This window comes from Erythranthe guttata, chromosome 11 (genome assembly GCF_056151865.1).
Source record: "Erythranthe guttata isolate IM_541 chromosome 11, IM_541, whole genome shotgun sequence".
In the NCBI taxonomy this organism is placed as follows: Eukaryota; Viridiplantae; Streptophyta; class Magnoliopsida; order Lamiales; family Phrymaceae; genus Erythranthe; species Erythranthe guttata.
In genome coordinates this window covers 14,218,323-14,277,500 of record NC_142543.1, presented here as the reverse complement: position 1 = coordinate 14,277,500, position 59,178 = coordinate 14,218,323, and the positions used below count along the sequence as shown (strand labels likewise).

The 59,178-nt window shown below is 36.0% G+C and overlaps 4 protein-coding genes across 4 annotated transcripts; 3 read left to right on the top strand and 1 right to left on the bottom strand.

Annotated features, from left to right (window-relative positions):
• The first annotated feature begins 11,552 nt into the window (after positions 1 to 11,552).
• LOC105971138 (uncharacterized) lies at positions 11,553 to 11,984 on the top strand. Its single transcript, XM_012995982.2, has one exon. It carries the CDS (start codon positions 11,553 to 11,555, stop codon positions 11,982 to 11,984), a length of 432 nt encoding a protein of 143 aa, XP_012851436.1.
• Positions 11,985 to 36,217: 24,233 nt separating this feature from the next.
• Positions 36,218 to 37,577, top strand: LOC105971160 (uncharacterized). Its single transcript, XM_012996009.2, has 3 exons — positions 36,218 to 36,311; positions 36,387 to 36,512; positions 36,608 to 37,577. The coding sequence occupies exons 1-3, from the start codon at positions 36,240 to 36,242 to the stop codon at positions 37,208 to 37,210; spliced, it is 801 nt and encodes a 266-aa protein (XP_012851463.1). The 5' UTR covers positions 36,218 to 36,239; the 3' UTR covers positions 37,211 to 37,577.
• Positions 37,577 to 40,167, bottom strand: LOC105971087 (uncharacterized). Its single transcript, XM_088825623.1, has 2 exons — positions 39,695 to 40,167; positions 37,577 to 37,940 (listed from the first exon to the last, which is right to left on the bottom strand). The coding sequence occupies exons 1-2, from the start codon at positions 40,050 to 40,052 to the stop codon at positions 37,627 to 37,629; spliced, it is 672 nt and encodes a 223-aa protein (XP_088681749.1). The 5' UTR covers positions 40,053 to 40,167; the 3' UTR covers positions 37,577 to 37,626.
• Positions 40,168 to 45,317: 5,150 nt separating this feature from the next.
• Positions 45,318 to 47,236, top strand: LOC105971151 (microsomal glutathione s-transferase). Its single transcript, XM_012995996.2, has 4 exons — positions 45,318 to 45,656; positions 45,746 to 45,821; positions 45,978 to 46,150; positions 46,953 to 47,236. The coding sequence occupies exons 1-4, from the start codon at positions 45,541 to 45,543 to the stop codon at positions 47,026 to 47,028; spliced, it is 441 nt and encodes a 146-aa protein (XP_012851450.1). The 5' UTR covers positions 45,318 to 45,540; the 3' UTR covers positions 47,029 to 47,236.
• The last annotated feature ends 11,942 nt before the right edge of the window (positions 47,237 to 59,178 follow it).

Here is a 59,178-nt window from a genome sequence, read left to right as displayed (position 1 = left end):
ATCTATATCGATATCAGTATTGGTATCAGTATTGTTATTAGTATTAGTAACAATATTGATATGAGTATTAGTATCGTTATTAGTATCGGTATCAGTATCGATATTAGTATTGGCATGAATATTGGTATGAGTATTAGTATCAGTATTAGTATTATTATTAGTATTGGTATCAGTATTGGTCTTAGTATTGGTATCAATATGGGTATCAATATCGGTATCAGTATTAGTATCAATATTGATATCAATATTGGTATCCGTATTAGCATGAGTATCAATATCAATATTAGTATTATTATCAGCATTAGTATTGGTATAGAGATTGTTATAGTATTAGAGTATTGATATTAGTATTGGTACTATTATCTGTATAGTATTGGTATGAGTATTGGTATGAGTATTAGTATCGATATTGATATTGGTATTACTATCGGTATTAGTATTGGTATGAGTATTGGTATGAGTATTGGTATGAGTATTAGTATCAATATTAGTATTAGTATTAGTATTGGTATTAATATTGGTATGACTAATGGTATGAGTATTATTATTGGTATTAGTTTTGATAATAATGTATGTATTAGTATTAATATTGATATCATTATTACTATTGGTACCAATATCGGTATTAGTATCGGTATCGATATTGGTATCAGTATCCACAAATTGTATTACTAACAGTATCAATAATGGTATTAGTATCATTATTATTATCAATATATCAATATTGGTATCAATATTAGTATTAGTATTAGTATTAGTATTAGTGTTAGTATTAGTATTAGTATTAGTGATTAGTAGTATTAGTATAACTATTAATTAATATTAATAATAATTTAGTGATATATTGTATTCTTTCTTAAGTGTTCAATACATTGTTATGTCATGATAGTGGCGTATACGTCTTATCTCTTTTGAAATTTTTACAAGTAGTTGTTGTATGAGGATTGTACATCACTGATTAGACGTCACTAATGACAAAGTTTCAGATTATTTAAAATATCGATTGCTTGACTTCTCTGCTAATTAGTATTCTCAATTTAAGCTAATTTTCAAGTTATTATAGAAAAAATAATATCCTATATGTAAGGTTAAATTTAATAGGGGTTTTGTGCATAAGTACATAACCAAGCATATTTATTATTCTAGATTTATAAGGGGCTATATCTCTTTCGCCAATAAGCCCATCTCTTTAATATTTATTATAAATAAAGGAAAAAATTCATGTATATGACAAAATTACCCCCAACCATTTACTCCCAATTCTAATTGTAACACCAATTTAATCAATTTCAACCACAAAAATCCAATTTTGACTTATTTTTTTCAAAAAATATTTTTTTCCCGCCGGTTTCCGGCATTGACTTTTGATTTTTTTTTACGTCCGCCGCTTAATGTTGACCGTAATTGTGTTGTCATTAACGGTAATTATAATGTCACTAACATTAAATTAACGTAATTATACTGTCACTGACAGTGCATTAACATAATTATCCTGTCGTTGACAATATATTGTACTGCCGTTGACAGTACAATTAGAGTCAACGATAATATTATTATATTTTATTTTGTTATTTTTTTTTTATTTTGTTTGATTTGTTGACAAGTCAACGAAATTATATTACTGTCGTTGACAGTAAATAACTGTAAACACAATATTATTACTGTCAACCACATTAATATTATTATTATTATTATTATTGTTTTTGGTTTTTTTGTTTTGTTTGAGTTATTCATGGAGTAACGTAATAATATTATTGTCTATTATTATAATATTACTGGAAACACAATAATATTATTGTGGTTGGCGGTAATATTACTGTAATTATAGTAATATTACTGTCAATCAGAGTAATATTAATTCTTTTGGTTTTTTATTATGTTTACCTTTGTTGAACGATCAACATATTAATTGTAACACCCCGTAATTTATGCTTATGTTATATATATATACAGAAGAGTTTATTGTACTTTATAATGAGAATTGGGGGCAGATGTGTTATTATGTGATAATTTTGGGGCATAAGCATAATAATAATTCTCTAAATCAGCAAACTTGGCCATTAAGCAATTGAGGGGCTTGTTTAATCGGATAATTAAGTGTTATTAACCAAGGAAATTAGGAGAGAGGCGCGTGTCGTACGAGTCATCCTCCTTCTTCTTCCTATCCTCCGATCAATTTCTCCTCTCTTCATTTTTTTATAAGCTCAATCAGAGTTTCTCACTCTCTCATATCGCTCTCTCTCCTTTTCTCTCTCGGTTCTTGGCAGAAAATTCCAGGAATTAATTGGGGAAAATTCGAATTCAAGAAGGGGTTTGAAGAAGTGAGGTATATGAAACAAATTTGAGGTTGGAATTGCAAATCCCCAATTCGAATTATTGGCAGGATTAGTGACGCAGAACGGAAGCACGGAAAGAATTAATTTCTACGAATTAATCCTATAGAACACGATAACTCTGGAATCCACCAGATAATTGAGAGAAAACTCAGAAATTTTTATTAATAATGAAGATGCTGAAAAATAAATCCTAGAGCAACTATTTATACTAAAAAAAACGAAAAACCTAATCAAACTAGGAAAACGAGAAAATTACCAAAAAAAAAAAAAAAGGAAAAACCTAATCAAACTAGGAAAACGAGAAAATTACCAAAAAAATAAAAATAAAATAACTCCTAAACCTAATAGAATACCGAAAGTTGGAAACAACCCAACTTGCGGAATTCAAATCCTAATCAAACTAGAATTCCGACTCCGCCACCTCTGCATCAATCCCTTCTTCTTCGAAAGAGCTCGACCTCGAGCTTGTATCGGGATAAAGTGGGGTATTCTCCTGATACTCGTATAAGTCCGAAACGTTGAAAGTTTTCGAAATACCCATGTGAGCCGGGAGGTCGATTACGTAAGCATTATCATTAATTTTCTGAAGGACTTTGAACGGTCCATACTTCTTTGGCTTGAGCTTGTTATACGTTCCCACCGGGAATCGCTCCTTTCGAAGAAATACCATGACATCGTCCCCCGCATGAAAAGTCTTCAGCCTGCGATGCTCGTCCGCGGTAGCTTTATACTTGGCATTCTTTTGCTCGAGCCTCTCCTTAACCTCTGCTTGGACGTCTCGTACTTCATTAGCCAGTCGCTCAGCCGCCACACTTTTTCGGTGCTCTTGAGGGAGGCGTATCAAATCCACTGCATGCTTCGGAGCTGCTCTATAAACCAACGCAAAAGGAGACATTCCAGTGGCGCTGTGCACAGCGCTATTGTAGGCAAACTCCGCTTGTGGTAAAGCATGATCCCATTGCCTCGGGCGATCGCCGCAAATACATCGTATCAAATTTCCCAAAGTCCGATTAGTCACCTCCGTTTGCCCATCAGTTTGCGGATGTGCTGTGGTGCTTCGCTTGAGGGAGGTGTCAAACATCTTCCAAAGGACAAGCCAAAAATGGCTAAGGAACTTCACGTCTCGATCGGATGTGATTGTCTTCGGTACGCCGTGTAAACGGACTACTTCTCGAAAGAACAGTCTCGCAATGTGAGACGCATCAGAAGTCTTTCGGCACGGAATGAAGTGAGTCATCTTGGAAAACCTATCAACCACCACGAAAACCGAATCAACCCCCCGCTGGGTTCGCGGCAAGCCCAACACAAAATCCATCGATAGATCTTCCCAAATACCACTTGGGACCGGGAGAGGTGTATACAACCCCGTATTTTGAGATTGACCCTTCGAAACTTGGCAAACATAGCACTTTGCAACTATCTTACCAACATCTCGTTTAAGTTGAGGCCAATAAAACCGCTCCTCGACGCTGCTCGTCGTCTTGTCTCGTCCCAAATGACCGCTTAGCCCGCCCGCATGTAGATCCACAATTAACTTTTCGCGAAGAGAAGTCCTCGGAATGCACAGCTGGTTACCTCTAAATATGAATCCTTCACTAATATAATAATCCTCCATCGGCTGTCGCGCAACACACTTAGACCATATTTCTCCAAAATCCTCATCTCCCTCGTACAGCTCCTTCAAACACTCCAATCCGACCACTTCTTCACTAAGAGTGGTAAGTAATGCAGCTCGCCGACTTAGGGCATCTGCGACACGGTTCATGATTCCACTCCGATGCTTGATGACAAACGGAAACTTCTGCAGGAAATTTGTCCACCTCACATGCATGTTGTCGACACTTTTTTGACTATTCAGAAACTTCAAAGCTTGGTGGTCGGTGTATAGTACGAACTCTCGCTGTATCAAATAGTGTTCCCACTGTTTCAAAGCTCGAACTATTGCATAAAATTCTTGATCGTAAGTGCTCCACTTCCTTCGTGTGTCACTCAATTTCTCGCTGAAGAAAGCCACGGGACGCTTTTCTTGGGACAAAACAGCTCCAACGCCTACTCCACTGGCGTCACATTCTACTTCAAACACCTTCTCGAAACTAGGCAAGGCTAGGACAGGTGCATTACTTAATTTCTCCTTGATCACTGCAAAACTCTGATCTGCCTTGTCACCCCACATAAATTTTCCCTTCTTCATACATTCAGTAATTGGTGCCATGATGGTGCTGAAATTCCGAATGAACCGTCTGTAGAATGTCGCAAATCCATGGAAACTCCTGACTTCCGAAACATTCTTAGGCGTGGGCCACTCACGAATTGCCCGAACCTTTTCATCATCGACATGAATTCCTTCCGCCCCAACTATAAATCCCAAGAACAGTAATCGACTAGCCATAAAAGTGCACTTCTTCAAATTGATAAACAGCTGATTATCCCTCAAAACAGTTAACACCTCACGCAGGTGTCCCATATGCTCGTCTTCGTGTTTGCTATAAATCAGGATATCATCGAAATACACAACGACAAATTTTCCAGAAAAGGGTCGTAATACCTGATTCATCACGCGCATGAAAGTGCTGGGCGCGTTCGATAACCCAAACGGCATCACCAACCATTCGTATAAGCCATCTTTTGTCTTGAACGCTGTCTTCCACTCGTCCCCGGGTCTAATCCGAATCTGATGATACCCACTTCGAAGATCGATTTTTGAAAACAGCTTCGCACCTTCCAGCATATCCAACATATCGTCAAGCCGCGGAATGGGAAAACGATACTTTATGGTAATCCGATTTATTGCTCTACTGTCGACACACATCCTCCAGCTGCCGTCTTTCTTCTTCACTAGTAGCACAGGCACCGCACACGGGCTCATACTCTCTCTAATAAACCCCTTTTTCAGCAGCTCCTCCACTTTCTCTCGCAAAACCTCACATTCTTGCGGATTCATCCGATAATGTGGCAGATTTGGTAGGCTAGCACCGGGCACTAAATCAATGTGGTGTTGAACGTCTCTCATAGGCGGCAACGAATCCGGTAGGTCATTGGACACCAACTCGTCAAACTCCGTAAGTAACGGTTGCACACTCTTAGGAATTTCGACGGTTTGTTTATGAACCTCCTCTTCCTTTTGAATTCCCAAAGACCTCATCATCGTCACGTATACTCCGGCTGCTGATTCGACATCTTTTATGAATTCGCTCTCAGATTGGGAGACCACAAAAACTGGTTCTTTTTCCGCTATTCTGGCAGGCTTGACCGTCGACTCCGATCGGGGTAACATCACAATCTTGCGCCCACCCCATTCAAATATGCATGAGTTTTCTCTCCCCTGATAGGTCATATTAACGTCGAATTGCCAAGGCCGACCGAGTAGTATGTGGCTAGCATCCATGTCTATCACGTCGCATGACACCTCATTGGCATAGTTCATTCCTATTGAGATAGGCACACGACACACTTCTGTCACTTTGACTGTTGGTCCTCTCTGAACCCACCCAATAGTGTAGGGGACTGGGTGTTTTTCCACCGGTAACTTCAAATAATCTACCAATCTTCTCGCAACAAAATTTTCACAACTACCATTGTCAACTATCAGATCGCACACCTTCTTATTAACTGAGCACTGAGAACGAAATATGCTATTTCGTTGGTTTTGCTGCATCGCCGTACAAAGAACTCGTTGCACCACGCAGTTAACTTGCTCTCCATTCTCCTGACTATGATATTCTGCCGTATCCTCTTCTTCTTGAAAAACGTCTTCATCGTAACCTTCTTGATCACTCTCGCCTCTCTGCTCCGACCCACCTACTAAGTTCACGGGTCTTCTCTCAGGGCACTCGTTAGAGCGGTGCCCAGGTTTGTGACATCTAAAACAGTTTCCAGGGACTGGTCTCGCATAAGGATTGTTTGTTCGAGGCTGAACGGGCGTGCTCAAACTACCGGCACCGGCTCTCGTCTGGATCTGTGGTGCCCGTGTTGGCGGGGCAACAGGATTAGGGTTTTGGGATACGAACTTACCCCTATCAACCGGCGGTGGTGCATAATTTGGCGGTCTACGATAATTATTCACGTTGTTCCGTCGCTCAAATTCTTCTGCTCGCAATGCCATACTCTGCGCATCCTGGATGGTATAAACTGGTTGCAAACCTATTCGGTCACGGATATTAGCTTTCAACCCGTTCAAATACCTGGCCACTTGCTGGTTCTCCGACTCCCTTAAATTATTTCGATCTGCCAGCTTCAGGAATTCTGTGGTGTATTCGTGTATAGATCTACTACCTTGCGAACAATTATGGTATAAATTGTATAAGTGTTGTTCATAGTCGGCCGGTAGGAATCGATCGTGAAGAAGCCCCTTCATCCTCCTCCAAGACTGCACTGGGCCCTTCCCTTGTCGAGTCCGTGATCGCTGCAACTGGTCCCACCATACAGCCGCACCACTTTTCAACTTGTACGCAACCATCTTGACCATCCTCTCGGGTGGGGTGTTCATCACATCAAAAGCACTCTCCACTTCGACCACCCAATCCAGAAAATCCTCTATGGAGAGGTTTCCATGGAAAGGTGGAATCTCAGCCCTTGTTGGATAATCGTCGTACTGCCTTTGTCCCTGCCTAGGTTGATTTCCGTCGGCTATTGCTCTGTCGTTCTCATCCAAGTCTTCATCACTGTCCGGGTGAAGATATGGTTGGTTATGAATCTGATTCCTAACATGTGCACCTCGGGCTAATTCCCCAGCGCGCGCTATATTAGGTTCGCCCCTCCTGTTGTTGCCATTGAGGGCAATTCCCTGTAGCAACTCCCGAAGTTGTTGCAGCTCACCTCGAATCTCTACTCGAAATTCCTCTATAGTCTGTCGAGATTCTTCTCGAGCGAGCTTGACTGCTGCCTGAATGTTATCAACCTCGAGGTCATCGCCATCGCGGTTGTCGTCTCCTTGTTTCGCACCTTTCGCCATCTAACCAGGAAAAACCTCGCTACTGATGCCAACTGACGCAGAACGGAAGCACGGAAAGAATTAATTTCTACGAATTAATCCTATAGAACACGATAACTCTGGAATCCACCAGATAATTGAGAGAAAACTCAGAAATTTTTATTAATAATGAAGATGCTGAAAAATAAATCCTAGAGCAACTATTTATACTAAAAAAAACGAAAAACCTAATCAAACTAGGAAAACGAGAAAATTACCAAAAAAAAAAAAAAAAGGAAAAACCTAATCAAACTAGGAAAACGAGAAAATTACCAAAAAATAAAAATAAAATAACTCCTAAACCTAATAGAATACCGAAAGTTGGAAACAACCCAACTTGCGGAATTCAAATCCTAATCAAACTAGAATTCCGACTCCGCCACCTCTGCATCAATTAGGGTTGCGTGAAGAAGGCTTTAGCAAGGGGATATTATGATCAGATTGCCTCCGGTGGTGGTCGCATCAGATGATTGGCGGTGGTGGCCGGAATCCGGCGAATAAGACAAGGTTGCAGAATTTAGGTTTTAGGTTTTGGGTTCTTCAAACAATTAATTGTTTGAAGAACGTATAGATTGAATTTCAATGTTTGGGAGGTTCTGTTGGAAAGCTTGGACCGTCAGCTTCGTGATGGTGGTGGATTTCACCGGCGGTGACCCGCGGCTGTGGCCAGAATCTGGTAAAGAAGATGAGCAGTCCAGAATCTGAATTTCAGCTTTTGGTCCTTTGAAGAATTAATTGCTCGGAGGCCTTAGAGGTTGAATATTGACGATCAGGACACACGGTTAGAAACCTTGAGATGTTAGTCTTCCATTGGTGTTGGAGCTCGGCAGTATTAATCGGCGGTGGTTGCCGGAATTGGGCGAGAAGTTCAGCCTGCTCGCTGGACCTATAATTAAATCTGCTGCCGCACATGTTTTCGGAGCCAAAATCGAAGGGTTTGGAGTAAGAATTTGGAATCAGTCTCTTCGCGAAACTCGTAGAGGACCTCGAAAACTATAACTAAGTGTTAAATTGTATCGAATTAGAGTATGTTTTATAGCTGATTAGAGGTCCGAATCAGATGACAGTAAATCTGTAAAAACAGGGCAGTTTTGAGGATTCGTTTTACGGGGCTGTTTTGAATATGTTGGGATCATAATTTGTGATCAAAGCCTTCTGTGAACTCGTAGGATTTTCTTTTAGCTTTCATTTGACGTATCATGTGATCAATTTGGATGAGCGTGTTAATTGTTATGATTTTTCAAACAAACTGTACCAACAGCGAATTTTCCAAAAACCTGGAAGTTTCATGTACTCACTTTCCAGGACTGTTATTGTTGTGTTAAGTTGATAATTTGGGCTCAAGGTCTTCAGTGAACCTGTAGACATTGATGTTAGCTTTAATTCGATATATCGTTTAGGTTATTCGGATAAGTAAGGTGATCGTTACGATTGTTCGAATAAGCTGTGGCAGCAAGACATTCGTAACAAATGTTTCAAGAAATTGACTATGTGGTATAGTGGAATAATACGATTATATTAGCATTTGGAATCTTGTTAAGTGATGAATATGTTTATAGGTGTCGAGCGTACTAAAGCTCTCATTCAAGACTTGAGCATGACTCGAGAGTAAGGTGTTCTTATAGCACTTGCATTGGACTTCAGGTGAGGATCTCTATTTCTTCACTATTATTTATTGGAAAAATAGAATGCACACTGAGAATAAGATATTTTATTACTTCTTGATCACTTAAATGTGATATATCTTACTTGTTGCCTATCGTATTATATTTTGATTCTTGAATTGTTGAAAATAATGATTTATTCGGAATTCTCTTAATGGTTCGTATCTTCTTCCTCGAACTATTAAAACAAGTTCTCATCTTGATTCGAGACTTATTCCAATAATTTATTATTCAGATTCTTTGACTACTCAATCAAGCTCTTTTATCGATTCTTCAATAATTTGGAGTTTCAGTCTGATACTCAATCAATTGTGAATTGTTTCACATATTGACTTATACAATAGTTGGAACCACTTCTTCCATTATGATTCAGTAAATCATTTGATTTGTTTCTACGGTGGTTCAATGAACGTAAATTGTTCTTTTCCCGACTCTTGGACCATTTAGGATTATTGTATTTATCCACTAAATCATTCGTTCCATACCTACTGTGAATTGATGGATCGTTCATATCTTGACTTCCCATTGATCCTTTGAAACCACTTGTCTTTCGAGCTATACAACTACATATTCTATTTTAACCGTAGACTATTGGTGACTGAGATCCATCTTCATCAATTGTTATGCGATCTTGAATTGTGGTCACTCTCTTATTGAAACCATTGATCGTACCCTTCTTGACTTGGGATTTTGTGACCACAAGATATTATCACTTGTTATTGGAATCCCACAATCGTTGAACTGTGATATTGGCTCTTTCCAAAGTGGAATTCATTATGGGGATTCAAAATGTAAATTGAGATAGTCGGAAGCATATCCGTATCTCTATATTATTGATTCCTTTGGGGACGCCCTAAGGATAATTGACCAGTTGTGCCCGGGGCTGTTCGAAAAAAGACTTTTGGGCGGTATTGGGCCGACGGTGGATGGTCTCTTCGACAGTACCCATATTGGATCTAGACCATTGGCATAGTTGGAGGTTAACTGTGCTGATGGATGGATCGGCATGCGCCCGGGCATGCCTATTGATCAATTAGCAGGGTCATTCCCTGATTGGGGTTATAAGGTAGTAACGACTAAGGGAGTCACAAGGCTGGTACAGGTACATGAACAAATTGTTACCATGGGAATCTCCATGGTCTCATATTTGATATCCGAAATAGTTATCGTGGGAATCTCCACGAAATTCATAATTGATATCCGGGAATTACCCATTGAATATAGTTCTTCACCTATACATATTGATTATATTGTCGATTCTGATCATATTGATGTGCCTTATACTTTGACCTCTTATTCCTTATCGAACGATCATTCTCTAGATGGTCCAATTCCAACTTCAATTCCTTGAACGCTTATATTGTGATTATTATTTGATTCGACTGTTTTTCCCTCGTACTCCTCACTAAGTCCACTTGGACTTACTCCTCCTTTATTTTCCTTCTTATTCTCAGTGGCGGGTGCATTAGTGGACGATTATGTTGAAGGCTCTTAGGAGTAAAAGTTATTCAAAGATTTTAGAGAGTTTAATCTAGTGTTGAATCTAGTGTTGTGTTTAAGAATGATTGTAATTCGAGAACTATGAATACGAGATTAGTTGTGGCATTTGGTTGTCACGTGTATTTGATATTATTGTTCAGAAATTAAGTAAGAGACATTGTATTTATCGGAAGTCATTGTATTTATTTATTGTAAAGGAAAAAAAAAAAAAAGTACAGTGTATTTCGGTAGTGGGCGTCACATTAATATTACTCTATTACACAATAATAATAATTTTTGTTGTGTTAATATTATTGTGCTAGAGATTAATATATCAATATTATTGTGTTAAACTATAGTATGGTTAATTTTACTGTGTTTAACAGTAATATAGTTAATATTATTGTCAACCACAACAATATTGCTGTTTAATCGGGGAGCAAAAAGATGTTAAAGAAAAGAGAAAAAATCGAAAAAGTCAACGCTGGAAACCGGCGTTGACTGCCGGTCAACGCTGGAAACCGGTGGCGGAAAAATCAGGAAGGAAAAAATAATCGAAAAGTCAACGCCGGAAACCGGCGGAAAATCAGGAAAAAAAATCAACGCCGGAGACCGGCGGTGACGGACAAAATTGTCCATAAAAATGTGTTTTTAGTCAAAATTGAATAATTTGTGAATTTTGGGATCAAATTGAGGTTAAATTAAATTAGAGGATGAAATTAAAGTATATTAAAATATGATTGACTATTTTAGTCTTTTACAAACCTCTAGACTATGTGTGGACTTTTTTGTAAAAGAGTTTATTGTTTGGACTTATTTATGAATAAGTACTCGTTAATGGGCTTATTTGTAGAGTGCCCAAATTTAAAAAATATATTCCAAATAAATTTTCCACACAATAAAAAAATATTTACATTCTATAATATTGTATCGAAACTTTTTTAAATTAAAATTTGTATGATAGCAGAAGGGAACGTCGAGCCGAAATAGGGTTTCTCTCTCTCTCTCTCTATATATATATATATCTCCATCTGGTTAAAGTATTCTATTGTAGAGCAATAAAAATACAGAATTCTTTTTTATATCAACCCTAATTAAATCGAGATGGGAGAAAGAGAAGTTGTGAAAAAGAACAACCCGCTGGGTTTAGATCTGGAGAATATTGTGTGGCATGTCAGGAAGCCAAAAGACCAGCCGATCAAAGTGCGGTTAATTCTTCCAATGAGTATCACGTGCGGCACGTGCGGTAACAACATCTGCAAGGGGACGCAATTCAATTCCCTCAAAGAAGACGTTGTGGGAGAGACGTTTATAGGTATTCAAATCTTAAGGTTCTATTTCAAGTGCACTAAATGTCGTGCTGAAATTACTTTCAAGACGAATCCTCGGAACAGCGATTTCATTCTCGAGTCCGGTGCAACGAGGAATTCCGAACAAGTGGATGAAGCTGCAATTGTAAAATCGGTGCCATCAGCTGGTTCTTCGACTAGGATTAAAGTGTGCGACGATTCTTCTTCTCCGACAAATAGCCATTAAGTTAAAAGATTGTTGTTTTTATGATGCATAAGCTTTTTAGTCTAGTTGTTATAGTTTCCCTTATATCAGTTCAATTTTTTGGATATACTGGCTCCAAAACTAGTCTCTAGTTTTAATTTTTTTGTTATCCATTCTCGAAACTAGTATATATTTTGTTAATATATATTAGCATTCTATTGATTAAGTTTTATGTTTAGATCATGAATTCTAGTTATATTATATTTGTATCACTCTTATATATTGATGCATCCACAAAAGAAGAATACACAATTCAATTTATCTTGATACTTTTGTTATGAGTTAATTGTAAATAATCTCTAATTGTCAAAAATAAATTCGCACATACCGCCTCTGTAAACAAAGTTAAGGCATTGAGACCCTTGAGAGCAAATCGTGTCTCTCACGCGCTCCTACTGCAATTTTTTTCTTAATTTTCGATTACGAAATGTCAAAAATGTCCCCAAGCCCCTTTTCCCTCCCTCTTCTTCATTCTTGATCGTCCCCAACATGTAGCAGTACCCACCAACGATTACCGCTACCAGCCCCAGGATGAAGATGGTGTAAGAAAACTCCGTCTTGACGGTCGCGAAATTACTCCACCACAACTCCTTTCTGGGCCTCCATTTTCGCGGCCCCCGTCGCCGCCCACTGCTGCACCTCCGCCACGAAATGGGGCGCTCTCAATTGGGAGAAGCGAGTCCAAACCTCGGCCCATGCCCACTCCAATTCTCCCTCCTACTTCCATAACAACAGCGCCGGACCCGCCACCATTTTTAGACCTGCAAAAACGCATTCCACAGTCATCTACAGACCCTTTATCAGAAATTGAGAGGAAGAGTGGCGGAATTGGGCCGCGGCTGGGCAAAATCGCAGAAAGTTGGGAGATGGATTTTGGAAAATTGCAATTTATTCCCCCAATTTAAGTTTTAGAAGTTTAACATGAATCCAATTTGGCCTCTTAAATTATTATAATTTTATGTTATTCCACTTAGGAGTATACTTGACTTTTTACCTTCAGTCAACCATTAAAATGATAATGGGTGCGGTGAGCTTCGAAACGTATAACATAGGGGGGTATGAGCAAAATTTTTTTTACGGGCGTATTTGACCATTAGAAATTTCGCAAGGGTGGTATTTGAAATTAACTCATTTTGTTATTCTAACATCGTATGAGCCATTGCCTTTACTTTTCCTTGCAATCATTTTTCCTTCTCTTCGATTCGCTTCCGCTACAATAAAAAACACCATAACTTACTGCAATTTTTTAGGGCCTTAAGATATAGGTCACTGGTAACCAAAGTTATTAAAACTAAATGACAAGCCCAACAAAACATATGCTTCACATCCTTCATAAAATTCATTCAAAAAATTCCCTCCACTCACAAATTCGAAATATACATTGAATAAATTCAAACTGCATTTATCATTTCAGCCGCTCTAGTCGCTACAGATCTAGAACCCACAACCACATGTAGTTATCAACCCAAGTCTCAAAGATGGCGATCTCCCTGATCCTGTGGATGATTTCGTGGCTGGCTTGAATGATGAAAGCCTCTCTTCTTCGAAACAAGCAGATATGGGCGATCAAGACAAATCTGGAGGTACTCGACGACGACCTCAAACCCCCCCCCCCCCCCCCCCCCCCCCCCCCCCCCCCCCCCCGCTTGCGTAGACTAGTTGAGGGCAAGCAAATTTTAAAGGACAAGACTTCTGACTCTTAATGATGTGACTCCTCATCGGAGGCCACTCATGCTATGACCACAGAAGACGACGCCCTTCGCTCTGGGTCATCCGACTCTTCAGTGGGCTCACTAGGACACAACATAGTTCTGGAGACGTTTAAATTTGCGACGAAACCCGTATCGCCGCCTATTTGCGACGATTTCTACTGTAATAGTCGCAATAGTTTAAATCCCGCTTTTGACTCAAAACCTTTGCGATGCAACTAATATATCGTCGCTCATTGGCGACCAATGTTCCCATAAACGTCGCAAACTGAAACCAAAATAATTTTCACATATTTTTTAGAAGAAAAAGCGACAAACGTCGCACAAAGTAATTTTTTTTTGTTTTAAAATTACATTATAACAATGGAAGAAAAGGAATCGCTGCAACCTGTTTGAAAGAATTTTTTTTTTCGATCCCTGCGACGAAATGTACGTCGTCGCAATTATTTATTATTAGATTACCCTGCGACGAATTGTGCGTAAACGTCGCAAAAAAATTGCGTTTACTTTTTTCCACTGCTCTTTTTGCATCGATTTCTCCAAAACGTCGCATTTAAAATAAATTAGTTTTCCTTTTAATGTTTTTGTAATTAATATTGCGACGAATATTTAGCAGAAATGTCGAAAGAGTTTTCACTTTCCCAAATTCTCGCGCCCAGGTTACTACGAAATACAGAAACGTCGCAATGGATTTAATTTTCTATTATTTTTTGCGACGATTCATTTAAAAACGATGAAACAATAATTTAAGCTTTTTTTTTATTTAAATTTCTCGTCGATTATGCGCGTTTCGTCGCATAAGAGAATGAAATAAATGTTGTTCCCGATACATAAAACTTGTAGTGAATTTAGTAAATTGGTTGAACAAATTAATTGTTGGTGAATCTGCTATGAACGAGAATTTGCCGAGGCGAGTTGTCTCTGTCCTTAAGACGAAATTTCCCCGCAACGGTGCTAACGGATTAAATGGAAATCGTCTCCCAAGATACAACGGCAAAACTTGGAATAGGAGCACTCCAAATCCCAAGTACGACGAACTGTACTTTGTGTAGAACTTTTATCGAGAGAATTTGTAAAGCGAAGGCTTTTAATATGCGGTAGGCTTGTTTTTGGATTGAAGTGAGGAATTGTGGGAAAGTTATGGTCTATTTATAAGGTCTGAAAAGTAGTGTCCTTTTGGAGTAAAAAGGTACCTTTTGTTTGAATGGTTGCACCATTTCGAATTGAGCCAATTGGGAGTAGTTGCACCATTTCGAGTTGAGCGGAATGGTTTGCATTGGTTCGGCCGCACCAATTCAGACCAGTCAGACCAATCGAGATGGGCTTCGAGTAATAAGGACCCAATGGGTTAAAGCCCATGACCTAATGTTTTTGATATATATACAGCTCAATACTTCTCTACTTTTCCAATGTGGGATAACTCAAAATCCCACTTTCCTTATATTTTGGACTAGTAATTTTTCATTCACCACAAAATTGGTTCTAATCCAAAATTCATTTATATACTCAATTTAGACCGTACAATAACATTGATAAAAAATTGTTCATGACTCAATTTTTAACCAATTTTCCCTACAATAAAGACCTAATTCGTTTATCAACCCACTGCCCAACTCTCTCTCTCTCTCTCTCTCTCTCTCTCTCTCTCTCTCTCTCTCTCTCTCTCTCTCTCTCTCTCTCTCTCTCTCTCTCTCTCTCTCTCTCTCTCTCTCTCTCTCTCTCTCTCTCTCTCTCTCTCTCTCTCTCTCTCTCTCTCTCTCTCTCTCTCTCTCTCTATGTTAAAACTCCGTTCTGCATCCGTTCCCTTGTCGTCGTTACGCCGACGTCGTTTCACCTCTGCTCGCCAGCTTCGTTGACTCACCGATTTCGTTGACTGAAAACCTAGCTTTTGCTCCGCCGTTGTTGCTATCTGTGTTGGCCTTGTCGCCGCCCCATCGCTACATTTTCGTGCCGACCTCTCTCCTCGTAGGGAGTGCCTTTAATTTCTGTATTTTTCCTTTAATTTCTCCCCTATTACAAGTAAAACAAAGATACAATGTGCATGTGTGCTGATTTTTTGTGTATGTCTTGATTTAGTGTGTATGTGTGTGGTGATTTTGTGTATGTTTGTGCTGAATATATATGTGTGTATGAAATCAAATTGCAACCACTAAACATGATGGACAGGTATTGGGCTAACTACCTAACACGCAAGTGCACGTATCGCAAACAAGTAATAAAAGTGGACTCGTGAGAGTCGGATGTCGATCCCATAGGGAATACTCAAATTATCTAATCCTAAGTACCAAATTCTAACAATTATGATTTTTATCCAGTCTACGCAAGGTTGTGAAATTTAATCAACTAAATAATTAAACTAATTATGAAAGCAAAACACGAGAAAATATCAAGTAAAAACCGACCTAGGATTTCATCTTCCCCTATGCAAGAATTGCTCACCCAAACCCCCTCAATTATGAAATATATGATTCCTGATTATTAACCCGAGACACTAATTTACTCGTAACCCGCTATCGCGTGTATTATGAGTCTATTATTCATAAACGGTTCACTATATGTCTATGCAAACCAATTATGAATAAAGTATTAACAAACAAGTCTCGTAAATGACTACCTAAGGTGATATTTGTATGTCTACGACACCACATGCAATTGACACACTCATCCGGTGAAAACTACTCGAAGGCTCTTTTACTTATCGTCTAATTATCAAAATAGCTATGTCGAGTCAATCCCAATAATCACAGATAAAGCACATAAATTGATCAGGTTCATGCACTAACAATCATAACAAGTAGAAGAAATAATCATAAAATCATAATTGCATAATCTCAAGAAAACGGGTTCACCATCCCCACATAGGGTTCCAACAAAATCCTAGATTAAAAACTTAGCTACTCATGTTCTCTATGAAAAACATCATAAAAATATAAAAAGAAATAGATTAAGAAAAGATAGATGAAAGAAGAATTGTGATGATTTGTCAATTCTCCGTCTTCGTTTCTCCGTTCTGTCGCTCCTCTTCCTCTAAGATTGTGTCAAAAAAAGTCCTCTAATCCGTGCTTGGTTTTCCCTTAAATAGATGCCCCAACTAGGTAGAAGATTTTAGGTTTTCTTGTGTGATTAAAAGTCCAAAATTGTCTCGAGCGTGTTTTTACACGGCCGGGCGAGAATCAGTGGAATTCTCACACGGCCGCGCCAAAAATAGGCTAAATTTGGCAAGGCCGCGCCGGGCCAATTTTCAGCATATTTCCGTTTTCTTCCGTTTTTGCCCATTTTTGACCTTTTTTGGCTCGTTTCAACCTTGGAACTCCCAAATCGTCAAGTTGTACCTAAAATACAATAAACCACTGATTAAGCATCATTAAATCAATAAAATTATACAAAAATCCTCGTAAGAAAGTATACATTGAGTGTAAAATATACACTCAACACACCCCCAAACTTGAACTTTTGTTTGTCCTCAAGCAAAAACTAGCAACTTTCAAAGCAACACTTTCAACAAATGCCTCTCATCACCTAGATTAATGGTCAACTTTCATGTTTTCAAAACTTGCAATTATCATGACAATTCTCAAAAATTTACAAGCTCGTAATTCAAAGATACGTATTCACTCACCCTTGCCAAAAACCACAAACCATGCTATCGCTTCAAGTATCCCATATTTGCAAATAAAAAATGGAGAAAAATTATACTTACATAATAATATTCAACTCCAAAGACTCACCAAATTTCTCTACTCGGCTAGTATCAAATAATTGAGCTATTGGGATCATTGGGACTTTTTGGCTTTCAAATGTTGGGCTTTTGGTACAAGGTAGAAAATATGGGTAAAAGTGGCTACTCTTCTCCTTTCATCTCACAATTAGTCACTAAGAGCTGCACTTGACCGAATTTTTAACTCTCATTCTTTACTAGAGGTGTTTTTGCTAAGATTTAGCTTTTGGACTCGTTTTTCCACCTCAAAGGACTTATTTCTTAACTCGATTTGTTAAGAGTTCAAAAGTCTCGACTTTTGCTCTTAACATGATGGTTCGAGTTTTTACTTTAAAATCTTTCTCAAGTCCTTTCTTCCCCTTCTATCTTTCTTCTCTTTTTTTTCTTTTTTCTTTCCTTTTTTTTTCTTTTTTTTAAGGAAGAAGAAAAACGTAACAATTTTTTTTTCAACCAAGCTCCAAGGGAAAATTTATCAAGAAATCACCATCTAATCTACCACTTTATTTCGGCTAAAAGAAAGATACCGTTTCTCCAAGGCTCAATCAAGGTTTGAATGACAAAAATTTAAAGGGAGGCTTGAAAGGCTCAGACGGTTCAAAGACAAATCACTTCCCAAATTGCTCAACAATTTAATATTTCACTTTGTAAATTCCTAAGGCAAGTTCTAAACCCGAATAGCATATTATATAGCATCTAACTCAAATTTTTAAACACAAAACTTTCAACCAAAGCAACGCATAATTTGAGATTCCTAACAATGACTCCTTCCTACGACACTTTCAATCGAAAGCTCACCAAAATTCGATCAAAATCAAGATAAAGCAAGCAATTTCATCATTAAACATCGACCATCTTTCATCATTATGATTCATCGAAGCATTTATCTTATTTTTTTTCGAAAGAAATAAATAAACTAAAACAAAAAAAAAAACTAAGACATGCAAACTAAAAAAATTAAAGCACATAAAAATAAGTAATTTTCCACCCCCAAACTTAAAATTTACATTACCCTCAATGTAATTAGCACGAAGTTTAAGGATAGAATACACCTGACATAGTCGTCTTGGCCATGTCCGGACTGCTCTTCACCCTCGCTTTTATTATGTTTTTGTTGCGTTTCACACGGCCGTATGAAATTTTGAACTGTTTTCCGCACGGCCGTGCGAATTGCCAAAATTGGGCAGTAGCTGTCTGTTTCTCGCACGACCGTATGAAATTATAATGTTTATTCTCGCGCAGCCGTGCGCAAGGTGAAATTTGGGCAGTAGCTTTTTCCGATTTCCACACGGCCGTATGAGATTTTGGCTTTGTTTTGGGACGGCCGTGTGGTACTCCAAATTGCATCTTTACTCCTGAAAATAAAAAAAGATTGCTTAATTCATTAGTTAGGATGCTTTTATAAAAATAAAATAATAAATAAATAAAACTAAAAAAAAAATAACTAAATAACTAAATAAAACATTAAAAATCTCGGGTTGCCTCCCGAGAAGCGCTAAGTTTAAAGTCTTCAGCCGGACGTTTGCTTCTCTATTTTCAAGCAAAAGTGACCGAAATCACTTGGCAATCTTTACTCGCTTCCCACAAAGGCTTGTTTGGTTCTTTAGGTTGCCACATGCTCATTGCACGTTCATCGTCGATAACACCCCAACTCTTTTTCCTATCTCTCGGAGGAATTGAAATTGAGTCCACAAAATACACTTGCTCCTCCCGACTCCCTTTTTCCGCCATCATCTCCTGCACTCAAAGATGCTTTCCCATGGTCCAAGATCGAAACATCAAATTTTTCATGATTTGTAAAATCCATAAGGTCAATAGTAAAACACTCATTATTATCACATGGATTTTTGTTAGCACTAAAAATATTAAATTTGATCGTTTGATCATGCACCGTTATTGTAAGATCACCACTAACGCAATCAATTAGAGTTTTCGACGTGGCTAAAAACGGTCTTCCTAAAATAAGAGGTATCTCCCTATCTTCATCCATATCAAGTATAACGAAATCAACAAGGAAGATAAATTTGTTCACTTTTACTAGCACATTCTCTAAAATACCTTTTGGGTAAACTAAAGACCTATCGGCTAATTGAAGAGTTATAGCCGTCGGTTCCATCTCACCTAACCCGAGATTTTTATAAGTGGAATAAGGCATAACATTAATGCTAGCGCCTAAATCAATGAGCGATCAAAAATATTTACCTCCTATAGTACAAGGAATAGTGAACTTACCTGGATCGCCGAGTTTTTGTGGAAGGGGCCGTGTAAGAATTGCACTGCATTGCTCCGTGAGTTGGATCATCTCGTTCGCTTGCAATTTCTTCCTCTTTGTCACGAGATCCTTGAGAAATTTCACCCACTTTGGCATCTTTTAAAGTGCTTCGATAAAAGGGATATTTATGTGAATTTCCTTCAACTTGTCCAAAAATCCTTGGTATTCGGCATCGAGCTTCTTCTTGAGAAACGTTTGAGGATATGGAATTGGAGGGGCTCGTGAAATTACTGTTGATGGTGGTGTTTCTTTGTGAGTTGCTTCTTTTTCCCCAATCACTCTCGGCTTCTCGATTACCATGTTTCTCTTCTCTTTTCGGGGCTTCCTCCAATTGTCTCCCATTCCTTAAACTTACAGCGTTGCGCTGCTCCATGTTGCTCTTCTGAAGATCTTCCGTATTCGACGACAGTGCTCCCGATGGCCTCGCGTTTAGCTGGGTTGCAAGTTGACCCATCTGTGTTTCCAAATTGCGGATGGAAGCTTAAGTTGATGTCATGAATTGTACTAAGATATTTGCGAGATCTCCACCTTGAGGTGGGGCTTGAGGAGGATTTTGGAATCCGGGAGCTGGTCGTGAATAACTAGGAGGTTGACCTTGAGGTGGTGCTTGCCTTTGTCCTTGTTGATTTCCTCCCCATCCAAAGTTGGGGTGATCTTTCCATCCCGGATTATATATGTTGGAGTACGGGTTCCTCTGTTGTCGGTTGGTGTCATTCACGTAATTTAGAGCACTAGTCGGGACCTTGGACTGCATGGACTTGCTGAGTCTGCAAAGCTGCTACTTGCTTTGATAGCTTCTCTAACTGGGCAGTGATTGCGGTGACCCCGTCTAACTCCAAAATTCCTCCCGTCTTAATGGCTCCGCTATTTGACCGATCCAATGTCCGCATGTATTTATTTATAGCGATTCGCTCCAAAAGTTCGTATGCTTCGTCATATGTCAAAATCATGAACATTCCTCCAGCTGCAGAATCGAGCACAGTCCTCGAATTATCTTGCAACCCATCGTAGAATATTTGCAGCTGGCGCCACTCTTGAAGTCCGTGATTCGGGCATCTCCGAATTAATTGTTTGAACCGCTCCCACGTCTCGAATAACTCTTCACCGGCTTCTTCTATGAAATTCTGTATTTGTCTCCGGATTCTTTAAGTTTTTGTTGGGGAGTTATTTGTGTTCATGAAGAGTTGTGCTAGCTGGGGCCAAGACGAGATGGAGTGCGGTGCACGAGTTTGTAACCATTCTCAGGCTGCTCCTTGTAAAGAGTGCTTGAAAAGGCGGAGTTGCAGTGCTTCAGGAGATACTCCGTTCATCTTATGCGAATCACACGTTTCAAGAAAGTTGACCAAGTGAAGATGCGGATCTTCATGAGCTAATCCGCTAAACAACCAATTGTTTTGGAGCATGGTAAGGAGTCCCGCTCTAATTTTGAAATTACTGGCTTCAATGGGGGGCTGCTGGATGCTTGATTGAAACCCATTGAGTGTCGGAACGGTGTTCTCATGCAAGGCTCGTTGACGAGGTGGTGGATTAATGAGCTGTTGTTGCTCTTGCTCGTTGACGATATTTTCTGCCGCATTTAGTAAGCGTCCTTGGTCATCTCCCATGCGATTATTCTCTTATTCCATAGTTAGGGGAACGTTTTGGGCTAACCGTTGATTTCTCCTGGCGTGCCTAAGATTCGGGATCAAAAGGTAGCAAGTTAGTGTTGCATCTTCTTCGCATAAAATGTACCTTAAACAAAAATAATCAAATAATTAGATAAACAAAATAAAACGGCTGAAGTAAGAAAAAATGCTCAAATTCAATATTAGAATGAATAGATAATTTAGCCGTATTCCTCGGCAACGGCGCCAAAAACTTGTTGGGCTAAATACCTAACAAGCAAGTGCACGTATCGCAAACAAGTAGTAAAAGTGGACTCGTGAGAGTCGGATGTCGAGCACACAGGGAATACTCAAATCATCTAATCCTAAGTACCAAATTCTAACAATGATGATTTTTATCCAGCCTACGCAAGGTTGTGAAATTTAATCAACTAAATAATTAAACTAATTATGAACGCAAAACACGAGAAAATATAAAGTAAAAAACGACCTAGGATTTCATCTTCCCTCTATGCAAGAATTGCTCACCCAAAACCCCTCAATTATGAAATATATGATTCCTGATTATTAACCCGAGACTCTAATTTACTCATAACCCGCTGTCGCATGTATTATGAGCCTATTATTCATAAACGGTTCACTATATGTCTATGCAAACCAATTATGAATAAAGCATTAACTAACAAGTCTCGTAAATGGCTACCTAAGGTGATATATGTATGTCTACGACACCACATGCAATTGACACACTCATCCGGTGAAAACTACTCGAAGGCTCTTTTACTTACCGTCTATGTATCAAAATAGCTCTGTCGAGTCAATCCCAATAATCACAGATAAAGCACATAAATTGATCAGGTTCATGCACTAACTATCATAACAAGTAGAAGAAATAATCATAAAATCATAATTGCATAATCTCAAGAAAACGGGTTCACCATCTCCACATGGGGTTCCAGCAAAATCCTAGATTAAAAACTTAGCTACTCATGTTCTCTATGAAAAACATCATAAAAATATAAAAAGAAATAGATTAAGAAAAGATAGATGAAAGTAGAATTGTGATGAAGATTTGTCAATTCTCCGTCTTCGTTTCTCCGTTCTCTCGCTCCTCTTCCTCTAAGATTGTGTCAAAAAAAGTCCTCTAATCCGTGCTTGGTTTTCCCTTAAATAGATACCCCAACTAGGTAAAAGATTTTAGGTTTCCTTGTGTGATTAAAAGCCCAAAATTGTCTCCAGCGTGTTTTCACACGGCCGCGCGAAAATCAGTGGAATTCTCACACGGCCGCGCGAGAATCGCCGAAACCTTCTGCCCAAATTATGCAGTTGGCGCGGCCGCGCCAAAAATAGGCTAAGTTTGGCACGGCCGCGCCAGGGCAATTTTCAGCATATTTATATTTCTGTTTTCTTCCGTTTTTGCCCGTTTTTGACCTTTTTTGGCTCGTTTCAACCTTGGAATTCCCAAATCGTCATGTTGTACCTAAAATACAATAAACCACTCATTAAGCATCATTAAATCAATAAAAGTATACAAAAATTCTCGTAAGAAAGTATACATTGAGTGTAAAATATATGCTCAACAACAGGCTTATAATTTCATTTGGAAGGGATACCAAACTGATCAGGCTTATAATTTCGATGGAAATATTTTTCTATATTAATTAATGCATTCTACATGATAAAAATAATATTTTGAATAGCTAAAATATTTGTCATGCTTCTTTTCACCAACATCGGTATGAGTAATTATTTACTACAAAATGAAAGATGATAGGAGTTGGGTTTTGATAGATGATCATCGAACAGATGCATTCCAAAAGGTTTGTGAAGAATTTCTGGATTTTGCTTTTAATAAGGCTGCGATCGATAATAAAATACGGTGTCTATGTCGAGATTGTGAGTGTAGAAAAATTGGGGATCGGGAATTTGTCCATGGATATTGACTTTGGAGGGGTTGGGATAACTCTTATGGTTTAGGCCAATGGATAATGCACCTAGAGTCTGAGGAAGAATATCGTCTCGGGCATCAGGTTTGTGAACAAATAAAGATAGTCATCTTAAAATTTCTGAAGTTGAAGATGTGAATGAAACTGATGATGGTGCGAGCGGTCGTGAGAACATGGATGAATTTTTGCAAGCATGTCTTCATCCTGATCATCACGAATCATTTGAAGACTCTACATCGGGAGTTGATGATTGTCCTAAACTCATTGTTGAGTGGTGTATCCCTCTATATAATGGATGGCAAGAAAATTCTAAACTTTCGTTCGTAATGAAATTCTACAAAACTAAATCTCGAGGCAAGATAAGCAATAAGACGTTTTCAGACAAACTCCAACTAATCAAAAAGATTCATGGTCTAAATATTCCCGACATTTATGGTATCTTGTACACTTATATGAGTATCATGTATGAAATTCAACATATTTATGGTATTTTGTACTCCAAACGCAACAATAATGCTCACCAACCTTAAAATACACATCTAAAACATAATTTATGCATCTCCCACACTAATTGATCATTAAAAGTGTTAAGAAAATCGGTACAACTCAATTCATCACAAACTATAGTCTGATGTGTGAAACACGTGAGTACAGTGAATACACATGTGAAGTACATGTCTAGAATTGACATAGTATCTTCAAATAAACTAGAAAGTAGTTGTTGCTCATTAGTATGGTACGCTTATATTATTTATATTAATTTGTGGTCAAGTTTAACCATATAAACTCAATTCATAACAAAATATAGTATCATGTGTTCAACAGGTAAGTGCAATTCATCAAAATATATGGACAATGTTTTCAATATAAAAGTACGAGTAGAGCTGGACCAATAGTATTGTTAGCTCTATAACAAATGACATATTCCTGCAACTACATACTCATAATTACAATTATAACAAATACAATGTACTATAAAGTTCCACTACTAGTACTTCCAATACTCTGCTTCAACACCATCCAAATGCACTAGGAATACCATTATTGCATATGGCATATAGTACAACATCACCAAGAATAATACAATAAAAAAATTTCACATTTCCTATATCAAAGTCAACAAACATCATACATCAAATCCTTGCTAGGACTAAGAATGCCTTGGGAACATGCTAATGTCGCCGAAAAATAATACCCATGAGAGGAAGTGCTCAAAATCGACAATAAATAAATGATCTTTGTGAACTCGAACAACAAAACAACAGATATTGGAACCGATTTAATGGTTAGAGGAAACAAATCAAATCTTATTCCTTCCCCTTCACCATTCTTCGAAAATGGGTCTTTTTCCTCTTTTTTTGTTTTTTGTTTTTTTCTTCTTCTACTACTTTGGTTCTTCCTTTTCTTTGTTCTTGTTGCTTCATTTGTATTGACTTAGGAGTTTGTTTTCTTGCGCCTTTTCGTGTTTATTTTTGTTTGTTGTTCGAAGAAAAATAACAGAAATTGAATTGGAACTGGCAAGAAAATGAGAGAGAGAATAGACATAGAAAACGAGGAAAGAGGAAAGAGAGAATAACGAGAAAAAGAAGAGAGAGAAAATGAAAAAGTATGTAATTTCAGATTAAAATAAAAGGTATTTTAGAATTTTCATCTCCTCTAGGGACTGAGTTGCATGTGAAACTTTGCATTAGGGACTGATACGCCTATCAAACGTCTGTAGGGACTGATCTGCACTTTAAGTTTGTGTTTGGGGATTTATATGTACTTACCCCATAAATAAATAAGGGACAAAAATATACTTCGCCCCCTAAAAGTTTTCATTGCCCCCTAAAAATTTTTCATTTCTTACACTTTCCCCCCTATAAGTTCCACAAAAAGACTCTTTTCCCATTAAAATTTTGTTTCAGTTGCACTTTGCCCCAAATTACAAAATTCTGCGTATCTTTTCAACGAAAGTGCAACAAATTCATCCAATTGAAGGGCACTTGCATCATTCGAGGGACGAATCACCGTAGTAGCTGCTAATTCTCGCAATTTTAGAGACACGATAAACACAATTCGTTTTACGGTATAAACAAACCTAAATTTTGTTTTTTATGAAATTGGTAAAACAGGTTGTGTTTTTTTTTTGTATTAGAAAATATAAGGATATTAAGATTTTGGTTGGATTGATGAAAGGGCTTAAATGCCCTTGAAGTGGACTGATAAATGGCAATTTTAATACTCCATCTGTTCCACAATAATTGTCTTTTTTTAAAAGTATTTTTGTTCCATATTATCTGTCACTTTAGATTTCCAACACTGCATTAAATGCATTTTTCCTGTTTTAACCTTATTAATGAAACTCAAATCATTATTTTTCTCTTATAAATCATTAAATAATAAATGTTGTTTTAGTCATTTCTATATGATTTTTCTAAAATCAAGATATATTTATTGAGTTTCTTAATCTTTGTGAAAAGTGAAAATAGACATTTATTTAGGAACCGAGGGAGTAAAAAATACGCCGAAAATTGTAATTTGGGGTTAAGTACAATTGGAACAAAATATGATGGGGAATAGTAATTTGGGGTTAAGTACAATTGTAACAAAATATGACGGGGAATAGTCTTTTTTTTTTAAATTGTAGTGGGATAAGTGCGAAATTGAAATTTTCTAAGGACAAAGTGCACTACGTCCTAAAAATAATATGATGAATAAATAAATGATTTGAATTATTTAAAACAATTTATTTTCAGAAGAGCAAGAGCAAAGGATGCATGTGCATACATTCAAAAACATATTACGGAAAAAAGGAAAAATTCCTGAACCTTTTGGAAATGGACGTACAATCTATTCTACTTATTAATTTATTTATTTTTTTGGGTTTTTTTTTTTACAATATATTTTACTTGAATAGAGGCTCAAATAAATCAAAATAGATGAATTGTCTCAAATCAACGACCCACACTAATTAGCAATTTAGCATTTGCACATGCCCACAACATATGTTAAGCCAAAATACACTTGAATTGACAAGAATGCCCCTGAGAACTCTTTAAAAAATGTATTCCCTTGTTAATGCAAATATATACATGCATCATGCCTTGTGTGTGTTTTAGTCCTTTCTGTGTACTTCACAAACACCATATTTAATTTTAAAGGCCTCGTTTTGTTTTCACACTCCATTGAGTCTTTTTTCTGCTTTCAGTAAGGTAACCATTTTCAAGCCCTTTTTTTCTTCCTCTCTCTCTCTCTCTCTCTCTCTCTCTCTCTCTCTCTCTCTCTCTCTCTCTCTCTCTCTCTCTCTCTCTCTCTCTCTGTGTGTGTGTGTGTGTGTGTGTGTGTGTATAATGTATGTGTTATTTTGTCCCTGTTTTCGATCATTCTCTTTAGAATTCGAAGCGAGTGTCATCTATTTTTCAGTAATTGCTCTGCAAATTTGTTTAAGAAATGTTACATTCTGATACGATCTCTTGTGTATCATAAATATTTCCTACGAAACGTAAGATCTATTATTTAATATTTCTCTCTGCATAATAAAACCCTAGCACAAAACGACTATTTAAAGAGAATAAAACCCTAGAATCCTAATCTAACTAGGAAAGATAATTACCTATACTAATTAAATACCTAATAATCTCCTAACCACTACTAACTCACGGCAATATATATATTATAAATATACTAATCTAATTAATTAATAATAAACTATTAACTAAACTAATACTTAAACGATATATTAAATAATATATCGCATCAAACCACCCCTTTTGAAATGAACCTTGCCCTCAAGGTTCGAGTTAAATTGGTCTCTCTCCTTTGCGTTTCCACCTATGTTTGACTTCATCGACTTGCTTCCCGATTGACTCCGAAAAACATGACGAACGATCAAGATCTTTACCACATTGTTTATGTTGATTGAACGAACTGCTAAAGGTTTTTGGAAAAATTGTCAGTATTTTTCCCGATAAATAAGCCTCTTCAATTACCTTTTCAGATTCCGGTTCATTCACAATCACCAATTCTTGTTCGTCTTTTTTCCTTTCAACATCATGGGACTCTTCTAATATCCACTGTAGTTCTTCGTTCTCTTCCTTAGTTAATTCCTCACCTTCGTCCCAAATTACCTCAAGTGAATCCGATAATTCATCTTTCGGCGAACTCACAAAAAATTGAGGTTCTTCGAAAAAGTCATCGTCGTCCTCTTCCTCTCCCTCCGACGATAGGCTCGGCAGCGGCGGTGGTGGTGATGGCCGTGGCGGTGACGGGCAGCGGTCCCTTCGGCTTTTTTGATGGCGTTGACGTCGTCCTTGACTTTGTTCGAGCAATTTCTGAAAATTAATCCGTAATTTCTCTACGGATTTTTCCAATCGCTCCAACCGTCTTGTTTCTGACATCATGATTTTCACAAAGTTTTGATGTGATCTCAACTTCTCAACTTTGCTCCAGCGTAGCTTTGATGTAATCGCTGCCTTGCTAACGAAGCGTTGGTGTTAATCGCAACTTCGCTCTGATACCAACGTTGGTGTTAATCGCCACAGTCATCTTTGAGTTTCCACTTTGATACGATAAATTATTATTTAATATATCGTTAATTATTAGTTAGTCATTATTTAATTATTAAATAAATAGAATAGTTGTTTAGGGTTATAGATGGCCGTGAGTTAGTAATGGTTAGGAGATTATTAGGTATTTAATTAGTTTAGGTAATTATCTTTCCTAGTTAGATTAGGATTCTAGGGTTTTATTCTCTTTAAATAGTCGTATTGTGCTAGGGTTTTGATTATGAAGAGAAATAATAAACAAGAGTTTTCTTACGCTTTCGTAAAGAAATCTTATGATACACAAGAGATCGTATCAATTGGTATCAGAGCGAAGTTGCGATTAACACCAACGCTTCGTTAGCAAGGCAGAGATTATATCAAAGCTACGCTGGAGCAAAGTTGAGATTACATCAACACTTTGCGAAATTATGTCGTCCGAGAGAAAACGTTTAGAGCGATTGGAAAAATCCGTGGAGGAGATACGGATTGGTCTCCAAAAACTGCTCGAACAAAGTCAAGGACGGCGCCAACATAAGAGCCGAAGAGACCGCCACCGCCGACCAACAACACCACTACCGCCGCCGCCGAGCCTATCGCCGGAGGAAGAGGACGAGGATGATGATGACTTTTTCGAAGATCCACCGCCGCCGCCAATGCCAAGCCTACCGCAAAAGGAAGAGGAAGAGGACGACGGTGATTTTTTCAAAGAACCCCAATTTTTTGTGAGTTCGCCGGAAGAAGAAGAATCAGATTCAACTGGTATAAAGTGGGACGAGGAGACGAAAGAAGAAGAATCGGAGTTAACGGAGATAATTTGGGACGAAGATGAGGAATTAACCACAGATGAGAATGAAGAACTACAATGGATATTGGGAGATTTCCATGTTGTTGAAAGGAAAAAAGACGAACAAGAATTGGTGATTGTGAATGAACCGGAATCTGAAAAGGTAATTGAAGAGGCTTATTTATCGGGAAAAATATTGAGAATTTTTCCAAAAGCCTTGAGGAGTTCGTTCGATCAACCTAAACAATGTGGTAAAAATCTTGATCGTTCGTCATGTTTTTCGGATTCACTCGGGACGCAATTCGATGTAGTCAAACACAGGTGGAAGCGCAAAAGAGAGAGCTGCAATTATTGGAACCTTGAGGACAAGGTTCATTTCAAGAGGGGTGGTTTGATACGATATATTATTATTTAATATATCGTTAATTATTAGTTAGTCATTATTTAATTATTAAATAAATAGAATAGTTGTTTAGGGTTATAGATGGCCGTGAGTTAGTAATGGTTAGGAGATTATTAGGTATTTAATTAGTTTAGGTAATTATCTTTCCTAGTTAGATTAGGATTCTAGGGTTTTATTCTCTTTAAATAGTCGTATTGTGCTAGGGTTTTGATTATGAAGAGAAATAATAAACAAGAGTTTTCTTACGCTTTCGTAAAGAAATCTTATGATACACAAGAGATAGGAGAGACTCGTTTATTTGAGGATGCTGCTGCAAGAAATCTGATTTGCCGCTTCAAATTGCCCCCGGTGTAATCCCAGTCGGCCACCTTGAATTCACGTCGGATCGACTACTTCATCACATGTCTCCACCATCGTTGACTCTTTAACGTATTGTTTGTTATGGTCAAACAATTCATTAAACATCATCGAGGAAATATTTGACACTTTTAGTGATACATCAATCTTCTCAATAGATTGACTCTTTAACGTATTGTTTGTTATGGTCAAACAATTCATTAAACATCATCTCGCGAAATTTTGAGATAAATTACTAATTATTAACCAAAATAAATCGGTTATTAATTTAGGCCTCTTGTGTATCGCATAAAAGTTTTGAAGAGTTGGCCACTCGAGCACATGATATGGAATTGAGCATAACTGCAAATGAAGTCGAAGAACCTTCATTCCAAAAGTCGTATCAGCTCAAAGAAGAACATGTTGAAGAAGAACAAGAAGATCATGAGGATGGGGGCAAGTCTTTTGAAGAAACGACACCCTATGCAATATGACAAGTCAAATAAATGAAGTACTTCAAGTCTCGTCTCACAAATATGCAACATGTTCTTCGCCGAGACTAGAAGTGGGGGCATTTGTAGACATCGAAATTTTGAGATAAATTACTAATTAATAACCAAAATAAATCGGTTATTAATTTAGGTCTCAAATTAAAGTCCATAATATATTTGGGCTTTAAAATGTCTGGCCCACTCTACAAGTCGAGAAACCCTAACCCTAGATTGTGCCTATAAAAGAAGATCTTTGGTGCATCTAAAAAATCAGACTCACAAAGACACATATCGAGCTCTCAAGCTCACGTCCCGAGCCTCCGCCTCGAATTCATAACATATTTGAATTCGAGATGTTCGTGATAGGAAATCATATATTCGATTCCTCGAATTCATAACATATTTAAATTCGAGATGTTCGTGATAGGAAATCATATGTTCGATTCAAGAACAAGCTTTTAAGCCCTTGAATCAAAATTAGAATAGGAGAGAAGAATCAGGGGAATTACGGAGATTGTAATCCACATCGTTTTGATTAATAAATTATTTGTTCCCTATTTTCTTGTCTTGTATTTTTATTATATTTTGCAGACTTGAAAATTTGTGGTTAACAAATTGGCACGCCCGGTGGGACAATCTTCGCCCCTCATCTCTTCCTCCGATATCCATGTCCTCGATATTGTCGTTGTTACCAGTAGTCAAATCAAACATTTGGGGGCAAGACAATTCACAAAATTCAGTCAAAACTCAAATACCTCAAATTCATTACGAGAGAGGTTAGCTTCAAATCACTTCTCTTTACAGTAGAAGGAAATTTGGCAAATTCAAAAGGATATTTTCCTTAATATGAGATGGTAACTAATACGGATCTCTCCTTGATGGGCAACTGAGGATTTGTGCTCAATTTAAGGATCCACCAAATCTTTATATTGAAGGAAATTTCCTAAACAATTAGCAAAGTTCAGCAAAAGAAAAAGGAACATGCCACGGCAACAAACAAAGCTACGACGGTGGACCCACGGCAAACATCCCCATATCTGTCAGAGTTCACCATCCTCAACAAATGCAGCCATGGACCATTGGGCTCTGTTACTAAATCTCTCCACCACATCAAATTGAGGAGGCCGTCGGAATATGCTCGCCGACAAATGCCACATCGCCACCAGAAGCAGCCGTCGGTGTAATCTCGTTCCAACCTCCATATATCCAAATATGTCTCCGCCATCGGAAGTGTCGCACCTCCTCCCACCGGAGATCCCATTGATAACTCTCGAAAGATAGATTTGCACCAGCGAACTACCAATCGTCGCCCGAAGCACTCACCGGTGTCATCACTTTTGCCGCCGCTGCGAGAGAAGTGCGTTTGTTCGAGGATGCTACTGCAATAAGAGTCTGCTTTAAATTGCCGGCCAATACAAAGTCCAGTCAGCCACCTTCAACTCACGTCGACCGAACAGCTGGCCCATGTCTTGTTCCACAAACACAAGGCAATAGGCGGAAAACACTCCACCATGGCACTCCGCTCCGCCGCCTCAACCTCGCCGCCGACCGGAAACGCCATCACCGTGTAAAGCACTCGACGGTGTTATCTCATGTTCCCACCGCCGCAAACCGTTGGCCGCTCAGATCCGCCTCCTCAAACTCACCCTCGACTGGAGGACCGCGCCGCATGTTCTCTCGAAGACATAAAGACGGTTGCGTACGAGCCAAATCTCACCCATTGCCGCTCCTCCTTGCTGCAGTCCTTGGTCGCCACAGTCACGATATACATAAATGGCAGTTCAATACAAATCTCGTTAAACCCACGAGAAGGGAACGAGAGTTGGTGAAAGGTTGTGTTCCAATGGCGGATGGCAACCAAAATATGTCGCCCGGCGGTGGAATGGTAGCAGTGAAAATGGAGAAGAAGATTTTGGTCGGCCGAATAAAGAAGGCGGGGCAGAAAAATCAAATCCTCCAATCAAGTCTTAAATTGCAATTGGGTCCCTAGGTGGAAAAGAAAGAAATATCACTTTTGCCTCAAATTTCAACCCTCCAATAACAAAAGGGAACTTTTCATTGAAGTCCCCAAAAGTGATGGCAATTCCATATACACCCATAAAAATGGAGGACAAGAGTTTTGAAGCCAACAAATGAAAGAAAATTCGAGTACCTTCGACGGCGGTGGCTCTTTGATACCAATTGATACGATCTCTTGTGTATAAAGCGTAAGAAAACTCTTGTTTATTATTTCTCTTCATAATCAAAACCCTAGCACAATACGACTATTTAAAGAGAATAAAACCCTAGAATCCTAATCTAACTAGGAAAGATAATTACCTAAACTAATTAAATACCTAATAATCTCCTAACCATTACTAACTCACGGCCATCTATAACCCTAAACAACTATTCTATTTATTTAATAATTAAATAATGACTAACTAATAATTAACGATATATTAAATAATAATATATCGTATCAAACCACCCCTCTTGAAATGAACCTTGTCCTCAAGGTTCCAATAATTGCAGCTCTCTCTTTTGCGCTTCCACCTGTGTTTGACTACATCGAATTGCGTCCCGAGTGAATCCGAAAAACATGACGAACGATCAAGATTTTTACCACATTGTTTAGGTTGATCGAACGAACTCCTCAAGGCTTTTGGAAAAATTCTCAATATTTTTCCCGATAAATAAGCCTCTTCAATTACCTTTTCAGATTCCGGTTCATTCACAATCACCAATTCTTGTTCGTCTTTTTTCCTTTCAACAACATGGAAATCTCCCAATATCCATTGTAGTTCTTCATTCTCATCTGTGGTTAATTCCTCATCTTCGTCCCAAATTATCTCCGTTAACTCCGATTCTTCTTCTTTCGTCTCCTCGTCCCACTTTATACCAGTTGAATCTGATTCTTCTTCTTCCGGCGAACTCACAAAAAATTGGGGTTCTTTGAAAAAATCACCGTCGTCCTCTTCCTCTTCCTTTTGCGGTAGGCTTGGCATTGGCGGCGGCGGTGGATCTTCGAAAAAGTCATCATCATCCTCGTCCTCTTCCTCCGGCGATAGGCTCGGCGGCGGCGGTAGTGGTGTTGTTGGTCGGCGGTGGCGGTCTCTTCGGCTCTTATGTTGGCGCCGTCCTTGACTTTGTTCGAGCAGTTTTTGGAGACCAATCCGTATCTCCTCCACGGATTTTTCCAATCGCTCTAAACGTTTTCTCTCGGACGACATAATTTCGCAAAGTGTTGATGTAATCTCAACTTTGCTCCAGCGTAGCTTTGATATAATCTCTGCCTTGCTAACGAAGCGTTGGTGTTAATCGCAACTTCGCTCTGATACCAATTGATGCGATCTCTTGTGTATCATAAGATTTCTTTACTTAACGTAAGAAAACTCTTCTAAATTCCGGTTCATTGATGTGATCTCTTGTGTATCACAAATATTTCATACGAAACGTAAGATCTATTCTTTATTATTTCTCTCTGCATTCTAAAACCCTAGCACAGTACGACTATTTAAAGAGAATAAAACCCTAGAATCCTAATCTAACTAGGAAAGATAATTACCTAAACTAATAAAATACTTAATATCTATCCTATAATCATTAAACCTACGGCTCTAACTAAATTAATACTTAAATAATATATATTAAATAATTAAATAATAACTAATGAATAAATATACGATATATTAAATATATATCGTATCAAACCACCCCTCTTGAAATGAACCTTGTCCTCAAGGTTCGAGTCAATTTGATCCCTCTCCTTTGCGTTTCCACCTATGTTTGACTTCATTGACTTGCTTCACGATTGACTCCGAAAAACACGATGAACGACCGAGCTTTTTAATACATTGTTCATGCTGATCCATCGAAATTCCAAAGGCTACTTTAGCGAAAATATCCAATCTTTTTCCCGATAAATAAACTTTTTCAATCGTCTTTGTAGATTTTGTCTCCTCCAAACTGACCATCGGTTCTTCTTCTCCTTTCTTTTGAACACCATGGAAATCTCCCAATATCCATAGTAACTCTTCGCTCTCCTCTCTGGTTAATTTCTCGTCTTCGTCCCACTTTATCTCGGTTGACTCCGATTCTTCTTCTTTCGGCTCTTCGTCCCACTTCATCTCAGTTGAATCTGATTCCTCTTCTTCTGGCGAACTCACAAAAAATTGGAGTTCTTCGAAAAAGTCATCGTCGTCCTCTTCCTCTTCTTCCGGCGATAGGCTCGGCAGCGGCGGCGGCGGTGGCTCTTTGAAAAATTCATCGTCGTCCTCTTCCTCTTCCTCCGGCGATAGGCTCGGCAGCGGCAGCGGCGGTGGCGTTGGCGGTAATGGGCGGCGGTCCCTTCGACTTTTGTGTTGGTGTTGACGTCGTCTGTGACTTTGTTCGAGCAATTTCTGAAAATCAATCCGTAATCTCTCTACAGATTTCTCCAATCGCTCTAACCGTCTTGTTTCGGACATCATGATTTTCACAAAGTTTTGATGTGATCTCAACTTTGCTCCAGCTTAGCTTTGATATAATCTCTGCTTTGCTAACGAAGCGTTGGTGTTATCGCAACTTCGCTTTGATACCAATTGATACGATCTCTTGTGTATCATAAATATTTCCTACGAAACGTAAGATCTATTATTTAATATTTCTCTCTGCATAATAAAACCCTAGCACAAAACGACTATTTAAAGAGAATAAAACCCTAGAATCCTAATCTAACTAGGAAAGATAATTACCTATACTAATTAAATACCTAATAATCTCCTAACCACTACTAACTCACGGCAATATATATATTATAAATATACTAATCTAATTAATTAATAATAAACTATTAACTAAACTAATACTTAAACGATATATTAAATAATATATCGCATCAAACCACCCCTTTTGAAATGAACCTTGCCCTCAAGGTTCGAGTTAAATTGGTCTCTCTCCTTTGCGTTTCCACCTATGTTTGACTTCATCGACTTGCTTCCCGATTGACTCCGAAAAACATGACGAACGATCAAGATCTTTACCACATTGTTTATGTTGATTGAACGAACTGCTAAAGGTTTTTGGAAAAATTGTCAGTATTTTTCCCGATAAATAAGCCTCTTCAATTACCTTTTCAGATTCCGGTTCATTCACAATCACCAATTCTTGTTCGTCTTTTTTCCTTTCAACATCATGGGACTCTTCTAATATCCACTGTAGTTCTTCGTTCTCTTCCTTAGTTAATTCCTCACCTTCGTCCCAAATTACCTCAAGTGAATCCGATAATTCATCTTTCGGCGAACTCACAAAAAATTGAGGTTCTTCGAAAAAGTCATCGTCGTCCTCTTCCTCTCCCTCCGACGATAGGCTCGGCAGCGGCGGTGGTGGTGATGGCCGTGGCGGTGACGGGCAGCGGTCCCTTCGGCTTTTGTGATGGCGTTGACGTCGTCCTTGACTTTGTTCGAGCAATTTTTGAAAATTAATCCGTAATTTCTCTACGGATTTTTCCAATCGCTCCAACCGTCTTGTTTCTGACATCATGATTTTCACAAAGTTTTGATGTGATCTCAACTTCTCAACTTTGCTCCAGCGTAGCTTTGATGTAATCGCTGCCTTGCTAACGAAGCGTTGGTGTTAATCGCAACTTCGCTCTGATACCAATTGATGTGATCTCTTGTGTATCACAAATATTTCATACGAAACGTAAGATCTATTCTTTATTATTTCTCTCTGCATTCTAAAACCCTAGCACAGTACGACTATTTAAAGAGAATAAAACCCTAGAATCCTAATCTAACTAGGAAAGATAATTACCTAAACTAATAAAATACTTAATGTCTATCCTATAATCATTAAACCTACGGCTCTAACTAAATTAATACTTAAATAATATATATTAAATAATTAAATAATAACTAATGAATAAATATACGATATATTAAATATATATCGTATCACATTCCCCATACAATAATTAATCCCTTCTCTTGAAATTTAATTTTGTGTCAACTTTTTTTGAAGGGACCCAATTTAATCGAACGAGAAATGTTTGTTGCGCATAATTCCAGTTTGGAACTAGCACTTCCAGTTTGGAACTAGCAAACCGCAAAAAGGTAGGCATCAACCAATTTTTCGTATTCGTATTTCGTCACATCTGTTGTCTTTACATGTAATGACTTACTTTCTTGCATTCATACTGTTAATTCATCGAATTTATAGTATCTTTACAGTAGTAAATATAATTTTCTTGGCTCGTAAATTCTCATTTTCCTTTATTTATTTTCTCTGATTGACAGTCTTGGATGAAAATCCAAAGTGATGTGTTTAAGTCTGCGTTTCGAATCATAAATGAGATACTCGAATATTTTTGCCGGGACAAAAGTTAGTTTCTTAGCTCAACCTTTTTCACCTTAATTAACAATTCACCTCTCGATCTTTTTTTTTTTTTTATTATTAATATTTAATTCCCCGGTTGAAGGTACAATCTTCGATGGAACATCCAAGACTTACGTTTCCGTCTCCAAGACCCCAATTTCACACAGAGCAGAGTTTGATAAAAATTGTGAGTTCTTGCATCAAAATGTACTAATTAAAAGAATTTATTGTCTGAATTTATCGTATTTTTCGTATGATTCAGGAGCCATATTCTGGCGAAATATCGAGCCTCATAAATCCGTCATCACCTCATAAAGATTGGATAAACCCGAGCAAACTTTTCGACAAAAAACTTCTTAATTATAACTCATCATTTGAACTCCCATTGGTAATTAAACAAATTTTATTTCCGATTTTTGCACAAAAAAATTTAAAGTCATTTTTCCACGCTTTGTTAACTAAAATCCCTTTTTTCGGTGACAGATTCCGGCAAAAACTCCACCTCCAAAAGCTATTTTGATTCCGAAAACCGATGCAGAAACTCGAAGGCCAAAATATTTTCCAGGGCAAATCATCCCCACAAAGCCGCGTTCGAGTTTAAAGAGAAAGCAAATCGACATTCAAGAACTGCTAAATCCACCGCCAGCCTACAGTAACAACAACAGCAGCAAAGCGGTGTATAAATCCCCCCGGAATTTATTCTGCGAGCTCTGCCAGGTCAGCTGCTCAAGTGGGACCACAATGCAGGACCACCTGAGGGGCCGGCCCCACAAGGCGAAGCTTTTGTGGATGCAGCTGAAGACGAGGAACTGCACGGTAAAGCAGCCGAAGTGCAACGTCTGCCAAATTTTCTGCTCGGATAGGGATACGATGGAGATGCACCTGAAGGGGCGTAAGCACAAGGCCAAACTGCACGAACTTGAGGAATGTAGGAGGAACGGAACTAGAGGGATCGTGGCAAAGAAGAAGCCGGTGTTTTGTCAGCTGTGCCACGTCAGCTGCATGAACGAGGACTGCTTCGAGATGCATCTCAGGGGAAAACAGCATGCTACTAGACAAGAGATGAAGCGTAGAGGTATGATATGATGAGGGGCAAAAGAGACATTACCGGAAGGCGGAAAAAAAAAAAAAGAAAACACTTAAATTCATGGTAATTCTTGATAGTTATTTAGTACTAATTAATCACTTGATACAAATATAGTATCGATCGAATTTGTTATGACGGACTATAGTAAGGAGAGATCGAAGACCCTATGCAACTCGGAATTATTGAACAACATACTTTTTAACGAGCCTCTAAAATGAAGTTTAGAGACGTTAAAGGAGCCTCCAAAATGAAATTTAGAGACCTATTTTGCTTACACAAGGAAAATAAAAACACATCTTATAAACTTCACAACGACAAATTTCATTTCTCGACCTCAAACGAAAAAAAAAAAAAAAAAGAAAGAAAGAAGAGAAAAATAATAAGCCCCAAGTTTGTTACAAGAAGGTGGAGTCATTCAATGTTGAAACTCGAAATACCCATTGGCTTGAAAATTATTTCCCGTAAAGCTCGTTGCTAATTGTTCCACCTTCTTCTTGAAACTCTCTAATTGTTTCTTCGTATGGAAATCAACTTGAACTCGAAGTTCGTCGTTACCATTATTCTCTTGTTCCACCGCTATTTTCATAGCAGAAATGGCGGCAGATTCGGTGCACCTATTTAATTCGACAAGTTCAAGCGTTGGTATTTCTCCAATATCTAAAGGGATCTCTTCCAACTTGTCCATTCCTATGAGTACAAGTTTCTCCAAAACCGGAAAATGCGAGCAGTCTGCATTCAAATAAACAATATCAAAACAAAGTATTGACAAGAATTTCAGGCGAAGGAATTCCCCCTCGACGGGGTTCCACATTTCTCCTTCCACCCGACCCACATTCAGTTTCAAAACTTCAAGATAAGGCAACGAGCCAATCACCGACAAATCTTCCCAGCGAACATCGCAATCGTCTAAATGCAACTTCTTGAGTGAACTCGAGAACGTGAGCTTCTGCAACAAATTGGGTAGACCGTAAGGAAAGAACGTAAGCGATTCAAGTTTATGCAAGCGGCTAATATTGTGGAGCGAATAGTCATTTGAGCTTTTCGAGTCGTTATCGTACTGTATGTGCAATTTCCTGACATTGACGACTCTCTTACAAGCCTCCTCGCTCCACACGAAGTTTGTTACATTCCCGAGTTTCTGCAGATTCTGCAAAACAAACTCATCCTGTTTTTTATTCTGAGGAGGATCGGGAAGGTATAACTTACGAATATTCACATGGATAAGTTGTCGCATCTCCCAAATTTGAGATGGCGCTTCGATTTCCCTTCCAATAATTATTGTTTGCAAATTCCAGAGTACGTCTATCGACGTAGGAAGCTTGACAGAAGAAGAGGAGTAATTGAATTCGTTATAAGCAAGATATCGCATGTTAACTTGGTCAACAATATGCCAGTGTAAATACTTTTTCTTCGCTTTATCGTTGAAAGACATTACTCTCAACAATCTATTGCTGGACAATCGACCATCTGTGCTCGTTACCAAAGTACGGGTAAGTGGTGCTAATTGCAAAGTATGACGACGGACCCCCTTTCTGTTACATACAATACGACGTTCCCTTTCTACTCCTCCCGGATTTTCTTCCATCATACACATAAACTTGTCTTTCTGAACTATCTTTAGACATAAATCTCTCAAAAGATCTTACAAAATTTAATTCTTCCATTTGATCCCAACTTATGTTTCAAAATGAGATTCCTATCAACGAGATCATTTAAGTAACCTCGTGCGATATCTTTCAAGCTTTGCGGTTTATTCAATTTTATAAACCCTTCGGCTACCCAAAGTTTGATCAGTCGGGAGACACGAATCTTATGGTCTTCTGGAAAAATTCCCATGTATAGAAAACATGGTTTAAGATAGACAGGCAAGTAGGTGTAACTCAAAGATACTATACTCAAGCAATTCTCGTCCTCTCCAGAGTTGAGAATCGAGGTTAGATCTTTTGCAATATTTTTCCAGTACTTATGCGTTCTGTTGGATCTTCCAAGAAGCCCACCAATCACAGAAATCGAAAGGGGAAGTCCTTTGCATTTCTTAACAATCTCCTTTCCAATATCCTCTAGCTCGGAAGGGCAACCGACTTGACCAAATGCTTTTTCACAAAATAGTTTCCAACTTTTATCCTCATCTAGAAAAGTCAACTCGAAGCACGTAGAGTTGAAGTGAGTAGCCACATTTGATATCCTTGCAGTCACAACAATTCGACTTCCATTATTGTTGTCAGGAAAGAAACGACTTACCTCCTCCCAAGCTTCAATACTCCAAATATCATCGATTACAATCAAATATCTCCGACCCCATAGCATTTTATGTAACTTTTGTCCTAATAACTGCTCATCTATTTGACTATTTTTTTCCGAAAGAAGTTGTAAGAGAAGTTCTTTGACATTATACTTTGGAGATATAGTAACCCAAGTACGAATATCAAAATGGTGCATAATAAGTGAATGTTCGTAGGTATTTTTGGCGAGAGTAGTCTTACCAATGCCGCCCATGCCTACAATTGGAATTACTTGCCGATTAGATTGTTGACCGGTGAGCTTGTCCAAAAGTCGAAGCAACTGTTCGTCAAATCCGACCATAGTATTCTTCCCCGGTGTCGTCGATGTAGTAGTCACCATCGAACACTTGGGCTGCGTAAAATGATCGTCTTTGGATCCAATTTCATCTTTGAACCCCATAACCGTATTCTTGATCGAATCGATTTCTTCGATTACCGTTTGGAGATCGACCGATGAAACCGAACCACCGTGAATTTGGTGCAATGGATCAGATTCAGTAGTTACAGCTTTCTTGAGGTAACGGAGTAGTCGTGCCGAATACCTTCTGGCATCTTCCATTGCGTGAATTCGGTCGATCACGTGAGATTCGATTACATCTTCAGCTGCATAGGCTGCAGCTGCAATTTGGCTCTCCAAAATTTCGAATTGTTTGCTTGTAATAATAGTAACGCCATGGGATCTGATCCATGGTATTCGTAAGTGAAACTAAAGCTGCATAAGCCGCCATTTATGATACCGAAGCTTTTGAATGCTACTACTGGATTTTGTTTCTCTGCTATGGGTGGAGGAGTAGAAGAAGACGATTGAAATTTGAATATTCAGGAATTGGAGTTATGGGTGGAGGAGTAGAAGAAGACGATTGAAATTTGAATATTCAGGAATTGGAGTTGCAGAGTATGAGACAGCTACACATGAAAACACACAAATGACCGTTGCTAATAATCATAATAAATAGGGTTAATAAGATATAACCCCCTCATTTGTAAAAATATTGGCTATGTTCGGTAACGTTTTCGAATTCTTTTCATATTTTTCCCAAAATGAAAATTATCTTTCTACATTATTTTCAAAAACTTTCACCAAAACAAATTCAAATATTTCTCTCTATAACAAACATGATTTGACCGCTACTGTGAAAATTGTCTTCACTAAAATACAAAATCAAATCACTTTATCTTTTAAATTCTTCTTCCAAAATACATTTTCCCAACATCTTTCACTCATGATTTGACTTGCTACAGTACAAATTGTCTCCTCTCAAAACACAAACAAACTTTATTTTATTTCTATATTCTTCTCCTAAAACACCTTTCTCCAGAATAAAATGGAAACGGAAGCCCAAAAGCTTACCAAACATAGATTAGGACTAACCATCTTACATTATTTTGACCCATAATGGGTTAAACCCTCTCACAATTAGCAATTACTGAACTACCCCATAATTTCTAATAGCAATGACCCCCCATATCTTCAACTGTTTCATCAAAATAATTTCTCCTTAATTTCTGCTACGGTGCTATATTTGTGCCAAGAAAATCGCCAAAAACAAATCTGCAAATATATCGGATCATTTTCCAGTTGCAACAATGCCCTAGTTTGCTACATTTCTTCAAAAAAAAAAAAACACAAATAACATCTGTGTGAGAATCGTTGAGAAATACAGGTCAACAACAATGGTGAAAGGTAGCAAGAAGAAGACAGGTAGTTTCCTATACACTCATCGCTCCCCTCGACGTCGATTAACCTAATTTATGTACATTTACCACATAATTTCTGTTTTTGACACCCTCTTCAGCGACTTCAAAGGACAAAATCGAAGTCTCCAACAGAAACGGTATGCAACGGTACGCGACGACCATATGCGACGGTTCGGAATTCTTCCATGGTTGATTACTCAAAAATGGAGTATGTAAACACGATTGTTTTTTAGATCTACAGATCTATGGTCGCACTATTTGTTGAATCATAAATATTTGTTTCCTATGAAATTTGTTTTATCAAGAGTCCACAACAAAGAGGAGATCATTGTTGTCGAAAAACATAAAATATTGTAGTAATCTACACTCAGAGTCAACTATAAAATCGGATAGTTCACTATATTTTTTCCGAAGTCAACTATAAAAAATTAGATAGTCAACTATAATTTTTACGATGTCAACTATAAAAAAATGGTAGTTAACTATATTGTTGCCAGAGTCAACTACAAAAATTAGATAGTCACCTATATTTGTTCCGATGTCAACTATAAAAAAATTGGTAGTCATCTATAATTTTTCTATTAATTCACTATATTATTTTTCAATTTAAGATATTATGGTGTTATAAAATTGAATTGAATACTCATGATAAAAATCTCATCTCCGGTGAATACATGAATTTCATAGAGTAGAAAATAGATTGATTGCAACGACAAAAAAAATGAGATGTAGAAGAAATGATAAAGTAGTGAGAAGAAATAGAGAAAAATAAAGAGAAAAAATGAAACAGAAAGATACGAGAACAGAGGAAATCAGGGAAGAAAAAGGAGAGAGAGAGAGGAGAGAGAGAGAGGAGAGAGGAGAGAGGAGAGAGGGAGAGAAGGAATAACAGAAAAAGATTCGAGAAGAGAGGAAATTGTGGAAGAGAGATGAGAGAGGAGAGAGAAGAAAAATAATAAAAGAACAATACGTCAAAATGACGGTTGAGAAGATAGGGGGGTAGAGAGAGAAAGAGTGGGGCAAGAAATGACAAATTGGAATAATAAACACGTGAGGGGGTCTCACAATTCTTAATGTTAATTTTAAATTTCTTTACAAATGGTAAATATTAAAATGGGCCTGGACTCTATTATTTTGTGGATTGGGGGGTTATCCCTCATTTTCCCTAATAAATAACAAGCAACACAAAATTATTAATGAAACTATTTTCATTAATATTACTGTTTTGGACTGCAATATTAATGTCGGAGAGAGTATTATTGTAGACAGTAATATTATTGTGTCAATATTAATATTATTGTCCTAATTGTAGTATTATCGTCACATACGATAATATTGTTGTTAACACAGTAATATTAATATATTAATTAATTTAATTTTATCGTATTAGCATGCAATATTGATGTCTCCAATAGTAATATTACCGTCTCCTGCAGTAGTATTACTGTTTAGGCCAGTAATATTATTATTAGTAATATTACTACTATTTTGGCATTCAATATTACTAAATTTCGTTGTTAACACACTAATTTAGGGAGAAAAAAAATTAAGAAACAAAAAGTTTCCAACAAAAAAAAATCAGTTAACGTCGGAGACTACTGATCAACGGCGGCTGACCGGCCGGAAAAAAATATTTCAGGAAAAAAATAAATAAAGAAAACCTCAACGCCGGAATCTAGCAAGAAAAAAAATTATTTTCTAAAAAAAATTCAAAAAATTATGAAAATGGTTAATGTGATATAATTGTTCAAATTCAGGATCAATGTGCAATATTGATGAAGTTATAGTACAATGGTGAAATTGTTGAAAATTATACTATGATGGGTATTTTAGACAAAACATATGGGGATTAGTCTATTTGCGAAACTGCTTTTTATCTCGAGAAATATATGCAAACTCGAACAACAAAACAACAAAACAACATATATTGGAATCGATTTCATGATTAGGGGAAACAAATCAAATCTTATTTCTTCCCATTCACCATTCTTCGAAAATTGGTCTCTTTCCTTTTTTCTTCTTATTTTTTTTCTTCTTCTACTACTTTGGTTCTTCCTTTTCTTTGTTCTTGTTGCTTCATTTGTATTGATTTAGGAGTTTGTTTTCTTGCGCCTTTTCGTGTTCATTTTCGTTTGAATTGTTTGAAGAAAAATAACATAAAATTGAATTGGAACGGGCAAGAAAATGAGAAAGAGAAGAGACATAGAAAAAGAGGAAAGAGGAAAGAGAGAAGAAAGAGAAAAAAAGAGAGAGAAAATGAAAAGGTATGTAATTTTATATTAAAGTAAAGGGTATTTTAGAATTTTCACCTGCCTCTAGAGACTGAACTGCATGTGAAACTTTGCATTAGGGACTGATACGCTTATGAAACGTCTGTAGGGACTGATCCGCACTTTAAGTTTGTGTTTGGGGATTTATATGTACTTACCCCGAAATATAATATATTATTGTCTTTTTTTTTTAATTTTACAACACGAAAAGTATATAATACTAGTTATTGTACGATTGACAATTTATTCAATTTTAGAAACCAATTTGAAAACTCATATTCTACAAATCAAATATAAAAGGATTAAACTCGATATAAAATAATTAACTATCAATTTATTTGTTCTAATTATAAGTTGGTAAAATAATTCTACATATTTCAAAGCTTTAATATTATTATTAATTATGATTATTATTTACTATTTTCTATATAATATATTATATTATAGCTGTTATCGAATTTCATTTTTTTAAGAAACAAAGTCTTTATTCTTTAGGGGTAATTTAGGCTTTTCCAGTTTTATATTCAAGGGGGTTATGTACCTAATTTCATACTATAAGGGGTCATGTGCAAAATGTCAAAACCACAAATGGGTTATGTGCCTAATTTCATACCATAAGGGGTCATGAGCAAAATGTCAAAACCACAAGCGCGTTATGTGCCTAATTTCATATCATAAGGGGATCATGTGCAAAATATCAAAACCACAAGGGGGTTATATGCCTTATTTCATACCATAAGGGGGTCATGTGCCAAAATTTCTAAACCACAATGGGTTTAAGTATATTGAGTAGTAACTTGCTAAATATTTAATTAATTAAATAAAAAATGGTTTTTCATTAATAAAGAAAAAAGAGATGAATCCACCCTTATGATACTCAATGTATTTCTTATTATTAATTTATTATAGTCAATGTATTGGCGGATTTTCACAAATAATCCTATAATAAGTTTAGCAAAAAAAAAAATAAAAGGGTAAATTTCACTTTCTCCCCTTGTACTTTAGCTGGATATCGCTTTACCACTTGACTCTTAATTACATTGATTTACCTCCCTGTACATTGGTTCGATATCACTTTACCCCCTTCTACGCCCAATTCATCGATTTGCCTCTTTGTGCTTTGGCTCGATATCACTTGACCCCCTTATACTCTCAATTGCATCGATTTGCCCCTATACTTGAAAATTTGTCTCAGTGTGACCCTCGTCGTTAGTTTTCAGACATTTGACCTTAACACTGTTTAATTTAAGTCTGAAATTACTAAAATGTCACCCCTCCAGTTTAAATAATTATTAAAAAATAAAAAAAAAAATAATAAACAAAAATTAAAATAATAAAAAATTCAAGAAAACGAGAAAACATAGTCCGCGACGCCAGCCACAATTTGTTTTTATTTTTTAATTTTATTAATAATTATTTAAACAGGGAGGGGTGGCTTTTTGTAATTTTCAAACTTAGATCAAACGGTGTTAATGTCGAAAATCTAAAGACTAACGGTAAGGTCCACATTGAGACAATTTTTCAAGTACATGGGGCAAATTGATGCAATTGAGAGTAGAAGAGGGTAAAATGATATCGAACCAAAGTATAGGGGGCAAATCGATGAATTGAGAGTAGAAGGGATAAAGTGATATCGAGCCAAAGTACAAGAGGGCAAATCGATGCAATTGAGAGTACAAATGGGTAAAGTGATATCCAGCCAAAATACAAGGTGGGAAAGTGGAATTTAAACAAAAAAAAAAAAAAAAAACAAACAGAAAAAAGTTAAAATGACAAGTATAGTCTAGAATCTAGATTGTTCCCATGATGCAAATTGTATTTCTTATGAAAGGAGAACTATGCGAGCAATGACGTATGCAATCTGCAATTAAAAAGGCACCTCTACACATTACATAAAAAGTCAACAATCTGCCTTGGGAAAAAAGCTAAACCGGATAAATTAAACCGAAAATACCGCCTATTTAAATCGAAACAAGAGCGTCGAATAAATCCATCAAATCAATTATCAAACATTTCCTCTCCCCTCAAATTCTAACCAATCAGAAAACAGAAAAAAAAGAAAAGAAGAAGAAATCGAGAATGGCCGGAGTGGAATTACTGCTGCCGAAAGAGTACGGATACGTTGTTCTTGTTCTCGTTCTGTACGGCCTTGTCAATGTCTGGATGGCTTTGCAAGTGGGTAAAGCTCGCCGCAAGTAATTTTCTCTCTCTATCTCTCTCTCTCTCTAATTTATTTATTTTCTTCCAAATTAGGGTTCTTGAGATGTAATTTTTGTGAATACAGGTATAAGGTGATGTATCCCATCATGTACGCAACTGCAGATGATACCAAGGATTACAATCTCTTTAACTGTGTCCAGGTACATTTTACTTTTATTTAATTTTGATTTATTTATTGCCCAATTTCATGGAATTAATTGGTATTGATTGCATACCAATTTGATTTGAGCTTCTGTGTATTCTGATTTTTTTTTTTTTAATTTTTAATTTTTAATTTTAATTGATTTGGTTTACAGAGAGGTCACCAGAATTCACTGGAAATGATGCCCACATTTTTCCTGCTGACGGTATTGGGAGGGATTAGGCACCCTCTCGTTTCTGCGTCGCTCGGACTTTTTTACACCTTCACTCGAATTTTCTATTTCAAAGGCTACTCCACCGGTGTACCTAAAAATCGTCTTTCCATCGGGTTAGTAACCTCAAACATTTTGTGAATTATCTAAAAATTGTAGTAATGTCGAGAATTTCGTACTTAGATAACTGAATTTTGGCTCAAATAGCCATTGTATTGTATATTGGCCCGTCTATATAATTGGGATCTCATAATCTTATCTTGAGAACCAACCAAACACAAGGCCAAGTGATATTGCAAATGCACGTAGGCCTCGTTTGGTTGTCAGGATAAGATTAAATAATTCAATGAAGACCCAATTACTTTATCGGATCCTGGAACGTGCAAGGAAAAAACTCCATAAAAGGCATGATAAGACAAGATAAGCCATGATAATATAATATTTGCGGGTCGACTCGGCAAGTTTTCGAGGATACCAAACATCAAATAAATTCCAATTATTCAGTTAATAATGGCTAATCTTCCTAACCAAACGAGGCCGTAGTAAATATGATATTTTAATATGCCTCATAGGATTTATCAAGAAATTCTTGATTTTGTGGTAAGAGGAGATTTCTTCGTATTTGAATATGCCCGTATTTGGGCACCGTTGTTGGTATTATTTTTTTGCCCAATGAATTGGGCATCAAAGCCATGTTGCTCAATGATTTTTAAAGTCAATATTGACTAAGCCTTATATTTAGACGCATCTTCTGTTATTCTATTTGAGAGTGGTTGATTTCGTTTTTGTTGACTTATTCGTTTTTAAAATTTATTTATGCACAACCTGATTTAAGACTTGTGACATTGATTTGCACTGCTAAGTTTTATACTCGGGGAGTATTTTTGACTGTGTTAACCCTTTCTTTTCCGAATGCAGGAAATATAATTTCATTGCCATTTTTGGGCTTATGATTTGCACAATTTCGTTGGGAGTGCATCTGCTTAGGGCATAAAAGGAAGGTTTCTCACTTTGATGTAGTGGAGTTTTTGTTGTTTGTGGAACTTCATATTACGTTTGTTACTCCTTTGTTTTGCCTTTGTCTTGTATCAAATAACGCAGTTTGTATTGGATCCGATAAGGTTGCTTTTTGTTGTAATACTTCCACTTCGATGTAAACTTGTAGTGGTGAATCGCAAATACTGATAGCAATTTTCAGTCAATTTTTATGTACTGCGTTATATACTGCAACTCGGACGTAACTTATGCTCCTCTACTCGAATTGTCATGTTTGAACGTAGAAATTTTACTTCGACTAGGTCAGAATGTCTTATGTACTACGTTAGAAGTGCGATTTATTTTGTCGCATCAATCGAGATAAACAAGTGTGTAAGTTTAAAATACAACAATCAACATTCATTGACAAAATCAACTTTGATTCCTCGAAAAAATCACGGGGGTTAACTGCCCTCGGCGGTTGGTCAACTCAGAAGAAAGTAAATGTTAAAATACAGTTTTTAAAGAGATGTGGTATAATTTAGCTTGTTTGCTAAAATCTCATAACCAAGAACTATCTATATAATATTCACAAATGGTATGCTCAAATAATATTAAAAGGGGTTTTTATATCTCTTTAGCCAATAAACTCATCCCTTTAATATATATTATAAATAAAAGAAAATTTAATTTATATGATAAAATTACCCCAACTCTTTCCACCCAATTCTTAATTGTAACCCCAATTTAATCAATTTTGACCGCAAAAATCCAAATTTGATTTTTTTTCCCTTTTTTTTCCTTATATTATTTTTTTGCCACTAGTCTCCGGCGTTGACTTTCTTTAGTTATTATTTTCCTTCTAAAATTTGTATCCGTTCTTTTACGCCCGTCGCTAAACATTGACTCTAGTAGTACTATCATTAACAGTAATTATACTGTCACTAACAGTACATTAACGTAATTGTACTGTCGTTGACAGTACATTTCTGTAACTGTCGTGACAGTACAATAAGAGTCAACGACAATATTATTATTTTTTTGAGTTTTTTTTTGATTGATTTGTTGACAAGTCAACATAATTATATTACTGTTGTTGATAGTAAAATAACTGTAAACACAATAATATTACTGTCAACCACATTAATATTATTATTTTTTGCGTTTTTTTTTTGTTTTGTTTGAGTTGTTGACGGAGTAACGTAATAATATTATTGTTTACTATTGTAATATTATTGTAAAACACAATAATATTACTGTGGTTGACGGTAATATATCAATATTACTGTGTTAAGTTGTAGTATATAAAATATTACATTTGTTGAACGGTCAACATATTAATATTACTATATTACATAATAATGACTTTTGTTGTGTTAATATTACTGTGTTAGAGATTAATATAGCAATATGACTGTGTTAAACTATAGTTAATATTATTGTGTTTAACAGTAATATAGTTAATATTTATGTCAACCACAACAATATTGATGTTTAAACGGGGGGCAAAAAGATGTTAAAGAAAACAAAATTGAAAAGTCAACGCCGGAAAAATAAAGAAGATAAAAGAAATTAAACATCATAGACCGGCGGTCAACGGTGACGACATACGAAATTGTTCATAAAAATGTGTTTTGAGTCAAAATTGAATAATTTGTGAAATTTGGGGTCAAATTGAGGTTATATTAAATTAAAAGATGAAATTTGAGCATATTAAAATGTGAGGGGCTATTTTAGTATTTTTCAAACTTCTGGACAATGTGTGGATTTTTTGCAAAAGAGTTTTTGTCTGGATCATTTATGAATAATACCCATTAATGAGCTTATTTGTAAAGTGTCCATATTAAAATATGGTGCACCCACCCACACCTCCCGCCCGTAAGAATTAAACTCAATGTTCATTTAAGTCATTTTCTTCAATAAAATGCTAAATAATAGATGGTATGGTTGGATAAAATGGTAAAAACTAGCTTGCTAAAACACTATTTAAATGTTGAATAAGTTATAGCATACTACCACTGTCCCATATTATATGACGTTTTGGGTGGTTGTGCGTATATTAAGATAAATATGCATAGATTATACCAAAAGTAACATAGTAATACAAAAATACTATTGTCATTAATTATTTTTTAATTAACTTATTAAGAGTGATTGACGTAGAACGGAAGCACGGTAAATAATTAATTTCTATGAATTAATCCTATAGAACAAAATAATATTCCGAATCCACCGAAAACTCATGAGTCCACCAGAAGATAGATAAAACTTTAAAGATTTTATTAAAATTCGAAATTCTTCCTAGAATAAAGTCCTAAGCATATATTTATACTTCAAACTGAAACCCTAATAAAACTAAGAAAATACTAAAAATTACCAAAACCGGCAAAACGAGTTAGAGCCTGATTCTAGTAGATCTCGTAATTTTGGGAACAAACCAATTTACGGAATCCTGATACGATTTTTCTATAATTTGATATTAATTTTCTAAAGCTTGCCTAAAATAGGAAAAAAGAACTTTTAAGAGTTTAAACGACGTTGGATTGCTGAAATTTGACTTGATTCATGACCTCTTCTCCTGATTTTTGTTAGATTGCTGAAATTTGACGTGATTCATGAGCTTTGCTCATGTGTTTTGTTCCTTGCGCCGCTTCACTTGAGATAGAGTTCGTTTTGTACTCACATGCAATTGAGTTCGTAGAAAACCCTTATGTTTCCATAATTTCTTTCGATATTATCACCAATGCCCATTAATAACTCTTCTCCGAATTAAATAGTTTGCAATTCGAATCCAATTTGACGTTTTCTTATCAATCTCCTCTTCTTCACAAAAGCTTGACCACAAGCTATAATCAAAATATAAAGATGCATATTTCTTTGCAATCAGCTTCAATTGCTCCACCAAATATCCCGGCATAAAAATCTCGCTTACAAAATCTTTTCCCAAACGAACCATTTGGAACCCTATTCTAACATACATAATATATTTCTGCATCTATTAACCCTTCTTATATTTGTGTATTCCATACATTTGATTATCACATCTTTGTTTTTCGCGAAACCATAAAAATGAAATCCCTTTTCGTCGACAATGCCGAGGCCGGGGAAAACATTCATGTTGTAGGCCTGACCGAGCCGGCGGTATCGTCACTGCCGACGATGAGATAACTGTAACCGAGTCCCCGACAGGCCTCATCCCAAGAAAAAAGGAAGAATAACTCTTCCGGAATTTGCCAAGGAGATGAGCCTCAGGGCATCCCCGTTTACTTGGAGCTCCGTAAGGATATCTCCATGGATCTGAAAAATTGCTGCCTTTTATACTGGTAAGGTGCAAGACTTCCCTCTTTTTTCCTTATCTTAAGAGTTCCTGAATACTCTTGTTTTTTATCAATATTTTCTTGATGTATGTTTTCTACCCGCCCCCTTGATCAAGGCGAAATAATTGGTTACTTAAATTGATCAATCAAATTGGGTATAAATTAAATTGTTTTTAAAATTTAAGATAAATCATAGAGATAAATACCAATCCAAATAGGTGTTTTGTGAACAAGTCACTGACCAACTATTTTTATTAATTATATCTCTTTCGCCAATAGATCCATCCCTTTAATATGTATTATAAATAAAAAAAATATTAATGTATATGACAAAATTACCCCACCCTTTACACTCAATTCTTAATTGTAACCCCAATTTAATCAATTTTGACTTTTTTTTACAACTTTTTTTTCCTAAAATTATTTTTTTGCCGCCAGTTTCCGGCTTTGACTTCTCGATTATTATTATTAGTATTATTATTATTATTATTATTATTATTATTATTATTATTATTATTATTATTATTATTATTATTATTATTATTATTATTATTATTATTATTATTATTATTATTATTATTATTATTATTATTATTATTATTATTATTATTATTATTATTATTATTATTATTATTATTATTATTATTATTATTATTATTATTATTATTATTATTATTATTATTATTATTATTATTATTATTATTATTATTATTATTATTATTATTATTATTATTATTATTATTATTATTATTATTATTATTATTATTATTATTATTATTATTATTATTATTGTTGTTGTTATTATTATTATTATTATTATTATTATTATTATTATTATTATTATTATTATTATTATTATTATTATTATTATTATTATTATTATTATTATTATTATTATTATTATTATTATTATTATTATTATTATTATTATTATTATTATTATTATTATTATTATTATTTCTAATCGGTTTTTTCCGCCGCCGGTCTCCAGGGTTACATTTATAGTTGACAGTACAACTAGAGTCAACGACAATATTATTATTTTTTTGGTTTGTTTGATTTGTTGACAAGTCAATGTACTTATACTACTGTCGTTGACAGTAAAATAATTGTAAACATAAAAATATTACTGTGAACCACATCAAAATTACAGTTTTATGGGTTTTTTGTTTTTGTTTGATTTGTTGACGGAATAACGTAATAATATTACTGTCTACTATTGTAATATCACTGTTATTACAGTAATATTATTTTCAACCACTTCAATATTAATTCTTTTGGCCTTTTATTATGTTTACCTTTGTCGAACGGTCAACATATTATTATTACTCTATTAAAAAATAATAATGATTTTTGTTGTGTTAATGTTACTGTGTTAGAGATTAATATATCATTATTACTGTGTTAGAGATTATTATAGCAATATTATTGTGTTAAACTGTAGTATAGTTAATATTATTGTGTTTAATAGTAATATAGTTAATATTAGTGTCAACCACAACAATACTGTTGTTTAAACGGGGGCAAAAAGATGGTAAGGAAAAAAAAATTGAAAAAGTCAACGTCGGAGACCGGCGTTGACCGGCGCCGGAAAAATCAGGAAGGTGGAAAAAAAGAAAAGAAAAGAAAAGTAAACGCCAAAGACCGGCGGCGACGGACGAAATTGTCCATAAAATTTTGTTTTGGGTCAAAATTGAATAATTTGTGAAATTTGGGGTCAAACTGAGGTTTATATTAAATTAAATGATGAAATTAGAGCATATTAAAATGCGATGGGATATTTTAGTCTTTTACAAACCTCTGGACAATGTGTGAACTTTTTAGTAAAAGAGTTTTTTATCTGGACGCCTTTATGAATAAGTACACATTGATGTGCTTATTTGTAAAGTTTTCATTTAATAAGTGTGATGTCGATCCATATTTGAAATACAGCCAAATTGTGCACCACACCATCTAAGAAGTTTATCTATTTCATCTAGGATTTTTGTCCTTCACCTTCAATAGGGAAACTTCCTTCACATTTTAAGGCAGAGTTGAAGAATAAGAAATCGTAGGAGCAAACTCTGTCTACACAATTCAAAGAGTTCTTTATCAAATTGAATGCGCTCTTTATCAAGTTAACGAGTTCTTCATCAAGTCAAGGCATTGTTCATCAAATTTAAGTCATTTTACGACAAAATACGGTATTTAATTCCATACTACAACTTTAAATACTCGAATTAGTGTTATTAACCTCAAATCAAGATCCAAGGAAGAGGGCAAATCAATCAAGAAATTCGAGATCCTCGATCAAGTATGGCACTTATTCATGAATAAGTGCAAGCCTCACTCAAAAGTGCACAAGTGTGTGTGCAAGTGCTTAGAAAAGAATACAAGTGTTGGAGAATGCTACGAAATACTCTCAAGCTTTAGACTCTTTGATTATTGAATTGCTCGATGATTACAAATGAATGAGCCTACCGCTATTTATACAACTGCACCAGTTCAATGGATGGTGGTGATCATCTTGATCTAAAGTCTATGATTAAGTCCTACAATCTCCTACGAAATATAAACAAAGGAAGACCATCTAAGGATCTCTAAATTAATGGGAGTATTCTAGAAGATCTTCTAAAATCCTCTACTCTTGGGCTTCATTGGGGCCCCTTCATCTTGGACTTGCTTGATGGGTCAACAGTAACTCCTCGTTTCCAAGGGAAAATGGACAGCCTATGACATTCTCCCCCACCTAATCCAGTGACATCCTCGTCATCTCAAATGCCTCGATGATGTCCGCGAACTCCACAAATCTTTCTTGGGTTACCACGTCATCTCGGATTCGGGTAGTCCCTTCCATCTGATTAAGAATTGTGTGCTCGATCCAACAACTTGCCATCGAACAACGCGTCTCTTGATTATTGCTTCAACCTCCTTGTCGTAAGACTTGGTTACCACGGACGGTGCTTGATGTGAATATCCTCGACTTAGGTCCCTCTCGTCTGATAAGGCTTGAGCATACTCACATGGAAGAAATGGAAGACCAGATGAATCTTCAAAGTTCTAGGTGGGTCTAGTTTGTAAGATACTTTACCTACCTTAGCCACAACGGGGAAGGATCCTTCGTACCTCCTGATAAGACCCTTATGCATGCCCCTTAACGACTTGAACTGTTGCAGTTGTAGCTTCACCATGACTTGATCGTCTACCACAAAGTCCCGACCTCGACGCTTTCCATCGGCCCACTTCTTCATGCACCTAAGTGCCTTCTCTAGGAACAGGCAAGGTCGGCATGTCCCTCCCAAGTCTTGACCATCTTGACAGCTCGCGGGCTCCTTTCGCTTTCCACGGATGTTGTTAAGGCATGGAGTGTGAGCAGTTGCTGACCGGTCACCATCTCAAATGGGCTTCGACCCGTGGAAGAGAATTGAGCGACGTCCATGAGTTTGGCCCAATCTTCTTTTATAAGAGAAGAGTTTCACCACAATTGACGGCCGGTGTCTTGGCAAAGAAGAAGGAGAATATGTACTACTATTTCACAAAATGGGTCGAGGCGGAGGTGTTATGTAGTATTACCGAGGATGAAGTGATGCATTTCATCTGAAAAATATTTGTTGTCGTTTCAGTATACCTCGAAACATCGTATCCGATAATGGCAACCAATTCAACGGCAAAAAGATCAAAGCCTTGTGCGAGGAAATGAAGATCATTTAACGATTCACTACAGTAGCACACTCTCATGCCAATGGCCAAGTCGACATAACAAACTGAATAATCACCTGAGGTTTAAAAAAGAGGCTGGACGAAGTAGGAGGAAGTTAGTAGACAAACCAACCTCTGTTATGTGGTCTTACCGGACCTCATCTAAAGACGCTACGTGCGAAACGTCATTCAGTCTGACGTATGGGGCCGAGGCCGCGTTCCCCACCGAGATAGGTATGGAGATACTTCGCATCCAAAATTTTGATAAGGAAACAAATGAAGCAACTTTGAGGCAGGCATTAGACGAGCTCTATGACAACCAAAAACGAGCTTACCTAAGGATGGAGAGGAGTAAAAATCGCATCAAAGAAAAGTATGATACGTTTCCAAGTCGGGGACTAGATACTAAGGTAGGCACATGCCCTCAAAGGCATTGACGAACTACAAGAAAATTGGGAAAACATTATAAAGTCACCAAACGCTCAGTGGGAAGTGGCTACGAGCTCGCAGACGTGACATAAAAAGAAAGTTGTTACCTCGAGGGTGGAACATCGGCCACCTAAGGTGGTATTACAGCTAAAATACCTTCATTTTCGTCGATTTTCATTTGGTAAAAGAAAAAAACAACAAAAGCATGTAAATACAACTTTACAAAAATAGTGTATTTGTTCGAATTGGGCAAACCCTGTGGTTTTTTTTTATCTCTCACCTCGAGGGATTTTTCATGTAGAAAATACTTGTGTTATTTATTCTTCTGCAGTGAGTCATTAAATCGAGCTGAAACATTGAGTTGTTATTATTATTATTATTATTATTATTATTATTATTATTATTATTATTATTATTATTATTATTATTATTATTATTATTATTATTATTATTATTATTATTATTATTATTATTATTATTATTATTATTATTATTATTATTATTATTATTATTATTATTATTATTATTATTATTATTATTATTATTATTATTATTATTATTATTATTATTATTATTATTATTATTATTATTATTATTATTATTATTATTATTATTATTATTATTATTATTATTATTATTATTATTATTATTATTATTATTATTATTATTATTATTATTATTATTATTATTATTATTATTATTATTATTATTATTATTATTATTATTATTATTATTATTATTATTATTATTATTATTATTATTATTATTATTATTATTATTATTATTATTATTATTATTATTATTATTATTATTATTATTATTATTATTATTATTATTATTATTATTATTATTATTATTATTATTATTATTATTATTATTATTATTATTATTATTATTATTATTATTATTATTATTATTATTATTATTATTATTATTATTATTATTATTATTATTATTATTATTATTATTATTATTATTATTATTATTATTATTATTATTATTATTATTATTATTATTATTATTATTATTATTATTATTATTATTATTATTATTATTATTATTATTATTATTATTATTATTATTATTATTATTATTATTATTATTATTATTATTATTATTATTATTATTATTATTATTATTATTATTGAAATAAAATATCAGATTAGACAAATTAAAAAACAAGAGAAAACTAAAATAAAAGAAACTAACAAATAAGAAGAAAAAAAACTAAAAATAAATAAAGAAAATCAAAGAAGCAAAAAGAGAGGCAAAAAAAGAGAAAGAAAAGACTTCTAGTGAGTCACGTGATAGGAAAAGAAAAACAAGGAAAAAAAAAGAGGAGATTGAGGAATACGATGGAGGCAACGCGTGAGAGCACAGGGCTGATGCCTGGGCTCAAATGACCCAGCGAGCCACCCCACCCCTGTTGGGATGCGAAGCCCAGGATTCAATGAAAATTCGCAATAGATTCTAGATTAGTCGGTTTTAATTTTATTAACATGCTTTGATTAGATTTATTTAAAGCGGAATAAATCTAATCTAGCAACTTACAGTTTTCGCGAGCAGATCCGTTTCTATTTTCGGCGCATGAACGAGGATCCACACCAAGCCTTCAATCCTCGAAGAACTGTTGTCCAGAATTTTCCAGTCCTCTTCCTTCACCGATATCTCCGGGACCGTTGAACCGATCGAGAAACCATTTGGAAGGATTGTAGAACTAAGGGTTAGGCTACGGTATAAATTTCGAACATATCCGACTAACGGTTGATTTATGGTGATTTTCTTCGCAGGACTGCTCAGAAAATTTGGGAATTATAGTTTGCTCTAAAAACCTATAATCTTCTATTGTATATCCCGGATTAATAATTTTTCTACAAGGGTGGACTTGTACCAGAGCCGGTCCTGAGAATTTGGGGGCCCTAAGCAGAGTTTAACATTATCGATTTGATTTTTTTAAATAGTATCTAAATTGTATCGTCATTGGAACACATTTTTAACAAATATCTTATTTAATAAATAAATTTTTTTCTCTTTTATTGAAAATAACAATATGAATTTGAAATATAGCAAATACGAACCTTAATGTTGTTGGCGTTGTAAAAACATTTCATGACATAATGACATATGCATCTATTTCATGCAGAAACAACACATTACGGGAAGCAAAAAAAACAATCGTTGATCAAAATTATTAAAAGTACATATATTGATCATTATATTGTTCGTCTCAACCAACAACAGTTCGTTTCAATCTTTTTGTGATATGGATGTTTGGTTTAAGATGTAATTATAATCTTAAAAAAATTGGCATATACATTTGGATATTAATAACATACTATAAGTACTTATATAATTAATTTATAAATAATATTATCTTCAAAACACAATATTTAAATTGATCTTTAGATTTTTATATTTTTTGAATAGTTGAGATTATAAAATATTCCATTAACGTATAGTTTAAAACAACATTTAATAAAATATTTAAGGACTAAAATGTGCTATATAACTAATTATTGGGGCCATGTAGTGGTTTATGAAAAAAATTGTGGGGCCCTCTTGTGGGATGGGGCCCTAAGCCAAGGCTTCCCCGGCTTACGCCCAAGGCCGGCTCTAACTTGTACTTGAAGAAATCTAAATCTATTAATAATTCTTCTACATGGGTGGACTTGTACTTGAAGAAATCTAAATATATAATCGAGAAACTCAGAGAGAAAAGAAGAAGAGAAAAAATATTTTCTCTTCACGTGAAATAGGCCTGTAGAAAAAGTGTCCTCTCATCAACCTAATCTCTATTATATATAGCACAAGGAATTAGAGTCACAATTAGAGAGGATTATATGGAAACAAATCCACTCCTTCTATAACTCCATATAGTCGAAAATTACATTCCAAAGGGGACTTAATTTTTCGCCTATATTAATTCCAATATGTAATATTGGTTGAACTTAATTTTCTCGATTAATTAGAAAATCCATTGGGCTATAATAGGAACTAAAGGAGAAAATATAAATCGGGCAACTAATAATTAATTAAATCCAAACTCTTAAAAGAATTCATTTAATTAATCATTAAATAATTATTTATTTTCCACTACCAAATATTTGAACTCCCGTTTATATTCTCAAATATTACATTCGAGCTCCGGTCGATCATTACTTAGATTCTCCCCACATTAAGATATCTTATAACCACCAAATAATTTATTCACTAAATAAATTAAATGGTTTCTTTCCATGAGTCTTACCCACTTAACTTATTTGAGTATGCCAGATACGAAATCTACCTGGCCAGGACTTGGCATAAGCAAATTTTATAAGCTACTCAAAGGTTATTATCAATCTCATATTTCAGAGATGTGGATTCCTTTCGATAATTAATTTCCACCTATTAATTCTTAATGTCTCTACCCAACGCACCGGGGGCCATTTGACTCAATATAGGAATATCTCCCATTGTGACATCAAAGTAGAGATCATCAATTAAATATGTACGTTAATTATCTAGGGATTAAGAGAGTAAGTAATGTTGGTATATATATATAACAATATGCGTAAATGAAAAATACTTACTTGTTTGTCGAAAAGAGGAATTGTAAAAACCACAAAGAACGATCGAGGCTTGCCAAAGCAATTCCCTTAAGACAATATTTCCGGGCTGTCAATGGTGCACAGTCTCTTCCCGGTAATCTCCCAAGGTACAACGATCGGTTGCAGAATATTTGCACGAATATTCGACATACGGCGAGCTAGAACAACGAACGAAACTCTGACGAAGAAAAAGAAGAATATGAAGAACTATCTCTTAATTGCCGATTAAAATTTAGTCCAGAATTGGCCAGATTCTGCCTTTATTTATAGGCGGTGGAGATCCATTCATGGAGAGTTGCAATGGTTGAAGAAGAAGCAGAAGGTTGTGTCTCTTCTTTTTACGAGTTCAAAAAGCGTAGGAAAATTAATTGGTCATGGGCCAATTAATTAAATATTTGGTTTGGGCCAAATATTTTATTATTTAGATTTTGGGTCATTTAATTTGACTAATTACTAAATGTCCCCGAAAGTAATATTTGTGGACATCTAAACCCAAACTAGTCCTATCACTCGATCACACCGAGCGCACATCTTTTGAACTTTAACCATTTAATCAAGACAATTTTCATTCACTTTACTTCATGATTTTGATCAAGTAAATAAATGAAATTAATCGTTACATAATTAAATTTATATTACTCAATATTAATTATTGGAAATCATGAAAATTCCAACAAGTAATTTACTCTCAACTAGAAATAATACAGTTTCATTTTGAACAGTAATGAAACAATTATTTCACTTTGTCCGGTTCAACACATGCCGGGTGTGCTAGCACAATAAGTCAAAACAATAACTACAAAAGTTATTCTCTGTTTACTGTGATCAAGACCAATCACTTAAATATTATGCTACAATCTTTTACCAATGGTTAGTCCATTTCCATCTAGATTGTGAACGTTATCTTTATATTCTAAACGAACTTTCGAAATGATCTTCCTGTGCGCCGTAGCACACCATCTCGAATACTATTAGAATATTAGACTTATACTTTTAATTAATAGACAAACAATCAATTAAATGCATTGAATACCCCAGTGCAGATTCTCATAAAATGATAATAAACTATTTTATTAAAACAATAATAAAATTATATAGCTAAAAGCGAGACTTTTTGTCTACTATCCTAACAAGCCCCCCACCCCAGCCCCACCA

Excerpts from the sequence above, each read along its gene's own strand:
- LOC105971138 (XM_012995982.2), top strand. The coding sequence starts at position 11,553 with ATGGGAGAAAGAGAAGTTGTGAAAAAGAACAACCCGCTGGGTTTAGAT.
- LOC105971160 (XM_012996009.2), top strand. The coding sequence starts at position 36,240 with ATGGAACATCCAAGACTTACGTTTCCGTCTCCAAGACCCCAATTTCAC. Across the intron at positions 36,312-36,386 it reads AGCAGAGTTTGATAAAAATT|GAGCCATATTCTGGCGAAAT; the intron begins GTGAGTTCTTGC and ends CGTATGATTCAG. Across the intron at positions 36,513-36,607 it reads CATCATTTGAACTCCCATTG|ATTCCGGCAAAAACTCCACC; the intron begins GTAATTAAACAA and ends TTTCGGTGACAG.
- LOC105971087 (XM_088825623.1), bottom strand. The coding sequence starts at position 40,052 with ATGGAAGATGCCAGAAGGTATTCGGCACGACTACTCCGTTACCTCAAG. Across the intron at positions 37,941-39,694 it reads TGTAGGCATGGGCGGCATTG|ACTGCTCGCATTTTCCGGTT; the intron begins GTAAGACTACTC and ends ATTTGAATGCAG.
- LOC105971151 (XM_012995996.2), top strand. The coding sequence starts at position 45,541 with ATGGCCGGAGTGGAATTACTGCTGCCGAAAGAGTACGGATACGTTGTT. Across the intron at positions 45,657-45,745 it reads GTGGGTAAAGCTCGCCGCAA|GTATAAGGTGATGTATCCCA; the intron begins GTAATTTTCTCT and ends TTGTGAATACAG. Across the intron at positions 45,822-45,977 it reads ATCTCTTTAACTGTGTCCAG|AGAGGTCACCAGAATTCACT; the intron begins GTACATTTTACT and ends TTTGGTTTACAG.